The sequence below is a fragment of the Pinus tabuliformis genome, chromosome 7 (assembly GCF_031772625.1).
Source record: "Pinus tabuliformis cultivar Carrire ecotype Pingquan chromosome 7, CPIR1, whole genome shotgun sequence".
NCBI classification, from domain to species: domain Eukaryota; kingdom Viridiplantae; phylum Streptophyta; class Pinopsida; order Pinales; family Pinaceae; genus Pinus; species Pinus tabuliformis.
This window is the reverse complement of record NC_142293.1, coordinates 1,920,142,931-1,920,215,019: the sequence shown is the minus strand read 5'-3', so window position 1 is coordinate 1,920,215,019 and position 72,089 is coordinate 1,920,142,931.

Genomic DNA, 72,089 nt, shown 5'->3' with positions numbered 1-72,089 from the left:
CCTTCCGCACCTTGGCAAGCATGTTATCATTGATTATTCACTAAACCCTAGGTCACTTTTTCCCTAGATAGGCCTTTGGAAGGCACAATTTTACTTGTGTTTGTTAGGTTAAGCCTTTTCCTTAAGTTGAGTGTACCTCATTAGCCTATACTTGTCACCTCGAAGCCTTAGAATTAAATATTCATTAGCTAACCTACATAGGGAATCCTTGCTTATGGTGAAAAGATATTAAAGAGTAGGAGGTGGTGGCGATTGTATTCCTGAGATAATAATGGTCAACTATTATGCCAGAGAATCTAAGATAAATGTTTTGGGGGTTTTGTTTTAATTTTGGAGACCAATGGATGAAGCAGATATAGAAATGATGTGCGTAACCTTTTGAATAATATTAATATCTCAGCATAGGGCTGCTATAAATATTTACACAATGAAATAGATTTTAAGATGATGAGCAGAAACAAAAAATTAATATGATTGCCACAATTTTCAAATTGAAAGCTAAATAATCATAAGTATGAAAACCTTTAAACTATGTTTAAATCTTTGAGAAAATACACATGAGCCTACAAAAGACGTTGATGATTTATTGATTTTTAGGGAATTAATTAAACAAATAGTCCATTAATTCATTCTCTTTATAGATTATCACTTCAGAAAGCTTATAGGAACCTACCTAGTTATCTCTTAAAGACACAAGTATATGAAGAAAAACATAATGAATGACACTGGAAAAACTTATAGGAAACACAAACTGTGTAAAACAGAATTCAGAATCCTTTTCTTTGTATTGATGATCTAGAAAGATTAATTACATCAAATGTCTAGAAATGCTTCTTCAAGGGTGCAACTCTTAATAACTCGTGAAGAGAGTTATTTATACAATAGTAGGACGAAAAATATCTTGAACTTCTTTTACAAAAATAGATTATTTACACAATCAAAAATAAAATTGTTTAATGATTTGGCACTATTTTGGTGTTGCGTTGTTTGATGACTATTACTGAAAAAGATGAGAAGTGGTCGAAGCTAGTTGATTGTTCCCTCAAAAATTGAATGTTGTTGAATTATCCTTAATCAAGTAAATCTATTAATTCTTCCCAACTTTTCTTATCTGGGAGAGAAATCTTTTCTACCCTCCTGTAGATTTCATCCATCTCAGTGTATTTAGTATAAGTGGGTTTTACCAAAAATATATGCTTGATTTCATCCAGGATGAAGTGTTGGGTTGTGTTATATTGTTTCCACGACTAGCCCATGTAGTTAACCGGGGGGTTAGAGGGGGGGTGGAACCCCCCTTCGTTCTGTCGATTGTGTAGTGGGGGGGTCACAGGGGGTTTGAGGTGTACCCGTAACCCCACTTTATAGGGGCAGTGCCTCGAAAAATTTTGGTTTTGGACCCTATGTTAGGTTGGGCGGACCCACCTATGGTTTTGTGCATGATTTTCGCACATGTTTTTTGGACGCGATGATTTTTGGTCCATGGTATTGGATGTGATGGTTTTCGGTCCATGGTATTGGATGCCTCGGCATGTATAAATATGTATTATAGCATTGAAAGGAACATAATGAAAAATCAAGTTGGTAGTCCCAGTTTTGGGATCCAGGGGAAAATCTCTATGTATATGTGTTTGATGTGTTATGCTCTCTCATTGTTTATTTTCTGTGTTTTAGAATTCGTATGCAGGTAATTTCTGTACGGGGCTAAAACCTACATTTGGTATGAGAGCAAATTTGGCTTCAAGGGGACGCCTTTTTTGCTGAGGGGTTTCACTCGGGCCTATGGTAGACCCTGTTCAGTGGGAGATCTGCGAGATCGATTCTAGTGGTGAAAGAAGATGGCGAGTAGTGGAAAGATAGAGATCGAGAAATTTAATGGTCAGAGTTTTGAGTTGTGGAAACTCAAGATGGAGGATCTGTTGGTGGATAAAGATCAGTGGATCGCGGTAGATCCAGGTAATAAACCAACGAGAGTGTCTGATGAAGAATGGGAGAAGTTGGATCGGAAGGCAAAGAGCACAATATGATTGTGTGTCTTAGATTCAGTATTGCTGGATGTATCAGGGGAAGCTACAACAAAGGCTTTGTGGGATAAATTAGGGACTTTGTACCAATCTAAGTCTCTGGTGAATAAATCTTTCTTGCGGAAAAAGCTGTATAACCTAAGGATGAAAGATGGAGACTCGGTGACAGAGCATCTGAATGCATTTAATATTGTGGTAAGTCAGTCAGCATCTATTGATATTAAAATTTCAGATGAAGATAAGTGCATCAGTTTATTGTATTCTCTACCAGATTGTGGGATAGTCTGATTATTGCAATAGGTAGCAATGCAATTGCCTTGCATTTTGATGAAATAGTCTCAGCCTTGCTGACGAAGGAGATGAGACGGAAAAATATGGAGAGCCAAAATGGTGATGCCTTGTCTGTACGAGAATGGTCCCAGAACAGAAACAAAAATAAGTCATCGAGTGGGAGATCTAAATCTAGAGGGAGATCTAAATCTCCAGGAAAACCTGTAAAGGTGGTGTGCTAGAAATGCGGAAAGGAAGGCCACTTCAAAAGGGACTATAAATCTAAATCTCCTGACAAAGGAAAGGGATTTGATTAGGCTCCTTCTGTCGAGGTGAAAACCACCTCAAATGAAGGTGGGGATGTGTACTTGGCTTCTTCAAGTACACATGTAGATCATGAGGCATGGTTGATTGACTCAGGTGCATCCTTTCACTTCACTCCCCACAATGAGTGGTTCTGTGAGTATGAGAAATATGATGGTGGTGATGTCTTCTTGGGGGATGACAGGAAGGCTAGAATCATTGGTCATGGAAAAGTAAAGTTAAAGCTGCAAGGTGGAAGGGTTAGAACACTTCAGGGTGTTCTGCATATTCCTGCGTTAGCTAGAAATCTGATTTCTGTTAGCAAGCTGGATGATGCAGGTGTAAAAACAGTGTTCGAGAAGGATACCTGCAAAATGGTTCAGGGAGCACTAGTATTGATGCGGGGAGTTCGAATTGGAACTCTGTACAAGCTGCAAGGTAGCACTGTTATTTATGGGTGCAACAGTTCTGTGGTTCCTGAAAGTGGAAAAAAAAATCTAGTGGTCTCTGGAGAGAAGACCATGTTGTGGCATCAAAGGCTTGGACATATTAGAGAGAAGGACCTTCGAATACTTCATGGTAAAGGTATGGTAGAAGGTATGAGTAATAGCTCTCTGGATTTTGATTTCTATGAAAATTGTGTATATGGGAAGCAGAATCAGTTGAGTTTCCCCTCTGGTAGTAAGAGGGTGAAACAGATATTAGAACTTGTGCACAGTGATGTGTTTGGACGTGTGAAGGTTCCATCACTAGGTAAGTCTGTGTACTATGTAGCATTTATAGATGACTTCTCAAGGAACACATGGATATATTTCTTTAAGAAGAAATATGAAGTCTTTGACAGGTTTAAAGAATTTAAGGCTCTAGTGGAAAACCAGACAGAGAAGAAGATAAAGCTATTGAGGACAGATAATGGTGGAGAGCTTTGCAGCAAGGAATTTGAAGAATTTTGCAAGAAGTGTGGTATAGCACGACAGGAGACTACTCCATATACCCCTCAACAAAATGGAGTTTCAGAAAGAATGAACAAGACATTGATGGAAAGGGCAAGAATCATGCTCAATGGTGCCAGGTTAGGACAAGAATTTTGGGCAGAGGCGGTGGATACTGCATGTTACCTGGTCAACATGTCACCTTCATCAGCGTTGGAAGATAAGACTCCAAAAGAGGTATGGACTAGTAAGAAGCCCTCTCTTTCACATCTAAGGGTATTTGGATGTGATGCATATGTACATGTTCCAAAGGAGAAACGAACCAAGTTGGATAGAAAATCTGAAAAGTGCATCTTTATTGGGTATAAGGATCGTTTAAAGGGTTCTAAGCTTTGGAACCCAGTCACACAGAAGGTTATGTACAGCCGAGATGTGGTGTTCGAACAGGTAAAATATGTTATTAAACATGAAGTCCAACCAAAAGAACCTGAGAAGATCAATTTTGAGCTTAAGGAGGAAGAATCAGACTCTACAGCAGAGGAGGAATCAGAATATGAAGAGCCACAAACTCCGGGTGTGAGAAGATCAGTTCAAGAAAGAAGACAGCTAGAAAGGTATACTCTGTTATAGACATTTTTGTGCCCTACAACCCCAAGCATGAAATTTTCATAAACCAAGGGCTCCTAAGTCCCTAAAAGTGTTGTTCTAACCCCTAAAGGAACAAGGTCAACAGATTACAGCTTCTCCCAGAAGTTATCCATGAGAAACTACTCAGAATTGGTCAAAACAGGATCATTGCAGCTGCTCCACTGGCTAAGTGTGTTGCATCTCACCTAAATACATTGTGAGGGTGCGTTGCATTTCAAAAGTCCCTTCTTTGGGGTGCGATGGGCGAGAAATGACAAATGGCAGTGTCATTCCGCGAGGTGGAGAGGCAATGGAAGCTTCCATAATCTTCTCCTGTGACACTTGCCTCACTGAATTCGACCAAGGATGAGTAAGAGGCCCTCAGTCTCCAAGTGGAAGCAAGAACTATCAGAGAGAAGACACTAATCAGATCACAAGCTGACTCATCCCCCTTACAGATATCTATATATGGATCCCTCATCCCAGAGATCCAGAGGCTGGAATTTTGCATATTGTAAGGAATTTCTGTTGGTTTCTAGAGACAAACATCAGAGTGTTGGGTGATCTAAGCTTTGTTTGAGGTGAAGAGGGGCTTCTTTGCTAGGAGGTTGATGCTGGGTAGGAACAACTGGTTGTAACTCCTCTTGGATCTTTTCTTGTTTATCAATAAAAGCTATTTGAGTTTTCCTCCATGCTTTTGTATCATTGATGCTTGTTACATTTGTATGGTCAATTTACATCTGATCCTAGATTGTTTATGATTATAGATCCATGTCTTTGTATAGTGCTATGCTTCTGTGATCTTACAGGTACTTTGTGAAGCTGGGCGTGCAAGGGAGCAGGTAGCTGAGGACTATCAAAGAAGAGAGGGATCGAATCGAAGGATTAGCGCAAGACAGAGGTTGGTCTTTCTGTTCCTCTCTATCTATAATTCATAAAGGAAAAACAAAAGTAGTTTTTCTCTGTTTGTTTCTAAGGCAGCTGTCACACCTTAGTGGGATAGAGAAGTTCTAAATAGACACTTTTCCCTGTAACAAAATGGCGACTCCGCTGGGGAACTAATTAGTTTGTTTGTTTATCATTCTTTGTTGTTTGTTTCATAAACTTACAAGTAGCATTCGAACTGCATTTGCCATAACAAATGCAAAGTAGATAACTGCTACTTCAGTCCATCCACTGGATCTGTTTATGATTTAAACAACTGATTCACAAACTATCTGATTGCCCCTGTGATAGCTCTTAGATCCTCCTTAGATCTACCCCTGATTGTTGCATTACTGATTGCTTTTTACTCGGCCAAAACCCAAGAACTGAACTGCAAACTGTGACCCGGAACCCGAACAGAGTCTCGTTTCTGGCCCAGCGCAGGTACTGTTCAGAGATTCTGAATTTCAGCGCACTTCCTGAGTGGACAACCTGCGCTGCATTTCAGATTCTCTGTGTTACAGGTGCGCTGATCAGACTAGCTCTGTGTAGTTGTGGCTTCTGTGATTCATTCTTTCCAGTTCTATTCCTGAATCTTGCTGCCTGTGATCAGTATATGTCTGTTTGAAACCCCTTTTCCTTGCTGTTATTCTACCTCCTTTGTACAAAAGAACTGTAGATGTTTTTGTGTGTTTGTTGAGTCATTTACAGTTCTCCTTTGCAAAAGTAGCATAGTCGTACTGTCGTCCTTTGATTTGAATCTGTCGCAAGTGTCGATTTCGATCGTAGGAAAAAGTTTGATTGCTGTTGATGGTCGATTATCCTGTTACTATTGCTTTTGGTCTGAATTTGTAATTTTCTAGTGCCAAGAACAAGTATTCATTTCAAAATCGTAAGGTGTTGTAATTGTCTCCATTTTTTATTTCGAAAAGAAGCTTGTTGATATTTGTCGCTTGAAAAGAAATTCAGATTTGTGCATCAACTTTCTTTTTAGCATCCATATACTAAGAAAGTCGAAAACAAATACATGCATGTGCATTTGCATATAGACAGTCTGATTGGCTTGATTTAGGAAAGTGCATTTAGAGTGTGCTCTTTGCTCTTTGTGAAAAGATTCTGTCTTTCTTTTCCCTAGTAGCTAGGATTTTCATTGCATAAAAGAGATAAAAAGTTTGTTTATCATCTTAGATTGCATTTTAGGAATTACATCTACATCTCGTGGTGAACCCGAAAGGCAAACTTCATAAACAAGATCAACTTAAAATAAATTCAATGAATCTAACAACGCTTTGGAACTTAACGCACAACATTTAGAAGTCTAGGCTAGAGACGTATTCCGGCGTCGTAAAGCCTGGTAATTGTTGTTCTCACTGATGGTTGGGTGATTCCTCCACTTTGAGACGATAAGTGCCAGTACGGACTTGTGCTCCCACGTACCATCGAGTATATTTTGGGAGACCCCAATAGGCTTAATCCTTTATCCATAGGAAGCCGTGTCTGCCGCCCTATCGATCACAATGCACTGAACACAACATTCGGGAAGATTGACTGCCGTACCATAAAAAGTATTCTGCAATTTTGCGATTGGTTTGGTACTCCCTCTACCTAGATTTCCAGAGCAGTCCCTTTCGTTCCTTTTCAGACTCCTTAACAGAAAAGGTCCATCTGAGCACTTGTCACTTCAGGCTCATTAAAAATCGAAGGAGACTAGAGTCATCTTTTGTTTTTTCTCGACTCTTAAAAACTGAAAAAACAAGTTGTGTCAAAGCGTCTAAAATTCATTTAATTCGGAAACATACTTCCCCTTTATTTTAGTTGATCGAGTAATCCGCAATCGTGGAAGAAAGTCAATTGAAACCCCGTCATTCGCGGAGGCTTACGAGTCAACCATCTTTGTCTCCGGAATCGAAGCCAGTACGGACAAAGCGAACTCGTTTAACCGGTTCCAAATCTCCTATTAAAGTTAGAACAACTGTTCCAACGACATTAGAGACTCCGGTTACTCCAAACATTTCTGGAATTCCTGCCTCTACACAAGAAGTTCAGCAACCACAGAAGGACAGTGATACTGATCCTAGTCTGAGAGTAAACACTTGTGTTACCGAACCAGTTCCATCCACAACCGGTTCAGAGAGTCTTGCTCTTCAAACATCTGTCGCTGCCGATTTCACACCTTCTTCGGCACCAGAAATATTCTATGGACCTGACGGTCTTCCCCTTCCACCTGGTCTGATTGCCATAGAAGAAATTGTAGAAGATACTCCAACAAATACTTCAACGCAAATTGGAGTCGGGGTTACTCTATATCCTTCTTCATCAGAAGTTAGTCTACCACCAACAGAAGCTCTTGTAGAATCGCTAGGTAATATTTTGGATAGACTACAAATGTCTGAACAACCGTCAACATCTAGGACTGTGTCTCTGACACAGTGACGACAGAACTCCCTGCTATCACTCCGACAATGTTCACCGGTATACCATCTGTCCCAACTAGCTCTCAACCACTAGAAGGAGTCCACTCAGGGGCTATTTCGGCAGTATGGTCCGTTCCTGTCTGTTCATCCGGAATAATATCTGGAAACTCTTATGTTGAGTCTCAACAAGTTGATCCATTTGAAGGTCAATTTGGGTAGTCTGGCCCCCAAGGGCAAACAATTCCCTTGAGTTCTGGATTACCACCGTATGGGGGGAAGTATACCCTTTCATTATCCCCTCCGGGAGGATATCCATACAGGAGTTCACAACCACATTCAGGTTATACTGGAATTACCTCAAGCGGTTGGGTACCTATACTACCTCAACAACCAAGAGTTGTATACTCGATGCAACAATGCTTACCGATGTCAAATATCCCAACTACGCCAGCTATTGTGACGGTGTCGCAAGTTCAAGCGCTGCCTGTTGTATGCCAACCTCATGTTTCTCAGGTTGTAATGCAACAGCCCCTTGACCCTGCGACTCAACCACAATCGCCGACTAGTGGAATGACACAGGTTCAGACGGGTACAATTACCCCTCATCTTGGTCAAACTGTTAGTATCGGTCAACAACACATGGCTTCAAAACCATGGCTAGTACAATACCAACAACCGCAATTCCAACAAGTATACCAAGGTTCCGAGCAACAAATCTTTGCTAATAGTGGACAGTCATACATTCAAAACAGTCAAAATCAACCATTTTACAATGGTCATGCCCACCAACCTTACCAAACATACCAGCATCAAATGCATTATGCCGGTATGCAAAGACCAACTGCTCAGGAAATCCCATCTTATCCTAGGTATGCTTCACCTAACCTGAATCAACAGTTACCCTTTTTGGTAACTTTGGAGTTACCTGATTTAAATCGGTTAACAAATGATCCAATCGCTTACGCCCCTTGGTGGCCGGCGATTCCGCATAAACTTCCATCAGATATTCTTAAATTTAATGGAAATCCGGGTAAAGATCCATCGAATCACGTGATGACCTTTCATCTATGGTGTTCTTCAAACACCCTAAATGATGATTCGATAAGACTTCGCCTCTTTTAGAGGACATTAATGGGTCCGACAGCAAAATGGTACATCGAATTGCCTAGAGCTTCATTCGACAACTTCAGTACCTTAGCCACAACCTTTTTAACCCATTTTCAGTTACCAATAAGGTACGAAACGGGAACATAACTTCTTACCAACTTCAAACAGACAACGACCACTCACATATCTGATCATATACATGAGTGGCGACGTCGTCGTAGAATGGTAAAAACGTATGTCCCTGATCAACTCTTAGCTGAATGGTTTATCAAGTCATTACTACCTTCCATCACGGAAGATGTGGCAAAGGGGGGAGTCGTAACAGAAGAGCAAGTTATCGCTCGTGCGCAATATCTGGACTTGATTTACACTTAGTCCAGCACGCTCTACGATAAAATACCTGACGCCCCTAGACTGGAATTCTCAATTCCTCCCCCTCCTAAATCGAACAATGACTCTCATGCCGGCGATGGCGTGATTGGCACAACAGACACGAAATCGACAAAGGCTACATCCAAAAAGGCCCGTAAGATTTCAAGTCAAAATGCAAAAGATGAACTTCTTGCTTCGGAAGTAAATGTCATATCGACAGATAAAGGCAAAGAAACCAAACAACCAGGAAGCAAGAAGAAAGGCAAAGGGAAGAAGAAGAAACAGGAGGAATCATCACCTGAAAAATCTTCTTCAAACCCTCCTGGAGATAGGAAACCAAAAAATCCATGCTTCATATGCGATGAGGATCATTGGACCGCAAATTGTCCACACAGAGCTGAGCTTAAGAAATTCTTAAAGAATTCAAAAACCTCCGCAGTGTTAACTGATCCGTTTCCCAATCCAGGAACAAATCTGGTTGAAAGTGGAAATGCTTCCCCGTCTCAAGTGCTAATGTTATCGGTTTCAAAACAACAAAATGATGCTTTGATATCGACAAGGAACAAAGATTATGGGAATCCACAGCTGTCGAACAACAAGGATAAAGATCAACCTAGTAGTTCGACAACGACTTCGACAGAAGTTGCGCCGCCTACCATTCCTGAATTGACGATAAAACCACCAAAGGGAGTAGTACACAAGTCGACATTTAATCCCCGCGCTAGAGCAGCACAACATTATAATATAGTGGAAGATTTGGCCCAATCGCCATCCGCTATGTCGACTCTTGAAGTACTACATAATTGCCCATCCCAAAGGCAGGCTTTATTATCAGCCATTGGTGGGATAGACCCAAAGGATTCTAATCTTGTATCCTTTGATCATAAAGGATACGATCCTCAATTACCAGCTCAACTAGCTTTCCTTGTTCAAGTGAAAGCCCTCAACAAAACTGTTCATCGAACAATTATTGATGAGGGGGCATCTACATGCATTATGTCGATGAGTTGCTGGAAAACTTTAGGATCTCCAACCTTGTCGCGATCTTCGATGACATTAAAAGCATTCGACGGAAGGACATATACCCCATATGGTATTCTAAGTAACTTGAAAGTTGAACTAGGAGGGAAAACGGTAGAAATAGATGTTGAAGTAATCGATGGAAATCTTGATTACAACATCCTACTAGGAAGGCCATGGATATATGCTATGGTGGCTGTTGTGTCGACCTATTTTAGGAAGATTGCATTTCCCTTTCAAGGAGGGATTACAATCGTCGATCAACAAAACTTCCTCCCCAATGGTTCTCAAGTTACAGGAAGCATTCCCATGATCCATGGAAGCCCCCATTCGCTTCAAAATATCGGAGTAGGCCTATTAAAAGATCCTATACTAATGGGAACTTTTTCCCTTCCACCTCCAATCAACCTGGCGGAAGTAGCGTCGATAGGAACCTGCAACATGATATCTTCTAAAAAGATCTCAGAAAACGATATCGACATGGATCATGCAATGGTTTTGCCCCCAAGCCCAATGGAAATATTGTAGCAATCAATGTTCCTAGCATGGGAAGCAAACCCAAATCAACGCTCATCAAGCATTTGGATAGATAGGTCTAAATAATATGGTACCCCTTCAGATCCTTGGTCGCGAGTGCATGTCACCGACGAAGAGATTGTCCAATCAATGGTAATTGAAGGGGCACCATGGAATGATTCCCACCATCGTTCCCTTCTTCCGGATTATGGACAAGAAACTCAAGATGACCCTTATCATCCTTCAGTCTTTGATTTCCTATCCAATACTGTAAACACAGTGGATTCCGAGCAAAACTTGTCCAACATTGAAGAGACTATCGCCATAAATATCTCGACCAAAACAGATGTTGTAGAGAATATTTATGTTGGCAAATGTTGTTCTCCTTCAGAGCTGGAAATATTTAACGCTCTTTTTCGCGAATTCAGAGATGTCTTTGCTTGGTCATATAGTGAAATGCCAAGCATTGACTCGAGTATCATTGAACATGAAATGAAGATGTATCCAGATGTAAAACCAGTACGACAACGGCTACGGCAGGTGCACCCCAAGAAAGATGCTGCCATTAAGGCAGAAGTTGAAAAACTTCTCCATGCTGGTTTCATCTACCCGGTTCCTCTAACCGATTGGGTATTGAATATTGTCCCTGCTATGAAAAAACAAGGAACAATTAGAGTGTGCGTCGATTATAGGGATGTAAATCAAGCTTGTCCAAAAGACAACTACCCTACACCCTTCATTGACCAGATAATTGATGAATGCGCAGGGTGCGAAATATTTTCATTCATGGATGGATTCTTCGGGTATAATCAAATAAATATCCGCCCACAGGACCAGTCAAAGACTGCATTTATTTGTCCGTGGGGCACATTCGCATATAGAAAATTACCCTTTGGTTTAAAGAACGCAGGGGCGACGTTTCAGAGGGAAATGAATTATGCCTTCCATGACATCAAAAACATCGTTCAACCATACCTCGACGACCTTCCGGCTCATTCGCGAAAGCGGACTGATCATCCGCAGCATTTAAGAGCGATATTTCTACGATGCCGACACTACAAGATACGACTCAATCCACACAAATGTGTATTTTGCGTCAGTTCTGGTCGGTTACTTGGCTTTGTAGTCTCGAAGGACGGGATTTGTCTCGACCCATGTAAGGTCCAAGCAATCATAAATTTGCCTCCAACTTCGAATTTGCGTCAAATTCAGAAACTCCAAGGGAAAGCAAACTTTCTGAGGAGGTTCATTCCAAATTACGCCGAACTCGCTAAAGGTTATACACATCTTTTGAATAAGGAAGTGCCCTTTGTCTGGGATCAGGTTGCGCAAGCTTCCTTTGATGCTTTAAAAGAATCACTAATGAAAGCATCATTAATGTACGCTCCTGATTATCAAAAAGATTTTAACCTGTATCTGGTTGCAGTGGATACGACCATCGCAATGGTTTTAGTTCAAGAATTCAATGGAATTGAACATCCTATATATTATTTAAGTAAAAACTTAAATGGTACAGAAAGAAAATATTCTTACGTTGAAAATCTAGCAATTGCAGCGGTTCAAGCGATACAGAGATTTCGACACTACGTCCTCTTTCGGAAAACTACCATTCTGTCAGATTGCAACCCCATGACTTATATATTGTCGCGACAGTTGCTGGGGGGCAAATATTCAAAATGGATAGCAATCCTACAAGAGTTTGATCTGGAATTTGTAAAATCCAAGTCAAAGAAAGCTCTAGTTTTCTCAGAATTATTGTGCGATCTCCCATCGTCGTCCAACGATGACACATCCGAAGAAACAATCGTGGACGAAAATCTGTTTCTGATATCTGCAAGCAATGAGTGGTATGGGGATATAATCATTTATCTCCAAACCCAAAAATACAGGCCAAACACCTCCCACTCCGAACAAAAACGTATTCGATACCAAGCAAAAGACTACATGATCGTCGGTGATACACTTTACCGTCGTGGTATCGATACAGTTCTGAGAAGGTGCCTCACCCATGAGGAGGCCGAAAAAGTTCTGAATGATTTTCATTCAGGCGCGTGTGGGGGGCATCAATCTGGATATGCTACAGCGCAGAAAATCTTACGAGCAGGATACTTCTGGCCAACAATGTTCAAAGATTGCATAACCGCAGTCAGAAGTTGCCATGCTTGTCAAATTTTCGATAGCAAAACCAGAAGACCGCCCGCACGTCTACAACCAATAGTGGCTATTGGGCCATTCGCCAAATGGGGCATCGATTTCATGACATGTAACCCCACCTCGACCGGGGGGCATGGGTATATCATAGTCGCAGTTGACTATTTTACCAAATGGGCCGAGGCGATGCCTACATTAGATAATACTGGTGAAACAACTGCCCTCTTCTTTTTCAATCATGTAGTCGCCAGATTCGACGTACCACAGGCTATAGTCACAGATCATGGATCGCATTTTCGCAATCACATGATGGTCGAATTAGCTGCCAAACTAGGGTTGTCTCACGACAGCTCTACTCCATATTATCCGCAAGCCAATGGACAAGTTGAAGCAATCAACAAGGTCCTAAAGCGCATGCTGCAAAGGATGATTGGAGTTCACAAAAGAAGATGGCACCTAATCCTGTACTCAGCTTTGTGGGCTTACCGAACATCGGTAAGGAATGCAATCGGGTTTACACCTTTCCAACTGGTATATGGCCTAGAAGCAGTATTACCAATCCAGTGCGAAATCTCGTCTCTCAAACTCGCAATTGATCTCCTCCCCGGGACTTCAGAAGAAGAAGCTCGTTTCTTGGAATTAATCCAACTGGATGAAACCCGTCGTGATGCCGCTTTGGCTAACGAAACTCATAAGAAACGAGTCAAGGCGTAGTTCGACAAAAATGTCAAACCCCGTGTCTTCTCAGAAGGTGACTTGGTCTTGCTTTACAACCAAGAATCCGATAAATTGGGGGCAGGTAAATTTAAGTCTTTATGGATGGGCCCCTATATTTTTAAACGAGTGTTAGCAAAAGGAGCCTACGAGTTAATGGATTATGACAGAATTCCACTGGCGCAACCTCGTAATGGGTTGTACCTCAAGCGTTACTATGCGTAATGGTAACCCGTATGCTTTTGTTATGTTTTTTTTTTCACTAAAATGTTTATTTTGGTCAAGTAATCCACTTTTTACATTTGTTGCAGATGTCAAACCTATTGGAGTCATGTGTTGGATATGCCGACGGAGCAAGTCGTATTTCGCGGAACCTATCTTCCGCAGCCTGGGCTATTTTTGATCCAAGCGGCGAGTTAGTAAGTTTCAGATGGGTATGTATTGGTCGATCAACAAATAACATCGCTGAATATAGCGTGTTGATAGAACTTCTCTCTGATGCCATCACACATGGTATATGCCGACTAATTGTCAGGCTAGACTCACAACTCGTAATACTACAACTCAATGGTATATATTCCGTTCGAAACCCAACTATTTATCGCATGTTCCTAAGGGTTAAAATTTTGGAAAGACAATTTGATTTTATTCAATATCAACATATTTCCAGAAACTTAAACACATTAACTGACTCATTAGAAAATTATGTGTTAGATAGACATTTGCAACATTTATAAAAAGAAACATATCATCAATGTTTGCATTTGGATCATGTAACTTAACCAAAATAAAACTCCGAAAATCAAAAACATATATATAACTGTTTATGGTTTACACATAATGTTCTGTAACCAAGACAAAATCGGTCAAGTGACCCAAAAACTCAAAATGCTAGGGGGCACCCTAGTCTAATGATGCTCGTGATAGCAAGTCACAGCCTATGCGATCATGCGTAAGAGACGAGTCCATCGTCTTGGCACACCAGTAGTATGCCGCTGTAGCCTCAAAGGTAGCTCGTCAGTCCTCACATCTGGAATACCAAGAGTGAGGCCCTCAACCTACTCCTGTAATGCTGTGAGAGTCTCGGCCACATCGAGGTCACGAAGGATAGCCCTTCCGACGGCCTCTCCTGCTGGGGCAGCAGCTGGTACTCTCAGGCGAACTGCTGGACGGACAGGACCAACATCTGCATGTACACATGAGTTTGATTAAAGTCTTGATAGAATAAAGCACAAGGACATTATAAATGAAAAAACGATAAACAGAAATATGGTCAAAGATTTTACCAATGGCGCCCCACTGTTCGCCATCCGGCAGTACTAGATCTGGATCACCACGGAAGTCCATGCCAGCATATGGATACTCAGAATAAACCATCTCCTAACGATCAAACCACCTGAAGAAGGTATCAGAAAATGAAATCTGAGACTGACCAGCATGCCTAGACATATGGTCAACTCATCTCTGCATACGTGGTTCAGTAGGAGAAGGTAAATTGAGTGCAATATACTGCGGCTGCATCAGTGGTATCTTCTCCAAGGCAAAGGCATCAAAATAGAACCATACCCAAAGTTCTTTAACCTCCCGCTCTTTATCTTGGTCAACTATTCTTTCATCACAAGAAGTACTGCGTCGCACCAGTTGAACACCTTCGGTTGGAGACATTCCAAGGCATACTGCATATAAGATCGGTTGGCTACATGAAGAGCCGCACCACCGGCCATCCTACCAAAAGTAAACAGAATAGTCCTAAGGGACCTGTCAGTGACATCACGGATGATGATCTTGCCATCTTTACTCGACTGAGATCCTTCTTACCGGCGAACATAATCTCTCACAGAGTCGCCTCCCCGGGCCGAACCTGATAAAGAGATGGGGGCACCCCGCCTCGACAAGCCAGTCAAGAAATAGATGTCTACTACGGTCAAGGGGATAGATTTGCCCCTGATCTGGAAAACCTGGTTGGTAGGATCCCAAGCATCGAGCAAATACTGCAGTAAGTTGATCTGTTGTCTTATGCTGGAAATGCAGAAAAACTTCAGCAAGCCACAGTTCCGCAGTGCGTTTACTGTAACTAGATCATGTAGGGCAAGCATGTCCTCTTCTTCATGCTCACGTTCTCACCATGTAATAGTCATCTTACTCCAAAGATCTCTGAAAAACAAACAAGAGAAGAGTTAGATCTTGATTTTGGTAAGAAACAGGCAAAATTTCCATAAAAAATTGTGCACAGAATATCTTCTCTGCGCCCATCGCACCTACAACAGTGCTCTGGGTGCGTTGCATGTCAGATGCCCTTCAGACGGACCAACATTCAATGCACCTTTCGATACACAGAGGGTGCGCTAAAGGCAGAACGAGTTTTTCAAACCCCAGGGGCTCAGAAAAACTAGGAATCAAGCTCAAAATGCAAAATGGAAACCATAAAATGAAAGAGCTCAGGTTTAGCTCCTACTTGGTCCAGACGGCGCCGAGAATCATCCACGGAATCTCTCGAAATCAGCTGATGAAAATCAAGGGGGGAAAGAACCTCCAAGGCTCCAACAAACCAAAGTTCAAATGAAATGGTAAAATGAGAGGTAAAAACATTTTTTCATTACTTTTTACGTAGTTCAAAGTAAAATATTGGTGTTCTAACTCGTTTTCAAACATATATTGTTCATTTCTGACTAGTTTGATGAAGCAGTTGAAGATACAGTACAATCTTTGAAAGAACAAAGCTATTTATGGTAAAATCAAAATGGGACCATTTAATCGAGCAGTTTTAGCACATAGTTCAAGCTCGTTAAAAATAAACATAAGACATGAGCAAATGTTTTCCCCCGCATTTAAGCTCGTTAAAAAATGAACTATTCCCGGTAAATAACCATCGTGAATGTAGTACTTCAACCGTTAAAGCCTTGGTCGTGTTTGCACCATCACCTCCACTTTTTCATTGGTCGATCATTCACCTCCATTTGATTTTTTACCCATTTTGAGGAACAGCTGCGAAGAGTGATTTCACTAGCCATCCTTGTGACATTGCCATGATTGGAAAATTCCAAACCTTACCTGGAATCAGCTGCTACCCGTTTTATCACTCGTTCCTCAAAATACGAGTCTCCTTTAAGCTCTTTTCAACTGACTCGTAAAATATGAAAAGATTTCCGAGCCATTGGCCTCTCCAGCTCGTTAAAGGGACAGGAAGTGCTATCCCTCCTCTAGATTTTAATCTTTTTGGACCTGAGGGATTATTACACAAAAAGATCGAGCGCTTGTTTTGTTCGGCTCGTTAAAAGTATCGAAAATTCATCCCTTCTGTATTGTTTTATACTTTTTCGGGCTTAAGGGATTAGATGACGAAAAAGGAATTTTGGAGTTACCTTTACGTTCCTTTTCAGACTCTCTAAAATTGAAAAGGACCGAGTTATCTTTGTCGTTAAACTCGTTAAAAAGATTAATAGCGACAAACTTGTCCATAGACGAGAACGAGTTTCACTATCGCTAGGCTCGTTAAAACATAGCGATGGGTTTGCCTGAAGGGCAAATTATAGAACAAGCATATGTTATCCTCCTCAAGCTTGACAAAAATAAAGAGGTACTAGTCAGCAATGACTGGGGAAAATTGGGAAGAAAACTCAAAGAAACTTTGTTGGTAGCAAGTCGCTCTTGAACATGACACTTCCACTCCGTGTCCGAGTCGGGTTGGGTTGTTTCATTCACCGGTCACATCACCATGGTCACGCCATACCATCCACATTTGGGGTTAATGCTACCGATCCATCACATCAATGTCACCGATATGTTCAAGAGAAGTCATTCAGAGAATTCACCTGTGTCTCACCCACCACCATACATTATACTCCGTTCTTTCATGACCGCCACCCTGAACCTTATATCACCAGATCGTTTTCACCTCCATTAAAATCATTTGCTCCGTTCCGTGTCATTGATGTGGGATTCATTAAGGCCCTCCTGTGATGGATCACTTCTTGTCGACATCAATTCATTATCCAAGAAGTTGATCTAGGAACACCCCATTCAGTACTTTGAAGCTTGCATGCCTCAATGGCAATTTTCTCACTTCCGACGACAGGTTTACATCAATGGCCTTCGACCAAAAGATTTTGCTTGGTGTTCGACGCCAAGTCCTTTATCCACACCACGTGAATTGTACTGCAGTACCTTGAGGGTCATTATCATTATCGGTGATTCCTCTCACGCTTGTAAACAGTTTACATCATTGACTGGTAATCAAGCGATGTCTTTCCATGTTCGACTTCAGAACATTTCTCACATGGATTGACTTGTACTTCGAGTGAAGATCGAACGAGATTGAAGACCCTGGATCTAGTTTCATCCATCCGGGCTGCGATATATATTCAGGGAAATAAAGACATTAAATGTACATCATTGCTGCATAGATAATCATCCACTTAAAAGGATGATGGCTCTATCAGAATCATCAGTCTACACTCAGACGATTGTCTGTCCTATGTACATGAAAATGAATTTATAAAGCTGAGCATGGGAATGCCCGCCTCAACTAGATCATGAAAATAATATGAAGATAATGTATTGTATTGTATCTTATTACAGGTCTCCTCCCAACACTGAAAGAACTTCGGATCCTCATAATAAAGCATTTCACCCGACACCAAAAGGTTAATGGCCTCATACTTTAGGGGGCAACTGTTATAGACATTTTTGTGCCCTACAACCCCAAGCATGAAATGTCCATAAACCAAGGGCTCCTAATTCCCTAAAAGTGTTGTTCTAACCCCTAAAGGAGCAAGGACAACAGATTACATCTTCTCCCAGAAGTTCTCCAGGAGAAACTACTCAGAATTGGTCAAAACAGGATCATTGCAGCTGCTCCACTGGCTAAGTGTGTTGCATCTCACCTAAATACTCTGTGAGGGTGCGTTGCATTTCAAAAGTCCCTTCTGTGGGGTGCGATGGGTGAGAAATGACAAATGGCAGTGTCATTCCGCGAGGTGGAGAGACAATGGAAACTTCCAGAATCTTCTCCTGTGACACTTGCCTCACTGAATTCGACCAAGGATGAGTAAGAGGCCCTCAGTCTCCAAGTGGAAGCAAGAACTATCAGAGAGAAGACACTAATCAGATCACAAGCTGACTCATCCCCCTTACATATATCTATATATGGATCCCTCATCCCAGAGATCCAGAGGATGGAATTTTGCATATTGTAAGGAATTGTTGTTGGTTTCTAGAGACAAACATCAGAGTGTTGGGTGATCTAAGCTTTGTTTGAGGTGAAGAGGGGCTTCTTTGCTAGGAGGTTGATGCTGGGTCGGAACAACTGGTTGTAACTCCTCCTGGATCTTTTCTTGTTTATCAATAAAAGCTATTTGAGTTTTCCTCCATGCTTTTGTATCATTGATGCTTGTTACATTTGTATGGTCAATTTACATCTGATCCTAGATTGTTTATGATTATAGATCCATGTCTTTGTATAGTGCTATGCTTCTGTGATCTTACAGGTACTTTTTGAAGCTGGGTGTGCAAGGGAGCAGGTAGCTGAGGACTATCAAAGAAGAGAGGGATCGAATTGAAGGATTAGCGCAAGACAGAGGTTGGTCTTTCTGTTCCTCTCTATCTATAATTCATAAAGGAAAAATAGTAGTTTTTCTCTGTTTGTTTCTAAGGCAGCTGTCACACCTTAGTGGGATAGAGCAGTTTTAAATAGACACTTTTCCCTGTAACATAGTCCATCTGCTTTCTGTTCAAATTTTGCTTTATCTATTACTGACGATGATCCCAGAACTGTGAAGGAAACAGTAGATTCACAGGATGGCAAACTTTGGAAAGAGGCCATGGTTGATGAAATGGCATCTTTGCACAAAAATGAGGCTTGGGATCTGGTGGAGTTGCCGGCTGGAAGGAAACCCATTGGCAGCAAATGGGTGTTCAAGAAGAAGACAAATGTAGAAGGAAAGGTGTAAAAATACAAAACTCGGTTGGTAGAAAAAGGTTATTCCCAGGTGCTGGGAATTGATTTTGGTGATATTTTTTTTCCTGTTGCCAAGGTAACTTCTATTAGATTACTTTTATCTGTTGTTGTTGCTTTTGATTTTGAGGTAGAACAGATGGATGTGAAGACGACATTTCTTCACGGGGATCTAGAAGAGGAAATATACATGAAGAAACCTGAAGGCTTTGCAGTGAAGGGTAAGAAAGAACTGGTATGCAAGTTAAAGAAGTCTCTGTATGGGTTAAAACAATCACCAAGGATGTGGTATTAGAAATTTGATACATTTATACGGGGACTTGGCTTCACCAGAAGCAAAGAAGATTACTGTGTATATTTTAAATTAATTGGTGACCGTGTTATTTATCTGGTCTTATATGTGGATGATATGTTGCTGGTTGGAAATGACAAAGAAATTATCTAGGATTTGAAGACCCAATTGTCCTCCAAATTCGGCATGAAATATCTTGGTGCTGCAAACTATATTTTGGGCATGGAAATTAAAAGAGATCAGGCAAAGAGGAAGCTCTGGTTAAACTAGAGGAAGTATATCGAGACAATACTGCAAAGGTTTGATATGTAGGATAGTAAATCGGTGAAGGTTCCTATTCTTGTAGGTGTGAGGTTATCTGCTGAACAGTGTCCCAAGACACAAGAAGAGGTAGACATGTCCCATGTTCCATATGCAAGTGAAGTTGGTAGCTTGATGTATGCAATGGTCTGTACTAGACCATACATTGCACATGCAGTGGGAGTATTGGACAGGTTTATGTCAAAACCAGGGAAGGAGCACTGGACAACAGTGAAGCGGGTTTTTAGGTATTTGCGTGGCACTAGTGTTTATGGTTTGTGCTACCAAGGAAGATTAGGATTGGATAGAATGTTGGATATTCGTGGCTTTGTTGATGCAGACTGAGTTGGAGATCTGGATCAAAGAAGATCTACAAGTGGTTATGTGTTTAACCTATTTGGAGGTGCAGTCAGTTGGATGAGTAAGAAACAATCTATAGTGGCATTATCAACTACAGAGGCAGAATACGTGGTAGCCACTCATGCAAGCAAGGAAGCAGTTTGGTTGCAGAGATTGTGTTCCAGTATGGGGTTAGTACAGGGAGCTATAAGGATAGACTGTGGCAGCCAAAGTGCAATTTTCTTGGCAAAGAACCCTGCATATCATTCAAAGACAAAGCACATTGATGTTCATTATCCCTTTGTGAGGGATATGATAGAAGACAAAAAGGTTTTGTTGGTAAAGGTGGACACTTTGAAGAATATTGCAGATGCATTGACAAAATCTGTGAGCTCTGGGAAGCTCTCTTGGTGTAGAGGAACAATGGGCATTTCAGAGCTGGAAAAATGACTAAGCTCTCTTGTGGCCCCCAGTGGAAAGAAAACAACAAGTGGGAGAATGTTTGGTTGTGTTATATTCTTTCCACGACTAGCCCCCGTAGTTAACCAGGGGGTTAGAGGGGGGTTGGAGCCCCCCTTTGTTGCGCTGATTGTGTAGCGGGGGGGGGAGTCACAAGGGGTTTGAGGTGTACCCATAACCCCACTTTATGGGGTCTGAGGCAGCGCCTCAGAAAATTTTGGTTTTGGACCCTATGTTAGGTTGGGCGGACACACCTATGGTTTTATGCATGATTTTCGCACATGTTTTTTGGACGTGATGGTTTTTGGTCCATGGTATTGGACGCAATGGTCTTCGGCCCATGGTATTGTATGCTTCAGCATGTATAAATATGTATTATAACATTGAAAGGAACATAATGAAAAATCAAGCTGGTAGTCCCAGTTTTGGGATCCAGGGGAAATCTCTATGTATATGTGTTTTATGTGTTATGCTCTCGCATTGTTTATTTTCTGTGTTTTAGAATTCGTATGCAGGTAATTTCTATACGAGGTTAAAAACTACATGAAGAAGAATCCCTGAGTGTTTTTACTATGAGAGCTGGTGTTGTTGATCCTTTAATATTGGCCACTAAAGCTGCATGAGTGCCCACCTCTGTTAATTTCTTGACATAATCCTCAATTGGCATTAATTTATCATTAATAACCATCATAGAAGGCAAACCTTTGCTGACCAAAGGCTTAATCTTGTTAAAAAATATATGAACTATGTTGTTAACATTACTTCACTTTTCTTGTAGCCGAAGGATGATATTTTTCTTAGTGATAATCTTCTTTACCTCTAATATTGTTGCATTTCTGTCACTTATCCTTAACTCCTAAAGCTCATAGTCATCCTTGGAATTCAGAAATTTGATTATATTAGAGGCAGTCTCTGGCATATCCTCGAGCTGCCTAGTTATGGATTCCACTGCTTCCTGAGCTTTTTCCAAGAGATCTTTCTGATTGAATATTATCTTAATGGAGGGCCAAATCTCCTTGATTTCCTTTGTGATTTCTTCCCACAAAATTTATTTTGCTAAACCCAACTTGTTTCCTATGAAGGAATCTATGAGTTCTTTCTTCAACACTTCCACTTGGCCTTTGAGTCTGTTTGTTTCAGTTGTGTGTGAATTGTCTGATATAGACTTCATAAGCCATAATTATTTGAGTTCATCCCTTAGTTTATTGATTTCTCTTGTTTGGATAGACAGGTTCTGAACAGCTTCAGTAATCTATTCAACTCCTTCTACTGTACCTGTTGTTGATGTAGTGGCTATAGTAGAAACTTTGGTGATGGGAACAGCTACAAGAGAGACTACATCCACTGAAGTTTGAACGTTCCTGATAGCCTCCTCATTCTCCTTAATCAATTTCTCGATCTGCTTCTCCATTTATTTTTTTTGAAAATTATGTTCTATGATGAGCTTCATCATATCTAACTTTTGAGTCTCTATCTCCTCAATTTCTTTGGGCATTGGATCCTCAAATGTTAGTAGTTTCAGCTATTTCTTTAATGTTGCAACCTTAGTGTTCTTTTTATTAATGAGTTCCTCTGTAGCATTTATGTTTGAGGGATCATATCCCATCCTTAGCACTAGATTTTCCAAGGATTGAATCTTGGTATCCTTTGCTAATGAGGAGACTTCTCCAACTTTAATTGTGACTGAATGTTGGCCAATGTAACCTGCATTTTTGACAAAATCATAGTAGTGTTTGTCAAGGTTGAAGCAGTGATTTGTCCAATCTGTTTGTGCATCTCAATTTGATCAATTGGATGCACATCCTTGACATTAAAATCAAAAGAATTATGTTTCTGGTATTGTGTTGCAGTCCTGGGTTGGAGAACTTGGGCCTGCAAGAAAGCCATTTGCATCTTCCCCTTCTCAGAGTCGAAGACTGAAAGAAGTCTAGCTTGAGAGCTGGAAGAATTCTTCCAGAACTGGGTGTAAGTATTCACCTTCAATTCTTAATTATTTCTTTTGATTTCACTAAAGACATGGAAGATGTCTTCCTCTTTATTCTCTGGAATGCCTCCAACAATTTGGACTATCTGCTGTTCATGAGAAGTGGTAGATTGAGTTGGAGATTGTATAGACTGTTCACCAGACTGTGAATCAATATTCATAGGGACCCTTTGTTTCCTTTTCCTGTGAAAGACCTTGAGGCCTTGCCTTGTTTCCTTTGTTGCAGGTGAATATTGTTCTTCCCTCCCTCTCTTAGCTGTCTTTTCCTATGCAATTGGAGTTTGCATATTTGATGTAGAGACTGCCCGCTCCTCAGCCTCCTGGAGGGTATTCTCTATCCATTCCAACTGATTCTTGAATTGTTCTATCTCAGGCCTAGCTATACAATGATATGGTGTGAACTTATTTTCCACCCTGAGTTTGGAGATGACTCCCAATGGTTCATATGACCAAGAGAAACTAAGAGAAAATTTAATTTCTTTTAACAGCGTATCAAATTCCTCCCTTGCTGCCCTGGTACTACAAATGAAGGGACCAACTTGAGCTTTGAGCTTAAATTGTGATTTCTTTTTGGCAGCTACAAAATTTACTTCATCTGCATTCAATCTTTGCCTCAAGTACTCCAGTGCAAAGATTCTAACAGGGAGGTACTTTGGCAGTTTGTAGGGTGGAAGCGCACAGCCAAAAACCCTTATTTCTATGTAGTTTTGGTAGCAATACCAATATCCTATTGCAGCTTGATCTATGAACTGAAGTTCTTTGACAATCTCCTCACTTATACTTGGTAATGGAGTGTTGCTCATAAGGCCGAGGGCTGGATGAATAAATAGTTCTATGAACTGCTTGTATGTGAATTCTTCTTTCTCCTTCATCCCCATTGAAGTCCAAAAAATCACTGACTATTGTTGTCCTTCTTCATCAAGTTTCTACAAAGGAAATGGGAATTTTTCTCCCTGAAAATGTATAAAAAGATACATAAGTACTGAAGCATACTTGAATACTTATTCAGTGTTAAATCTAAAAAACTGCTCATGTATGGTTTCAGCTATGAAATGACTGAAATCATAAATAATAGTAGGCTTAGAATGAGAGGCAAACATGGATAAGAAACCAAGGATGGCTTCATTGACAGACTGATCAAAGTGATAACCAAGAAAATAGGACAGGATAGTAGTAATATGTCTGGTTCTATCAGGAAACATAGATGAACCATAAGGGGTATTTCTCTTTGGTAGAGGACTACCAATTGCTAAAAATAGTTCCAGGGTCTGGGATCTCTTGGTAAAGTCCAGTTTGTTATAAGCTTCTATCAGGTTTTCATGGGGAAAATGATGAGTTGGTATAGTGGCATGGGCCTGCAACATTTTCTCAATTGAATCAACACTAATGGGACAGAGGATTTCTCCAGTAGGTGAGATAATAGCTCTCACGCTGGGATCATAGGATTCATAGCACTTTCTCACAAACTTTGGAGCTCTGTGTATTTGTGGAAAAATATAGTGGGGTAATTTGGATTCCCAAAGCCCAATTTCATCACTCTGGTCAATTAGTTGCTCTTCCCACCAGGAATAAATTTCAAATAAATCAAATTGAGAATAAGTCTCAATGATTTTGCAGTCCATGTCAACTAATGGAGTATGGTGGAAATCAATATGTGGGTGAATTAGAGGATTTGAGACCTTTGCGATTGTTTTTCCCTTGGGAGGCATTTTGTCAAACAAAACTATGGACTGTAAATGACAAAATGATAAAAGGAGTTACTAGAGTGGAGACAGGTAACTGTCAAGTGGACCTGCAAGATGTGCTTGCAAACAGGACAAGTGGCTGCTAGAATGTCGGACAGTGGCTGAGCTGTTGAGCAGGCGGGCTTGAAGAATAATCTTGGTCACAGAAGTTAATTGTGTAACCTTTGAAATGTATGACACAGTGTTTATAAAGAGAAAAATGGAGTGGGAAGGTGGCACCGAACGTTTGGAAGTTCATTAATTATCCAACGGGTTAATTGTTAAAATTGGACAACTAGGTCCAAACTCCATGTTCTGATGCTCAGATTAAGAGGCTAATATTTTTGTTGGATTCCTCTTTCTGAGAGGTGTAAAATCCATATAAAAATAGTCTTAATCCGATGAGCAGAACTTATATTTTGAATTTATTATTCTTAATAAATTATATGTGCAAGGTCAGCCAGTTTTGTAATGTAGGCTCACATGCCCAACAGATGTGTCACACACCCTCATTGATGGATATATATACAGGAAAAGTTGGAGAGAATTTGAACACAACCAAAACTCACATCTTCCTCTCTCATCCTAAAAGTACGAGCTACCAGGAGGGTTGTTGTGACACATGCTGGGCTGGCTGACCAAAGGAGACTTTGCTGGTTGAAGCATCCTGTTGACCGCCGAAACGAACACATTCATTTTTCTTGTTTCTGATTTGTCTTCTGTAAGATCTGCTTATATGTTCTATCTGCATTTTGCTTATCTACTTGTATGATTGATGTGAGAAAAGTGAAATTGCTCTTAGCATAGAACATCTACAAAACTTTACATGGTATCGGAGCTGAGGTGAAGACAAACTCTATCTATAGCAATCATCATCAAAGAAAACACATTCTTGAGGTAATCTCCTCCTCTCCACGTCTTGGGTTTTTGGAGAAGGAGTGAGACATCAAGAATAAGATGCTGGCCCATGATGCCCTAGCTCTAAATCTCAGCAATATGAAACCCTATACGCTGGTCATGAAGACTCATACGCAGTCTTGGGTGCCACAGTGATCAAGCTGCAATTATGAAGAGGTCATTACGTATGATACAGTCATAGAGGAAGCACAACATTCACGATATATACGACACCTTAATTATGCACAGCATACAGTCACGCAGGAAGTATATACGCACTTCATGATACATCACGCAGGAAATTATGTATATATGCTGACATATATATATATATATATATATTGGAACGCAGTTATATATAATATACCACGCAAAGTTAGCCACAGTGAAGGAAGGAAAACAGCGTGGATGTATACACGTTGTCATACCACGCAGCCCTAATCTGCTTCGGTCATAACTATAGTGATACGTTAGTTATATTGAACGCATTATGGGATGACAGCAACGTAAGCCAATGCAGTCACATTGAACGCAGGGACGCAGTCATATTATATACGCTGCTGTAATGTAAATGTTGGATATATACGCTGGGCACTGGAGATATATACGCTGGGCACTGGAGATATATACGCTGGGCACTGGAAATATATACGCTGGGCATTCATATAAATATCTTGGAACGCAGTCATAACATATATCTTGGAACGCAGTCTATACACGCACAATTGGAGAACTTAGCCGCTGTTCACATGGTAGCCGCATTGATATATTGACATGTTGGAACCCACAGTCTATACGGGAAACGCATTCAGGTATGGAAATACGCACAGCAAAGAAGAAAAGTAATACGTTGCTCTGGGAAAATCTAGCCACAGTTCATGAAGAGATACGCATCAACTCAGTCATGATATATGCTCACAGGCCCTAATCCATAGTGAATCTGGAAGCGTGGTTACTGACAACACTTATACGCCGTTTATGAAGAGATACGTGAGTTCATATATATGTTGGGGTGATACGCTAGTCGATGGACAGTGTATGCTGGTCTATGGGCAGTAATCCGCTGTAGCAATATATTTATATTCGCAAGCAAACCAAGCAGTGATATATGCAACTATATATACCTTTCCACGCTGTCATATACACAACAATATATACGCTGTCATGAAAACACTTCTTACATTGTTCATGTAGACATACAGTGATGCCCTAGTTGCAGTGGCCGCAGTGAGGAAGACATCTAGCTGCAGCAACCGCAGTGAGGAAGACATAGTCACAGTAGCTGATTACATACGCAGCCATGGTGATAGTTAATACGCTGTTCATGTGATACCTTTATTCGTTGTATACGCAGTCATAACCACAGTCAAAGAATTGGCATGATGAACAGTCTCGGCCTAGATGGAAGATAAGATCACACGTTGGATCTACTTCATAAGCAATCAATGTATATGTGATACATTGAACTTAGAACCCTTACTGTTCTCCTTGTCTCGGATTTCACAATGATCCTTAAGGTACAACCTCAGTCTCGATATATATATATTTTGGAAATCGCTGGAAGTCTGGGCACAATGAGAAACAATGTTGAAGGTTTCAAGAAATGTCAGTGCTGTTGTAGTAATGACAGTGATAGTTACATTCTCAGCATAATGGAAGAAGCTGTGTCAAGAATGATCTGAGACAAAGACATGATCTAGTTCTTGTAAGATCATGATCTCGTTGAAGATGTAGAGATTACCTCCATGGTAATTTCAAGGGACAGCCATGGTGCAACAATAATGTTATCAATGATGGTAGCAGTACTGAAAATATCAGTGATGCAGTAGTATAGCAGTGATAGATTGGTGGCATACTTGTAGCAGCAATAAACAACTATAGGTAGTATATCTGTAGAAACCCTATCACATGAACAACAAAGGATGAACAGTCTCAGATCCTGATGATGTAAGATGCAGCATCATAGACATGTTCGTAAATGGCAGCACGATGATGAATGAGACAACATGATGCGGCATGATGGTGCTACACAGTAAGGTGCAGCAAACGAACGATATGCAGCACGATGATAGGTGAAGGAGTCACCTTAGATACTAATCTTTCTGAAGCACTTTCTGACATGGTTGAAAGGGATACTAATCTAGAAATTATCCTTGGGGATAATGCCACTTATCCTGTGAAAGGGACCGGGACTGTGACCCTCCACTTGTCTCAAGGACAAGTCCTCCATCTACAAGATGTACTCTATGTACCCAAATTGAAGAAGAACCTTGTGTCTGTATCTGCCATGGAAGACAAAGGATTCAATGTAACTTTCTCTGATGGAAAGGTACTCATGTGGAAGAAGAGCTTCAAGGAAGCTATCTCAATTGGTTTTAGAGTTGGTACACTCTACCAGGTTGGAAGGAGTCCGTTGGGAGCTATGACTTGTGATACTATCCGTCAAACCGAGCTATGACTTGTGAACACTTGCCATTCATATGCAGCACGATGATAGGCGAAGGAGTCACCTTCCTTCCCGAAGCAAGGAAGGTGGTGACAGGGATGCCTGATTTTGGAAATAATCATAAAGGTGTATGTAAGGGCTGTGCTGAAGGAAAACATACAAGGGGACCTTTCCCCTCAAGTATCACAAAGACATCTGAGATATTGCAACTGGTCCATTCTGATCTTTCCGGTATGTTGCCTGTAACATCCCTGGGGGGATGTTCTTACTATATGACATTTACTGATGACTTCTCTCGCAAAACCTGGATATACTTCTTGAAGAAGAAGGATGAGGCTTTCATGTGGTTCCGTACCTTCAAAGCCTTGGTGGAAAATATGACCGGAAAGAAGATCAAGATTTTGAGGACTGACAATGGCACTGAATATGAGTCAAATGAGTTCAAAGACTTTTGCAGAGAAGCTGGCATTAAGAGGGAGACTACCACTGCATATACTCCTGAGCAGAATGGTGTTGCTGAACGCAAGAATAGGACTATTGTGGAAGCTGCCCGTGCCATGCTATGTGACCAGGGTCTTCCAAAGTTTCTGTGGGGAGAAGCTGCAAATACTGCTGTGTACATTCAAAATCGATGCCCTCATTCTGCTTTGGACTCCAAAACTCCCGAAGAGGTTTTCTCTGGTAAGAAACCTGATGTCTCACATTTTAGAATTTTTGGATGTCCTGTCTATTTTCATGTGCCGAAAGAAAAGAGAAGTAAGCTGGATGCTACTGGGAAGAAAGGAATGTTTGTGGGCTACAGTGAGACTTCTAAGGCATATAGAGTCTATGTACCTGGTCAAAGGGAAGTAGAGATAAGCCATGATGTCACTTTTGACGAAGATGCTTCCCTGAAGAAAGTAGTAGATCTTCCTAGATCTGAAGAAAACCATGAAGAAAGCCCTCTATGGGTTAAAGCAAGCACCCAGAGCTTGGTATGAGAGGATGGATAGTTACTTGATGAAGCTGGGCTTCACTCGAAGCAATGCTGATCCAAACCTTTACTTTAAGGTTGAGGAAGGAAAGCCTCTCATTCTAGTGCTGTATGTGAACGACCTCTTCCTGACAGGTGATGACCCTCTCATTCATCAATGTAAGAGGGAGCTTGCTGCTGAGTTCGAGATGAAAGACCTAGGACTGATGCACTATTTCCTAGGCCTGGAGGTCTGGCAGAGACCTGGAGAGATTCTCCTTTCTCAAGGAAAGTATATTGTGAAGCTTCTGGAAAAATTTGGGATGGTGGACTGTAAGTCCGTGTCGACACCAATGGAACTCAACTTTAAGAAGTTGAGTGGCAGCGCTGCAGGGCCTATCTTGGCCAATCCTACTGAGTATCGTCAACTCATAGGAGCTTTGATGTTCTTAGTGAACACCCGTCCGGACATATGTTTTGCAGTGAATACTTTGAGTCAACAGATGGTTGAGCCTCATCATTTTCACTGGGTTGGTGCCAAGAATCTTTTGAGATATCTTCGGGGCACGATAAACCATGGGCTGAGATACACTGCCGGGAGTGTGATACTCCGGGGATATACTGATGCTGATTGGGCTGGCAGTGTGGTGGATCGTAAGAGCACATCTAGATGCTGTTTCAATCTTGGTTCTGCTTCGATCTCATGGATGAGCAGGAAGCAGAAGTCGGTGGCTTTGAGCACCGCGGAGGCCGAATACATTGCTGCTAGTATGGCCTGTTGTGAAGCAGTTTGGTTGAGGAAGCTCTTTAGTGAGATGTTCCAACATGTGCTAGATACCACTGTAATACTCTGTGATAATCAGAGTGGGATTCGTATGACTGAGAATCCTGTGTTCCACGACCGATCCAAGCATATTGATATCAGGTACCACTTTATCCGGGATATGGTACAGCGAGGCGCCGTAAGGCTCGATCATATAGGAACTGATGAGCGGGTCGCGGATATTCTCACTAAGCCCTTGGGGAAGGTCAAGTTCCTAACCTTCCGTGAGAGTCTTGGTGTCATGGAAAGACCCTATGATATGGGTCCTGTTGGACGATGAGCTCTGGGAGCTCTGGGGGGCTTTGGGGATAGCTTCTCGGAGCTATAAGCACTCATAATGCTTCTGCCCCACCCTTGTGATTATTGAGCTGGTTCGCCACTCATTTAATCTGTGCCCCGTATGCATCCTACCCATTGAGTTCAGGGCTCATGGGAAGTACCTCTCATTTGGCCAATGAGGTGTGGAAAAGCTAGAGACTATTAGCAAAGACTAATGGACGCATCAGAGATTGCCGTACTCTCTATCTAGGATGGCATGGTCCAACCACTTGATCTGGGATCAAGATTTGTGAGGTCTGGGACCTCTGGACTGATTATGTCAGTCGGGGAATGATGTCTTTGTGACTGACCCACTTCTGTTCTGAAATAAAGAAGCCAGCAAAGCAAGTTTCGGCGGGATGACTCACGATGTTAATTGCACTAATAGATGGAGTTCTCCCTAGTTGAGAGGGAGTGTTAAAATTGGACAACTAGGTCCAAACTCCGTGTTCTGATGCTCAGATTAAGAGGCTAATATTTTTGTTGGATTCCTCTTTCTGAGAGGTGTAAAATCCATATAAAAATAGTCTTAATCCGATGAGCAGAACTTATATTTTGAATTTATTATTCTTAATAAATTATATGTGCAAGGTCAGCCAGTTTTGTAATGTAGGCTCACATGCCCAACAGATGTGTCACACACCCTCATTGATGGATATATATACAGGAAAAGTTGGAGAGAATTTGAAGACAACCAAAAAACTCACATCTTCCTCTCTCATCCTAAAAGTACGAGCTACCAGGAGGGTTGTTGTGACACATGCTGGGCTGGCTGACCAAAGGAGACTTTGCTGGTTGAAGCATCCTGTTGACCGCTGAAACGAACACATTCATTTTTCTTGTTTCTGATTTGTCTTCTGTAAGATCTGCTTATATGTTCTATCTGCATTTTGCTTATCTACTTGTATGATTGATGTGAGAAAAGTGAAATTGCTCTTAGCATAGAACATCTACAAAACTTTACATTAATTAACATACATTTGGTTATAAATGTGTGGGAGCGGGAATGAATGGGCAATGGATAGGCGACAGATGATTGGACGGGAGATATGAAGTGAAACGTGACGTGGAGGTGACATGGGGCGGTGGTAAACGACTATGAAGGATACTGCGTTCGGGGGTAAGACAGAGTGGTTTGTGGTTTTGGGATTTCTAGTCCCGAAAGACTAAAAGGTGAGTTTTATGGTTTATGTAGGCGGTATTAAAGACTGCCCCTTCCCCCCCCCCCCCCCCCCCCCTCTGTCGATAAACTTCGGACGATGAATGAGGGCTGAAAGGGAGTGTGGGCCATATGTTTTCGGAGGAGTGTGCGGGATGAGAGGTGAGGTGGAGGGAGTTTAATGTGTGAGTGAGGAATGAACGGTGGGGTCATGATGTGATAGGCGGATGCGACGACTATGGGTCCGGGTGATTTTAAAGAATGAAGTGATAGGATATGAATGAAATAACATAAGGTTAAAACTTTGGTTACTCAAACTCCCGTCATCAATATGTTTCCTAATGTTTTGATCTTTAGGAAATAACCATTTCAACATCTCAAACTTTCACATTTCTACCTACCCTTCTATTCCTAACATTTTGACTTATCCTTTCAAAGTGCATTTGAACTATGAACCCAATATTTTCTTTTTATGAGCAATCTATCTCAATCCCTTATTCCCTCCATTGGCTCAGATTAAACTATTGAGCCAATTTATTTTCTACCTATGAGAATTAATTTAAAACAAATCCAATTATGATGCAACTGTATAATTGGATAAAATAACCTAGTGTGGCATCTAAACAAACTACACACAACTATTATATTTCAAATTGAATTTAGAACAAAGTAGTGGCATTTAGATTTGCAACACTTTCAGAGTTGATTTATTTTTCTTTTCTATCTAACCTAACATTTTATTTTGCCTTCATTTTTTTTAGGGCATCTACCCTAACATTTTATTTGATATGGACATATTTATCAAAATATTTTCCTAACATTTTTTATTCAATATTCTTTTTGTCCACATCCTATCTTAACATTTTGTAAATATATTTTCATTTTTTTTCTAATTTATTCTAACTTATCAAAACCAAAAAATGCTACAACAGTCGCTATGGTAACAATGGGTCTCTGACTCATAGTATTGTCCCTTGGTTTAATTATTGTCTTATGACCCTTTTCACAAGACTTAATACATTCTAAGGAAACAAGGCCTTTTGGATGACACCATCCACCTGGGCACTAGCCACCTACACGTGTTCCTTGACTCCTAGCTTATCGTAGCACAGTTGAACTATACCTTCCAAGATCATGATGCTCACCTATTTTGGAATTACCTACACGTGAAGTTGTTAGACAAAGTTTTTGACCATATAACTTTTTCACATATACCACAAAATTGGAACCAAGTCATTGACAACATAATAAACCATATCCTAGACTGGAAAGCATCACAATAACTATAAAGATCATCGAGAAACATGTCAAAATAATAGCACATAATAAAGTCATTTAAATCAAATAAAAACAACATCATAAGCATACAAATCAATGAAAAGAAAGGCATGTCATAAAATGAGCATCATACATATAATTAGTTTATGTACATCAAGGGGGGATATCAACCATCAAAAAGTAAGGCATTGTAAAAAATCAAGGGAGCATCCTCATAATGGATGTTTCCCTTAATACATGTACAATATCTAAGGAGGAGGTACCACTGAAGCACAACCCGTAGGTGGGTCTTGTCTCATCCCTTATCTGGAGCTAAAACCAGCACAACAATTGTTGTTTCCCCCTAAAGTGTACCTTAGATGTGTATGATGTCTTGGAATATGTGGAAGGAAAGATTTCAGTACCTCTGGAAAATTCTCCCCAAGTTGTCAAATCTAAGTACAAGAAAGGCGAGATCAAAGCTAAGAAATCATTATTGACTCTTTAAGAGATCATCTACTTGTTTATATTTCTTCTTTGAAGACATCTAAGGAAATGTACAATAAGATTGTGGGCATGTATGAAGTGAAAAATTTGAGCCACATTATGGATTTGAAAAATCAACTCAAGGAATCTAAGATGCGTAAGGGAGAGACTATACAATCATTCTTCATGAGAATCACTGAAATCAGGGATCAACTCCAGACTACTCAAGAAATTGTACCTGACAAGGAATTGGTGATGACTTCCCTTAGTGGTCTTCCTTCATCATGGGACATGTTCATTACTTCTATCAACAATAGAGAAAGGATCCCTACTTTTGATGAGCTACTTGCTCTATGCAATCAAGAGGAAATATTGATGATATCTAGGGGGAGAATTCAAAGGCCAAATGAAGGAGAGCCTACTGCCTTCATTTCTCAAGGGAAGAAGAAGAACAAGAAGAAAATGAAGGTAAATCCATCTAATGCAAGAAGACATCCTCAAGCCAAACGAAACTCCAAGGACTCAAGAACATGAGATATATATATTGAATACTACAATTGTCATTGAAAAGGTCACTATGCTCGAGATTTCTCTGAGAAGAGAGATGCTTCGAGAAGAAACACTTCAAGATCCTACAACAAAACCATTGCTACTGTTATCACCAAAAAAATGATCATCTAGCCTAATTTACTTCATGGATCGAAGTACACCATGTAAAGTTAGTTTTACCATAGTAAAATTGCTTTCACTGTGAGAAATTAATTAATAAACCACTTTTGTTAAGTAATTTATAATTAAACCCATGAAGAATAATTAAATAAATCATTATTTATTTGATTTTCTTATAGGAATAATTGATTAAACAATTAATTAATTAATATTCCTTGCCATATTTGACCTAGTTATGAAAAATAAATAGATAAATCATTAGTTATCTTATTTTTCTCTAGGAATAATTAATTAATCACTAACTAATTATTATTCCTTGTCAAATTTGACTAAATCCCTTAATAATAATTAAATAAATCATTATTTGTTTATTATTCCTTAACAAATTTCTTGAGATGATAAATAAATCATTTATTTATTTATTATTTCTAAATAAAAGTTTAAATACTTTTTCCCTTCTAGCCAAATATAATAAAATATTCCAAGTGGTTATTCCAAGAATGGAGTTAATAATATTTTATTAGTGCTCATTATTCGAGGATAACTCAATATTTTGTTATAAATAGAAGGGTTTTGCATTCATTATTCACTTCTAATTATTTTCATTGTTGCACTCACTGCTGTAACTCTTATTATTTTCATTGCCGCACACCATTTTTCTTCCATTTGAGTTCCCATTGAGCTCAAACCTTTTATTTGTTGGGTTTACAAATTATAGAGGAGAGAGACTCTACAAAGTTGAAGACGTTTGAGGATAGCCAAGAACCCATCCCATAGAGGGGGACTGGTAACATTTATTTGTTCCCTTCACATGTGTTATAATAAAATATATTCTTTGTATATATGGTTTCCATTGGATGATTGGAGTTATTATTGTTTCTTTTTGTTGTTTAACTATGATTGTGGCATAGATCAGGGCTTTGGAAAGTTTTGTTTCTATCAGTTGTTGTTGATCTACAATGTTTAGCAGCCATTTATATTGTTGAGATTGTTTTTCATCCACAATCTTAATTGGATTCTTTTCATACATCTTTGAGAAGAAAACACTACAACAAAATAGGCGCTCCACTGGGTTTATACTTCAGATCCAAAAACTTGGGTGACCCTGAGTTTTTGGCATTGGGTTTCTTCCTTTTTCAGTCTCTTAATGATTTTACTATATTTTTAACCTTAGATCTATCAAATTTTTTACTTCCGCAAGTTTTCTGGTCTTTTCCACAGGTCACAAGAACCAATCGTGATAGAGATGACAAATTTTTCCGAGATTTACTGACTGGGAATCAAGGAGTATAAATCACAATTTTTAGCCCAAAAAGTGTGATCTAGAGTCCAAAGCGCACATTTCAGCCCAAAAAGTGTGATCCCCCCTGAAAACAGGTCAGTACCTGCGATTTTTAGGGTTTCCAAGTTTTTATCAGATCTGTTTCTAGGTTTTTCGAGAGTTGTCTACTGGGTTGTTTGACCTCTGTCTCATCCCTCTTAGGCCTTGATCTACTTTGATTTACTCGTCGAAGTGGAATTTAGCCCCCTAGGGCTTCTAGTACACTTCCACCTTTATAGGAGGAGTTTAGCTGAGTGAGTAGTCTGAGTTTCTGCAGCACTTTCAACCATATTTTCTAGATTTGTACCCTTCTATTTCAGATCTCCAAAGATAGGTTGTTTCCATCCATAGTTTCATATTAAATCTTGTTTGGTCATTGGCCTTACGGTCCCATCAGTTGTGCTACATTTTTCACCCATCTCCCTATCTTTTTGTAGTGATCTGCCTCTTTGGGGTTTTGTTGTTGGTGCACCACTTTCCAGCAACCTAGTGTCATTTGATCCCAATCACACCAAAAATCAAATCTCCTGACATTTTTAGTGTGTTTTTCATTCGATTTCACCACCAACTAGCACAGTGTTTGCAAACCAGTTTGGGTGGGGTTTAGTTAATTGTTTTGCTATTCATTTTCTGTTGTTAATTTCAGTGTATTTTCAACAAGATTTTTCTTTTTCAAAAACACGATCTGGGCTTAAAAAATAAATACACTTACACACACAAGCACACCTTAAGCGAAGGGTGCTTGGTTTACATCGCCAAGCCAAGACTTAACATAATAAATTTATCTCCCCTCGTTGAGACATAAGTATATTGTTGATCTCCCTTCACCATTTCCATGTCACTTGTGTCTTACCATCATTTCGCCACCAAGGCGTTTGTTGCGGACACTCTTAGACCTTCATCCCCAGTTTCCACTTAGGCATATTACTCCTCCTCGCAGGGTTCAAGTTCATAGTCCACCGAGTCCCCATAAAGACTCTTCTCATGGTTCATCTAATTCCTCATCTGACTTCGAGCCTCCTTCACCGCATATCGTCACCATGTCTGAACCCACATATGGTGCAGGAACCAAACCTGGTGTTGGATCTGGTTCTACCCCAGTGGTCACAACTAGCGGAACAATCATAGGAACCGTTTTGGCAGCCCCCATGATCCCTTTTATGACTGGATTAAGTCTCCGATATTTTAGCCAGTTGATAAATGACCCAATACACCACGATGTCGATTGGCCTATTATGTCATTTAAGCTTCCCTCAGATATCCCAAAGTTTGAGGGTAATTCTGGAGAGGACCCTACTAATCATGTCTGCTCCTTCCACATGTGTTGTTCATCCAACTCAATTATCGATGACTCCATTCGTCTTCAGCTATTCTAACACACGTTCACTGGAGATGCTACCAGATGGTATGTAGACCAGCCCGTCGCATCACATTCCATTTTTGCGATGCTTGCTAAAGCGTTCCTTTCATATTTTTAGTTACCTCTCTGGTACGACACTGGTACAAAGCTATTGACCTCATTCCATCAGCCCTCCACCACTCGCCTTTCGAACCATGTTCAAGAGTGGCGTAGGAGGAGGAGCACATGTCATGCCCCGCCCTTTGAAGATCGTGTCTATATATATTGGTTTCTTGGGAGACTTTTATCACCCATTGGAAAAAAATGTTGCTTCCCATTTTCCTTAGACAAAGGAAGAAGCTCTCCAAACCGCTCTGAGATATGACCCGATTTATGCACAATCCAGTTATGTCTATACCGCCATTCCAGACCTCCCCCATCATGGAGTTGCCAATGCACTAGGGGCATCTCACGCTACCGACGGTATCGTTGGATCCTTTCACACCCTTCGCCACATACTCAACAGAGTTATGGCTATTCGCAGGGGGGTACTAGTTCCTCCAACACTTATGCCCCTCCTGCTAGCAACATGTTTTCAGGGCCACAACCTGTCTACTAAATCGTTTCTCCTCCTTATGCACAGCTGAGCACTCCAACACCTCAAGCATTAGTGCCATAGCCTCCCATGCATTCTCAGCCGCAGCTGCCATTGCTCCCTCAAGGTCAAGTGTTTGCGCACTAGAGTGTGACCAATCCCCAAAATTCAAAGAAAAAGAATAATGGAAAAGGTAACACGGGTAACCAGGGAAATTAAGGTAATCAACCTAGTGAACTCTAGGGGGACTAGCCTAACACCAATAACTAGCAACAGGGAAGTCAACCCAAGAAGAACAAGGTTATTCATATGAACAAGCCTTGTGCATGTTGTGTGTACATGGCCATTATACACATGGGTGTCCTCTCTTACCCCAGATGTGCCAAATGTGGGAATATCAAGCAACTTATAGATGTCAACAATCGCCTCAGAATCCTGCACCATCTCAACTGGCATTGCTTACAAATCATTTCCCTTAGCAAGGATTTGTTGCTTCTCAACCTTAACCAGGTCAAGCAACCCATCCCCCCATCCTTCTGGTCCTAGTGACTACCAGATCCATATGATGAATTCTGATGAGGTTAAACTCTCTGATATCAACCTGCAAACTCAGTCGTGGAAATATGACAAGCCATCGTCTTCGTCTGCCACTGAGTCCAAAGCCAAAGAATTTCTCGAGCCTCTTACGACACCAAATGGTCCACTACAATTCCCTCAACCGAAAGTTGAGTCAATTTCTAAGATCTCCAATGGACCATTATGCTATAACGCAGCTTCTAACCGAGCTACCCATACATCTAGTATAGTAGACGACTTGGTGCAATCACTTGCCGCCATGTCAACGCTAGAAGTAATCTAGTCATGCCAATTTAAAAAGAAAGATATACTAACTGCTTTGGGCACAGTACATCCTTCCGAGGATCGTTTGATTATCTTCCCAATTGATACATCAGAACATCTCCCTTTACCTTCATCTGTTGCTTTCCAGATACTAGTCTGAGTCCATAATGCCATCATCTCCCGATGCATTATTGACGAAGGTGCATCCACCTATGTGATGTCCATTTCCATTTGGAAACCACTTAAGTCACCTGAGTTATCCCCGTCCACCATCATTTTGCGTGCTTGGGACGGAAATTCCTCCCAACCTCCTAGAATGTATCGCAATTTCCCAGTGACCCTTGAGGTTATTCATGCCCCTTTAGATTATAACATTCTCTCGTGGTTACACATATTCTAGTTCAGTCATCACATCTATGGTTTTCTGTGAGATGTGCTTCCCCGATGAAGGGAAGATTGTTACTATCAATCATTTGACATACTACGAGCCGACATCCATGACCTCCCCCAAGTCCATTATCTCGTCAATGTCAGATAAGTAGTCTTCTACTCCTCTCACCAGTGTTTAACCCTGAGTCTACAAAGATTCCTCATTGTTGGGTGCTTTGCCTGGTCCTCCCCCTCTTATCTCAGATCCTAAGTCTTTAAGTGTTTACATGTTACAAGCATCACGGGCTATCTCAAGTAGTTTGGTACATTCGATCAAAAACCAACTCCTCAGCACCCTGTTGTTGCCATCCCAGCCGAGCCATCCAGATCCACCCCCTAGGACCTCCTCCGTTTGTGGGTGCCTCTCCTGTGTTTCCACCAGGAACTATTCCTCTAGGTCTCAACTACCAAGGAGTCGTTCCGCTGAGACATTACCTTGTAGGCCAGATACCTTTCTTATTTCTCCCTCGAGGAATATTTTCTATCCCTATCATGGCTTTGTTGGTCCTCCCTAATATGGCTTTAGGGATCCTAGTATGGTACATTGATCCCCCTACAAGAACTCCACCTGGTAAGCTAAGACTTTATCATGCTTTGACCCCGGTTCAACTGGTCCCTACAACCCCTGTCGCTACTCCAGTTCCATCGCAACCTCAACAGGAACCCACTCCTATTGAGAAAGCATCCAAATAGGGGGAAAAAGCCAAGAGGAAAGAACCTAAGGACAAGGCTCTCAAGCTCCTCTATCCCCCAAGGCCCCAAAGTCTTCACCTCCATGCGCTTTGTGTAAAGTTTTTGGGCATGCCACCAATAATTGTGTTGAAATTCCTCATCTCAAACCTTTGGTTCATGAAACGATCCCTGAGTCAAATATCCTTGAATTCCATGTTAACTTACTGGGTCCTACCAAGAAACTCAGAATGTTATGCACAAATCACCCTTGTGCCTCGTGCGATCATCATGGTCACTACTCCCATTATTTCCCTTGTCTCGACAAATTTTGCGATTGCCTTGAGGTGCTTCACGAATATGATACCACTCGTAGTAGAACACCTACTCCTCTACCTATGGATTCTGGTACCACCAGTAAACTAGAACATGGGAACTCTGGTCCCACCATCATGACCCCTCCCCCTGATGTCGTGATGATAGACACCACGAGCCATATCATTTACCTATCATCATCCTTGAGTTCCTCGCAGAAAAACCTCTCTGAGGTTTCTGCGCGCGCTTCTATTGAACCTCTTTTGACAGAATCCCAGGTCTCAACATTCGTAGATCCTCCATCTACTAGCTCATCATCTACCATTCTATATGATGCATATGTGAACCTTCTTTCTCAAGATGATGCACGAAGTACCGCCACCGCATAATGTAGTCTCTTTTTCTCCAGTCCTCCCATCTTCCATTCTGATGAGGACATCATGGAATCCATGACTACCCCTGACTATCCTTAGAACAATATGCACCATCGTGTGCACTTCCTTCCATATTTGGAGTCCACCACTCTAAATACATTCAGTACGTCAATAACATACTAGGATGCACCTAGAACCCTACATCTCCTTACCATATTTTAGAGGATCTCGTGCCAAGTTGGTCCGAGATGCTTGAATCCATTTTTTGAGCTCTCAGAACACAATGGCGCTCCACAAACTCCTCCTACTAGGGGGCATCATTCCTACCTTTGCATACCAAATTAGTACCCTCCATCACATATGTTTTCAGTAAGTATCACATGCTTGGGGACATGATGGTTTTCCCCTTGCCATCTTCTGAATTAATTAAGCTAAGTCTCGGCCTAGATCCCACTGGATATAGGTATGTTCCATTATCCTCCCATTCCTTGGATAGTTTGTCCTACCGGCCTCTCCAGCGATCCATATGCACATCACATATTGTAGATGTTCGATAACATATCTTCAACTATTCTACTCTATGTCCACATAGTCCCCATGTTTGACTTAGTGGGTGAGGATGATTCTAGACCTCCTCTAGTAGTTCATTCTTGTTTTCCTCTTCCCTTAGTTCTTCACTAGGAAACTTTGTTCCAAGAAGCATTAATGCCATCTTTAGACAAGTAAGGCCACTTTCCTGAAATTTGTAGATCCCAATTCTAATGGTTGGTTTGTCCACTACAATCTCCACAAGATTTAGGGCCTTCTCCTCCTCCCAAATTAGAAGGAAAACACCCTTTTTATAGGAAAACCCATAGTTTTTTTGTCACACATCGCGACCAAACCGTAGCTCAATTTGATGAACCATCAACACCGTTGGAAAGCTCTCATCGAGTACTATAATGGGTCTTTCTTATTTTTTGATAATTCAACACTTCACCTAGAAGCCATTTTCCCAAGAAGGTTCGCTTCGTCGCCTCTCAAAATAAAATTTCTTCATATGCGACACTTGTACTTTGGGGACCACCTTCCCTTGGCACTTGTTATCTCACTTGTCGATTTTAGTCATGAGAAATCATCATTTACTCATGCTTTCATGGTCCCCACCGAGCCTATTATGTGTGGCAACGTCATCGAGTCACCCTTGTTCAGAGCATCCACGATGAGTCACCTTTGCATCCATGGAGTCTATTTAACGTCCCATTATATCATGTCACAGTATTCCATCTATATTTGCATACCGTTCATCCTATGTTGCCCATTTTGGCCTCCAGTCACACTGTCCCCCATCCCCTTTGGAATCAAGCCAGTCGCTACCAGGTCAACCATGCACTTTATGTTATGGCAAGGGAAGTCGTCAGTTTGTCCCTCAATCCAATTTTCTCCATTATCCCTGGTGTTAGTTCATTAGTCACATTACTATTTTCCCTTGTGCCTTAGTTGAGGACCCTCATTGCCTCACCCACTGTGGGCCCTATTCTGTCGACATCAACTCATTTATTCCAGAAGAACAACCTAGAGGGCAGTGTATCTTGGTTCCAGCTTCAATTCTTTTTAATACCTCGGATCGAGTAGAGGGACTCATTATTTCCCTTTGAATTGGTTGTTTCATGCTCATGATTCATACACTTGATGGTCCAGTGATGCAGCAGATTTTACTAGCGATTCCCGGATGTGTGTGAGATGTTTCAGACCTCATGGGGGGGTGGCCCTTCAGGTAGCCCCCCACATGCTTGGATGCATTCCTATTATGATACAACCTCATATGCAGTTCCTCATATATGATGGGTTCGGTTCCTACCTATTGCAGTGTTCATAGCATGGACGTCTCCTTCATATGATCCATTCAGTTTTGCAAAGCCCTTCCCTATTCAACTGGGCTTATTCGGTTGTTCTACCCTCCCTCCCTCCCATTTTTGAGGGAATGGCCATTATATCTCATGTACTCAGATGATATTGTATTCAGTCTGGCTCATGTTTTTTCCAGGTGCATTATGTATATGGGAAACATTGTATTATTTTCTGGCTCAGTTATGCCAGTGTGTCATGTACCATTTAGCATGTACTTCATTGCACAATTTTATGTTTTTGGGCGCATCATTATTTTTGTACTAAATTATCTCGGCGGGTATAGGTATGCCTCCCCGCCTCACTAAGATCTAGTACCACAACATAAAAGGAGACTTACATTGGTCTCGCCTGCTCTGTCCCTATCCTCTTTTGCTTCAACTCTATTGGTCTCTCTCTCTCTTTCTGACTCCACTTTGTTGTCTAGTGATTGTGTCTTTACAACGTACTTCAGTCATACGTTTTGTTCCTAAAACTCGTACGTTGGGGGGCAAGCTGTTATCACCAAAAAATTAATCATATAACCTAATTTAATAGATGGATCAAAGTACACCATATAAAGCCAATTTCACCATAGTAAAATTGTTTTCACTATGAGAAATTACTGAATAGACCACTTTTGTTAAGTAATTCATAATTAAATCCATGAAGAATAATTAAATAAATCACTATTTATTTGATTTTCTTCTATGAATAATTTATTAAACTATTAATCAATTAATATTCCTTGCCATATTTGAGCCATTTATGAAAAATAAACAGATAAATCATTAATTATCATATTTTTCTCTAGGAATAATTAATTAATTATTATTCCTTGTCAAATTTGACTAAATCCCTTAGGAATAATTAAATAGATCATTAATTTTTTATTATTCCTTAACCAATTTCTTGAGATGATAAATAAATCATTTATTTATTTATTATTTCGAAATAAAAGTTTAAATACTTTTTCCCTTCTAACCAAATATAATAAAATATTCCAAGTGGTTATTCCAAGAATGAGGTTAATAATATTGTATTAGTGCCCATTATTCAAGGATAACTCAATATTTGCTATAAATAGAAGGGTTTTCTATTCATTATTCACTTTTGATTATTTTCATTGTTGCACTCACTATTATAACTCTTATTATTTTCATTGTCGCACACCATTTTTCTTCCATTTTAGTTCCCATTGAGCTCAAACATTTTATTTGATGTCTTTACACATTATAGAGGAGAGAGACTCTACACACACTGAAGACATTTGAGGATATCCAAGAACCCATCCCATAGAGGGGGGATGGTAACATTTATTTGTTCACTTCTCAGGTGTTATAATAAAATCTATTCTTTGTATATATGGTTTCCATTGGATGATTGGAGTTATTACTGTTTCTTTTTGTTGTTTAACTATGATTGTGTCATAGATCAGGGTTTTGGCAGGCTTTGTTTTTATCAATTGATGCAACTCTACAATGTTTAGCAGCCATTTATATTGTTCAGATTGTTTGTCATCCACAATCTTAAGTCGATTATTTTCGTACATCTTTGAGAAGAAAACACTACAACAGCTACAACAAAAAGAAGTAATATGATAGAAGAGATGGAAGAAGGAATGATAGAAGAAGAAGAGACTCTCTCGATGATCGTGAATAAAGTTATCGTCCACAAAAGAGGTCAAGAAATGCCAAGTATGAAATCAATGCTACTAATCAATCTGAATATATCCTTATTTTTTCTCTTTCTAGTTCCTCTCTTACGAATGCTTGGGATATATGGTTTTTTGATAGTGGGGCCCCTCACCATTTCTCTGGGTATAAGGAATTTCTCTCTAATTTGGTAGAGAGGGAGTCAAGTGTGAAGATTATTCTTGAAGATAACTCCACTCATCCCGTCAAAGGCTTTGGTTCTATCAAATTGTGTTTGGACTTTGGAGAATATGTTTTGCTTCATGATGTGATGTATGTGTCGAGGTTGAAAAAGAATTTGGTATCCATATCTTCTTTGGAAGATAAAGGAATGTGGGTTTCTTTAATAAAAGGAAAAGTACTTACTTAGCCAACTGGATCCTCTATGCAAGATGCCTTGACATTAGGATATAGATTTGAAGGACTTTATAGTCACTAGAAGACCTCTTCTAGAAATGGTCCATGAAACAAATCATCAAAGCGAGTTGTGGCATCGAACGTTGACCCTTCTTTACTATTAAGCACTCTTGAAATTGATGAAATTAGTCTCTGGGATTCCCGATGTTCAAGCTCATCGTGATGGAGTATGTCCAGGGTACGCAAGTGGAAAGAAGACAAGGGGAAGATTCCCCTCTAGTGAGAACAAGGAAAAAGACATCCTCCATCTCATTCATTCTGATATATGTGGGCACTCACTTGTTGGCCATCTCTATTACATTACCTTCATCGACAATTTCTCAAGAAAAACATGGATATATTTGAACTACAAGGATCAGGCCTTCGAATGTGCAAGGAGTTCAAAGCTTTGGTTGAAATATAAAATAGGGAAGGTATAAAAAATGAAGGAAGGAGGGAAGAAATTCATAAACTTTTGCAGGAAGGAAGTGTAAAAAATGACATTATTATTCCCTATAATCCAGAACAAAATGGAGTAGATAAGAGAAAGGATCAGTCTATTGTAGAAGCTACCGGAGATATCCTCCATGTTCAAAAGTTGTCGAAGGTCCTTTGGGAAGAAGCAACAAATACAATGGTATATGTTCAAAACAAGGTGCCTCGTCAAGGATTGGAAAAAGAGACCCCAAAATAAGTATTCACAGGTGTCAAGCTTGACATTGGTCACCTCTATATATTTGGTTGTCCTGTATATTTCCATGTGCCGAAGGACAAAAGAAACAAGTTGGAATCCACTGGAAGAAAAGGTACATTTGTTGGATATTGTGAAGATTCTAAAGAATTTAGAATAAATATTCCTAGTCAAAAGAAGGTTAAAATTAATAGGGATGTCACATTCAATGAAGATGTCACCCTGGGAAAAGCAAGGGACCTTCCTCCACCTCCTCCTCCTGAGAAGAAGAGTGATGATATGGATATTATAGAAGGTTTGTTTGTGCCTGAATTTGAGAGAGACATTGTTGATGATCCCATGGAGCCTATGGACCCCTTGGATCCTCCTCCATTTGATCCCCTTGCCAGGAAGAGGCCACTTTGGCTTCATGACACATTACAAGTTGTCGAGTGACGCATTCCAGCCAGAGGGACCTTTAGAGAGAGAAAGAAGTCATGCAATTACCAGGGTTATGTAATTGAAATGAGTAATATGATTCAAGAAAAGCCTCCCACCTTTGAAGAAGTTGCGAAATAACAAGTATTGAAGGATGATATGGCTTAAGAATACAAGTCTATTATCAAGAACGGCATATGGGATTTTGTGCAAAGATTAAAGGGAAAATATGTGGTGACTTCAAAATGGCTCCACAAAATCAAGCACAGGGCTTATGGAAGCATCAAAAAATACAAGTAAGGTTCGTAGCTCGAGGGCTCTCCCAAAAAGAGGGATATGATTAAGATGTTATATTTTATTCAGTTTCTCACTACACCACCATTCAATCCATTGTTGCACTTACAGCTAGTTAGGGTTGGAATCTTCACCAAATGGATGTGAAGACTTCCTTATGCATGGTTTTCTTCAAGAAGAAGTATATGTTGAACATCCTCTAGAATTTGAAGTTCATAATAGGAAGACCCATGTGTGTCGAATGAATAAATCTATCCATGGATTGAAGTAAGCCCCCCATTTTTGGTATGCCTGCATTGGAAATTACCTGTTGAAGCTAGGATTCACGAGGAGCATTGTCAATCCAAAATTATACTTCAAAATGGTCCAAGGTATGCCTCTAACTTTGGTATTATATGTTGATGACTTATTATTGACATGTGAAAACTCTCTCATTCTTGAATGTAAGAGGGAGTTGACACTAAATTTGAGATGAAAGACCTTGGTTTGATGCAATAATTCATGGGGCTAGAAGTATGGAAAAGGCCAGGAGAGATTTTCCTTTCACAAGGGAACTATGTTGTGAAATTTTTAGAGATATCTGGCATGGTAGAATGAAAGTCCTTGCCTACACCTATGGAGATAAATTTCAAGAAGTTATGCCTAAAACCTTTTGAATATAAAAAAAATGGTTGGTGCTCTAATGTTTCTTGTGAACACTTACCCTCACATATGTTTTGTTGTTAACACTTTGACCCAGTTTATGACCAAGCCTTACCATGTACATTGGGTTGCTACCAACCATGTGTTGAGATATCTACGCAAGACTATTAACCTTGGACTAAGATATGCCACTGGATATGTTAGACTACATGGATATACAAATTCATGTTGGGTTGGAAGTCATATCGATAGGAAGAGCACTTCCAGATTTTGTTTTAGCCTTATATCTGCCATGATATCGTGGATGATCATGAAGCCAAAGTCTGTATCCCTTATCACAACTGAGGTCGAGTATGTTTCATCCAACCTAGCGAGTTGTGAAGAAGTTTGGTTGAGGAATATCTTTGGAGCTCTATTTGAGAAAGTCCTAGCCACGATAGTTATTGTGACAATAAGAGTGGGATTCGTTTTTAAGAGATGTTTGTGTTCCATAACAAGTCCAAGCATATAGAGATCAAATATCATTACATCTGAGACATGTTGTAGAGAGGAGTCATGAGACTCCTACACATTTCGATAGATGAGAAGTAGACGATATACTCACTAAGGCTTTCCTAAAAGGAAATTTCTTAGTCTTTAAAGAGAAACTTGGACTGGTTTAGATGAACCTTTCGGATAAGGGTCTAGGTCGATCAAGAATGATGAGCAGTGGTCTTCCCCCTAGCTGAGCTCCCAAGGTGAGGAATGGATATGATGGGCTCCTAGGGATGAGAGACGTCTGACTGATAGGGTCTAGAGACTTAGGAACTCCACTAGCCAGAGTATGCCCCATTTAGCATCATGCCCACTCTATGGGATAACCTCCCCATCTGGCCAATGCGATGCAGGACTTAAGATAGAGTGTGATCCCTACCCCTTGTAGTAGGTGGATCTCACCCAAGTTGGTGAATGCAAGTATTATACCATCTAACTCTTTAGGGTTAAGATGGATGGTCAGGGATAATGGGGTAGAGTGTGATCCTTACCTCTGGTAAGTTGATCTCACTTATTTTCAAGGACTTTGGGATAGACTTTGATTCCTACGTATTGGGATAGGTTTATCTCTCTCGTTGTCTTTAAGTGTGTGTGGTAACTATGGTTCCCCGATGACGATGATGATATCGGGTAGTAGCAGAGTCTCCCCGATGGTGATGGAGTCATGGTGGTAGGTGAAGCTCCCATACAACAATTCTTCTCCTTTATATTTGAGAGTGTTCAAAACGAGATGAACAGAGACAAGAAAAGATGAGTGGGGATGCACATGACATGATATATTCACATAGTTCAGTTGGAATTTTTCCCTAGATGACAGGGAGTGTTAATTTGGCAACTCGGTGACAAATTCCAACCATTTCATTATATATCTCTTTCCGAGAGGACCAAAATTTACTTTTGAATCATTCAATTGGACATGGGAAAGTGTATTTTTTATGGACAACCCACATTGGCACATTTGATCAGGTCAGCCTAAGAGGCTAATTAGCCCTCCTCTAACACCTATAAATTAAGGTCACCTTTTCCTCATTTGGCACACATCACATCATCAACACATTCTTCTCTCTCCTCATTTTATTGGTTTGTACAACTCTGGGAATTGCAGTGATCTCTCACATGAGTGAAATAAAAGTGTCTCTTTCTGATTGGGTCGAATTTCAAATCTATTGCATGACTTTGACCAACGTTGACCAAGGGTTGCTTGACTATTTTTTACTATGATTTTTTGGGACTTTTCTATTTGATAAAGCCACATTAAAGGGCAAAAAAATCAAGGAAGTTTGGGCGCTTTTACCATCAACTTATTACATACTTTGATTGCAGGCGTCCTCTATACGTTTACCAAGTTAACTGCTCAGAATTGGATTGTTTTGACTTTTGGTTGACGAGCTAAGGAGGCCGAGTTGGATGACCCTTGACCCAGCTCTTAAGGGATTGTTTTGCTATTGGCTACTATTGACTTGGATAGATTTCTCAAGAGTTTACTTTGTTGACTTTCTCTCCCTTGACTCTGATTTGGATAGTTGCTTGGCATATTGACATGCTTGGATATTAGTTTTGGATATTATCTAGTCAATGTTTGACTTTGACTCTTGGATGATGTAATATATCCACTAAACATTTGAAGAAAATCTAATAGAATAAGGTTTTCAAAGAGTTTCCCCCCTTGTGGGGTTTTTCTTTGATCATTGACCAAATATTGTGTCTCTTATCTCTTGGTTTTCTTTCACTGTGAATTTGTATAATTTTTCTATCTACTATTTCTCTACTATCATTGGCTAACTCAAGAATTGAAATTGTAATTTCGATGCTATTGGAAATTTTTGAAGTAATAGTTACAACATACAACAATTCTTGATGAAAAAATAACAAAGGGGAACCCAACCCTACATTAAACCAACCTTGCTTCCATGGCCTCTGTGGTCCCTCTAGCTCCCCCTCAGTAGGGTGTACTCACCCAATCCAAATTGGTCCTCGTGTATGATCTCCCCCATGAGGATGATCATGCATTGCTAGAATCTCCTAGCCATGAGGTCCCATCTCTTCAAATCATAAGATAACACGATGCCAACATCACCATATGATAGAAAGATGACAAAAAAAAAAAAAATCACATCACAAAATCGAGGCCCCATCTCTCGCCTAGGGACAGAGGCATATTCAAATCACCCTAAAAATCCATCCCTACATAGGGAAACTCCAAGATAATTTGTGGCATTGATACCCGCCACTGGTAGACTATCTCATTCCAAAATCTGCCCATCTTTCCTCCCCCATCAAAAATCATGAGTTATGCATCTCATGATCTGAGCAAAATGAGGAGGGGTCACTGACACCATGATCTAGGGTCACATAAGCACGACCCAATAAAAAAATATTTGCAAAGGAGTGCGTTAAAAGTGAACCCATGGAATCATCCCCTACTATCTAGGTCAATTGTAACATCAAGACCCCATCGAACAAGTGTCCCTAGTCACAAAGGTGTCAGTACACACCTGATCCAGTACACCAAGTTGGTAGCTAGTAATCTAGTGAGGAACCATCCCACCAAAAATCTTCACAATCATCGATGTTGTCACTCGAATACCAACATCATGGATCATAGATATCTGCATCGCCCCAACTGTGCAATTTTGTATGACCCACTCTTCGAAAGACATCACCTGCCACAAAGGCTCGATAGGAACCTCTTGCCCTCACGGTTGTAGCCTAATAACAAAGTAGATATCCACCATAGTGGATATCCTCAAATACTCCCCCTATACCTCAAACACACCTCAATGCAACAACCATAAAACTACCAAGATTTGCAAGAGCTCATCCTATAATTGGATTAGAAGGAAATCAAAGTACTTCAATAGTCCCCTAACATCACTTTTAAATGAAGAATTTAAGAAATGAAACCATATTAACTAGTGATTGAAGCAACATGAAATATCATCTAGCACATATGAGATCAGGGGCATAGGAATCAATACATCACCGGGAATGATTAATGCACAAAATAATGTAACTGATGAATGGAGAATAGCAGGTCTAGACTAATAAAATAATCTCATCCAAGCATCAACAAATCACACCGAGTGCTTTCTCTAAGGGGGTTTCCTAAAGGGAAATAATTACAATTTTTAATCACAAAAAAAATGGGATCTTGTAATCAATAATTAGGTCACTTGTGAGTTACATATATGAGTTTGGAGAATATCTGAATGGATGAAGTTTTTCTTGATATATCTTTGAGATTTGGGTCCTTCTAGATTTGAAACTTTGATCTGTAATACTTTAATATGTATTTTCTTCAATTCCACAAATGTGAATAGCATTTGACATGCCAAGTGAATGTTATGGTAACTTTCCCAAAAACTTGTTGATTTTTCCCTCTTTTCACAAGAAAAACTTGTATACCTTGCCATGTGTTGAATTCCTCAAATATAATTCTGAAATTTGTATCTAAGGCAGTTTTGTACGTCTCCTGAAATTTTGAAAATTTTCACAGTTTAAAAAGTCCTAAAAAGGAAGATATAACAAAAATACCAAGCTAATATGTTTAAAATTTATTTCATGATTATTTAAAAACCCTAACTTCCATGAGGTATAACTCTGATAGTATAGCAAACCAAATTATGAAAATTGAACCAAATGTTCCCTGCAATTTCTTCTTAATATGATTCAAGTTTCATTATTTGAAACCTCCCAAAAAAACATTACTGCAAAAATTTCAAATTGACTTATTTGAAACTAATTTCAAGAGCATTCATGAACCTAAAATTTCTTAGAAAATATGTTTGAAATTATAATGAACCAACATCTTAAATTTGAATGAGATTCACAAATATTTCTCTTCAATTTGGTCCAAGTTAAACGATATAAAACCTCATATATGAAATTTGAACCAGATATTGCTCAATATGTCTCCTTAATATTCCAAGTTTCATCATCTAAAATCTTGCTAAAAAAAATTATAATGAAAGTTCCACAATGATTTGTTTGAAGCAACAAAACCCTAGGATCATGAGCTCTAAAACCAAATGTTATGAACCTTGCACCTTAAAAATGATAAGAAACCAATAATTATAGTCCTCTTCGAGGGGGAAACCTCTTTTTACAATAAATACAATGTATAAGACAATATTTGATTATTCTAAGGCTAGATATCCTTTATATATATATATATATATATATATATAGATATATATATAGATATATATATATATATATATATATATATATATATATATATATATATATATATATATATATAAGGATTACAATTATGATAAAATGGTACATGAGGGGTTCTAGCCTACATAAAAATAAAAATGTAATTACTTAATATCTAGGGCTTAATAATGGGTTTTATGGTTAACATGGAGCTTATATAAATCTTAACACTGAAAGCCTCCAAAAAACAAGAACAGTCAACCGCTCACTACTTGACAACTCACCAGAGTACAAATGAGGTGGAATTATGAGCCCAAACTCACTTTTATATGCCCTGGTTTGGAAATTTCAGCTAACCCTGCAAGAGCCCATGAGATTTGTTTCCAAAATTTCTTGAACCTTTGGGATCAACACACTACATACTTCTTAGTGGCATCCTCAACTTGGCATTTCATTTAGGTCCATCGCAATTGTCGGGCTCATTGTTATAGACATATTTGGGCACTGCAACCCCAATCACATATGTCCATAAACCAAGGGCTTCTAAACCCCTAAAAGTGTTGTTTCATACCCTAAAGGAACAAGGTCAGTTGATTACATCATCTATCAGAAGTTCTCCATTGAAAACTACTCAGAACTGGTCAAAACTGGACCATACAGACTACTCCATGCATAGGGTGCGATGCATCTCACCTATTACACACGGGGGGTGCGATGAATACTAGAAATCCCTTTTGTAGGGTGCAATGAGCGAGAGCAGACAAATGGCAGAAGAAGTGTGCTAGGTGGAAACCTAGAGAGTCTTCTAGAAACTGCTCATATGACACTTGCCTCCCTGAATTCCCCCAGGGATGAGTAAGAGATTTGAAATATCCAAGTGGAACCAAGAACTATCAGTGAAATGACACTAATCAAAATCCCAGAAGCTTACTCACTCTCTTGTAAACATCTATATATGGATCCCTCATCCAAGAGATCCAGAGGCTGGAATTTTGTAATTGCAAGGAAGCGTTGTTGGTTTCTCTTTGAAGACATTGTTGGGTGATCTTGCTTTGTATGAGGTGAAGAGGGCTTTCATGCTGGGAGGATGATGCTGGATCAGACAGCCTAGTTGTAATCCTCTCTTCTACTAATTCTATCAATAAAGCTATTTGAGTTTTCCTCCATATGCTTGTATATTTCTGAATCTTGTTTATGTATACATTTATATGGTTAATGTACATCTGATCCTACATTATTTATGGTTATAGATCTCTATGATTTGATGGTATTTTGTTGCCTTGACTCTATAGGTGTTCTTTGAAGCGGAACAAGTGAGAAAGGAGTGGCGAAAGCTCTATCAAAGGAGAGAGAAAACAAGTAAGGAGACTAGCGAAAGACTGAGGTTGGTGCTCTCTGCTTCTCTCTCATCTATCTCTCAAAGGAAAATACTAGTAACTTTAATCTGTTTGTTTCTAAGATAGCTACCCGTCTTAGTGGGACTAGCAGCTCTGAATGGACACTAGTTTTCCCGATAACAAAATGGCAACTCCACTGGGTAGCGAATAGTTTTTTGTTTTGTTACTGTTGTTTGCTTTATAAACCACAGACGGAGCTTGAAGTTAAGCCAACTAGCCTTTGAACTACTTTTGCTATGTAACTGCAAAGTAGATCAACGTTGCTTCAGTCAATCTCCGAGTTGGTTTATGAACTGAACATCTAGCTTGCAAACATCATAAGTGCCCTGGTGGTAGCTCAAATAACCTCATTAGATCAGCCCCTATACTTTGTGTTTACTGACTATCATTAGCTAAGCTTAAACCCCTGAACTTAGCTGAAAACTGTGAGTGAAAACCAAGCACAGTCTCGTCCCTGGTCCATCGCATTGTTTCTTCTTGGCAACCTGGATACATCGCACCTCCCATGTGTTTCAAGTGAGATGCATACCTATTTCCTTGTGTTACAGGTGCGATGATTGACTAAGACTGTTTCTGCCTCCAGATTTTGGTTTTCTTTCCTTCATTATCTTCAACTTTATTCAATAGTTTTGCTGTCTGTGATCAGTATATCTCTGTTGAAACCATCTTCCTTTGCATTATTCAACCCCCATCAAAAGGAATTGTGAATGTTTTTATGTATTTTTCATCATTTACAGTTCTCCTTTGCAAATAGTAGCTTAATCAAACTGTCGTCTTTTGATTTGAAAGTGTCGCAAGTGTCGTTTTCAGTCAAGAAAAAGAGTGTCACAAAGCATTCCTCTTTTAGATAGTCGATTACACTTTTGCCATTGTATTTGATTTGAATCATTAGTATTTCAAGTGTCGAAAGCAATTTAAATTCAAAATCGCAAAGTGTCGTCTTGACCTTACTTTCTTTTTTTGAAAAGAAAATTGTTAGTACTGTCGCTTTGAAAGAGAATAGTTCAAATATATACTTTGTTTTCTTTTTGTCATTTTCACATTAAGGAAACTGAAAAACAATACATGCATGTGCATTTGCATTAAGACTGCATGCTAAAGTTGATTTAGGAAAAGTGCATCTAGTGTGTGCTCTCTGCTCTATGTTGAAAGAATTTCATTTCTCTTTCCTTAGTAGCTAGGATTTTCATTGGAAAAGGAAAGTAAACAATTGTTTATCATCTTAGATTGCATATTTAGGAATTGCATATCTACATCACACGGTGAACCTTAAAGGCAAACTTCTTAAGAAAGATCAACTATAAAATAAACTTCAATGAACATAAAAACGTTGTGGAACCTAACGCACAATATTTAGAACTCTAGGCTAGAGACGTATTCCGGTGTCGTAAAGGCTGGTAACTAATGCTTTCATCATAGGTTGGGTGATTGCTCCTCTTTGAGACAACAAGTGCCAGTACGGACTTGTGCTCCCACGTACCGTCGAGTACATATTGGGAGACCACAATAGGCTACACTTATCTTAGGAAGCCGTGTCTGTCGCCCTATTGATCGCAATGCACTGAACACAGCATTCAGGAAGATTGACTGTCGTACCGTAAAAAGTATTCTGCAGTTTTACGATTGGTTTGGTAATCCCTCTGTCTAGATTTCCACAGTAGTCACTTTCATTCCTTTTCAGACTCCTTAAAAGAAAAGGTCCATCTAAGCACTTGTCACTTCAGGCTCATTAAAAATCGAAGGCGACTAGAGTCATCTTTAGCTTTTTATGGACTCTTAAAAATTGAAAAAGCAAGCTATGTCAAAGTGTCATAAAATTTATTTTAATCGAAATAACATCATTGTTCCCTCGTTGGTCTTCAAGTTGAGAAATGGAGTCTACCAATCAAGGATTTCCCCTTGGGGGAAATCCTAGTCCCTTCTCCTCTTGGGGAGATGTTGGTGCTCCACATATGGCTACATTGTCCCTTCCAGGACTCACAATTGGCCTGCCAGTTTGGCTTTTCTTGACCTCTGTCGTTCAAAACACCGTAATTCCTCAGCAATCCAATCAGCAACCAGATGAAGTTGCTCCCCAACCTTCTACTTCATTTGTTTCTCCCTCTCCTTCTTCCTCTTCGCTTGGTGAAGCTAGCAACGCTAAAAACCAAGTAATTGAGAAGAAGAAGAAAGGGAAGGAGAAGAAGAAGAAGAATCCAATAGCAAAAGGGGGCAACCGTGCATCATCTAGTGAAAATCCACACACTGCACCTTCCAAACCTAAATCTCCATGTGTCATTTGCAAGGGAGGCCACTATCATCGAGATTGTCCCTGCATCCCACGGATCTTGAGGGACTGGTCTCCCTGCTTGCAAAATCCGGTGTCTTCAACCACTAATGATCATGTTGAAAGCACACCATCAACTAGTGAAAACGAAGTCAATGGACAAAAAGGAAAATCCAAATTTCCTTGTAGACTGTGTGAAGGCGATCATGCCCTCCACCATTGTCCCTTCCTAGACAAAGCTAAAAGAGTCTTGGATAACCGTCCTACTTCACCGCTACGGCTTCCTCCTGGATACAAGAAACTCTTGCCGAGTCCACCGCTAGTTGAAAATCCGACTGACACACCTTTATTGTTAGTCGAAGCGCCTATCATTGAAGATAAACTCTCTGAGTTCACACTGGACCAAAGTCAACAGGTCGAGACAGCAATCAACCCAATCTTGCCTTCAGAGGTTCCACCTTCAGATGATACTATCACCAAAGAGAATGAGAACGACACCGTTCAAATTCTTTTCATAAACACAGACTCCGATGAACATGGGGGAAATCTACCCATTCCTTTACTGCAGGAAGGAAGTTCGTCAGAGATTTATTCGACCGTTTATTCGGTCCCACATCCAAGCAACCTAGTCGTCTCCTTCGATTGGAATCTACTAGGCAGACCCCGACTACCATCTAATGTATCATTCCGAATCATAGTACAAGCTTACAGAATGATCATGGTTGGTATTATTATAGATGAAGCGGCTTCAGTGAGTATCCTTTCCTCAACTTCTTGGAAAGCGTTTGGTTCGCCATTGCTTCTGCCTGAGATTCGAAATCTAACAGGCTTCAACAAAGGAACTAGTCGACCATTAGGGATCCTTCCAAGTTTTCTTATAACGTTGAGAAGGAAAACTTTATCTGAATGTGATGGTAGTCCAAGGACCTCTAGATTACAATCTACTCCTTGGTCGTGACTACATTTATAGCATGGGAGCTATCGTTTCCTCACTCTTTTGAGTGATGCGTTTTCCACATGAAGGCAGAGTGGTCCAGCTCGTAGACCAGCTTTAGTTCCCTGGTTAAAACACAGTTATTAGTCAAATGCCATCCCTGACTAGTCTTTTTGCACAAGGAGTGTCTAATAAATCTCCAGTCCATCCACCTGATGATCATGAGTGATTCGGTGATTGTGACTGAAACCTAGGAGGCATGCGCCCTGGTCTGCTTCGGCAGGAAAACCCCAGATATAAGATAGGTTTCCGCGTAGGAATATGACTAGACAGATACCCCTGTCCATTTAGGAAAATGGATTTGGACTGAAAAAGGATTCCCCCGTCAAAGGTTATGTGATTGGCACTGACAATAGTCACCTTTGTCCATTTCGATGGACATCACTTAGGAAGTGTTTTGTCTGCGACACGGATGGAACAATTTTGCTAATGCAAGAACTTCCATATGGTGACCTAGAAACTCTACTTTATACCTATGGGCATGCAAACCTTTTTGCATGCAAGTGAAAAGAGACCAGTGTAACTCTAACCCCGTAGTTTTTACTAACTTCAACTGCTTAAGTTAGGTGATTTGTCTGATCAACCATTCACCTTTGCTGGGACCAACAGAAACGGAAAAGTAAAGGAGATGTTTCCCACCGAGAAGTTATCCTACCTAACCTTAGTAGTTCTTTAACCCCTAGGACAGTAGTTGGTCGTTCCTAGTTTGCATACAAAAGGCTCAAGAGCAAAGTTACGCATGGGGCAAGCTCCCTAAAAAATTAACCTACTGATGAGACATCCGTATTATACCACTGGCACGAGCAATTTTACACAAAGTTCAAGCTCATTAAAAAATAAACCTCGCCATGAGCAGTTTTACGCGAAGTTCAAGCTCGTCAAAAAATAAACCTAGCAATGAGCAAGTGTTCCCATAGAGTTTAAGCTCATTAAAAAATGAACCCCACCTCCGGTAAATAACCATTTTGATCGCATGACTATCAGATTTTGAACCTTGGTCATGTTCTTACCGTCACCTCCACTCTTTTTTAGCTGATCATATGCCTCCATTTGATTGTTTACCCTTTTGAGGAACAACTGCAACGAGTGATTCTATTAGCCACTTTCTTTACACTGCCATGATTGAAAAAGTTCCAAACCTTGGAACTAGCGGCTATCCAAAAAACATCACGCGTTCCTCAAAAAATGAGTCTCCTTTAAGCTCTTTTCGTCTAACTCATAAAATATGAAAAGATTTCCGAGCAATTGGCCTCTCCAGCTCATTAAAGTGATCGGAAGTGCCATCCCTCCTCTAGATTTTAATCTTTTTGGACCTGAGGGATTATTACACAAAAAGATCGAGCACTTATATGTAGAAATTTCTGTTTTCCCACCCCGGTTTTCAGTTTCTCCTTCTTTCTCCCATATAGTTAAATGCCCTTTCCCATAACCATATATTTAACAAGCTGGAAAAAATAAATTTGCTAAAAACACAAATTCTGGAAATTTTACAGAATGCTGGAAATTGCAGAAATAAAAATCAGCAGTAATAAACAGTCATTAAAACACATTTAAACACTGAGATTTTTGGTCAATGTGACCGTGGAAAAACCCCCTACAACTCTTGGGGAAAACCAGTTTGAGAGCTCTTCTTTATTTCTGAAAATTGCCTTTTTACAGTGAGAAATATTCAGAAAAAATCAGCAAGCAAATTTACAACTTTTCTCTTTTCCCATGCCTCACAGCAATCTGGAAATTACAGCAAACAGGACAGCAATAAATGTTGTACGGCCTCCTCGATTTTCGTGCCCACTTTCAGCATTAAATGCATTGTACAGCCTACAATAAATGCGTTGTATGACCCTCGTTTTGTGTGCAGAAAAACCAGCAAACTGCTCCTCGATTTTTGTGCAAACCACTCCTCGAAAATCGTGCCAAAATCTGCCTTTCACTGTGTGCTAAATCAGTTGTACAAATCTGCTCAACTGCTACCTTGGAATGTGTGCCAAGCTGCTGTCTCCTTCTCCTCCCTGCTCAAAAATCTCTCTTGCTCTCTTGCTCTCCTTCTCCCAATCTGCTCATGAAAGAATGAATGACATTTTCCTCCTTTTCCTCCTTTAATCTAACCCCAAGTGACTTTTGGGTGATCCCTAAATCCAATGGCTGAAATAGATTGAGATCTAAGGCTGAGATTAAATGCTCATTTAAATCTCACTTTTTATTTTTTAATTCACCCCACTTTAATAAAGATCCACTTAGTCATTTATTTCCAAAGTCACTTTTCCTTTCTAATTTTTCATTGACTTTATAAAAGTCACTTTAAAATTAGACTTAGTAACTTTATCACTTAAAGTCACTTTTAAATTAGATTTAACTTTATAAAAATTATAAAGTTACTTTAGGAGAAAAATTAAATTCTTTTGGACACTTTTCCCTAGGCCAAAGATCAAAGCCTTAGGGAACCACCTGTCCTCTGGTACCAAATTTCAACATTATCTTGTTCGGCTCGTTAAAACTATCAAAAATCCATCCCTTCCGTATTATTTTACACTTTTTCGGACTTAAGGGATTACATTACGAAAAAGGACCACTGGAGTTGCCTTTACATCCCTTTTTAGACTCTCTAAAATTTAAAAGGACCAAGTTATCTTTGTTATGCCCCTATACTACTAGTGTAACCCCTTATTATTATTAGTACAACCCACTTATTATATTGATGTACCCATGTAGTGCCCATATTGTTACTATTGTGCCCCATAGAAGCCCATTATTGTTATTATTGTGCCCTTACATTATTATTGTTATGTCAGCTCTGATTATGTTATGACCCCTTAGACTCCTATATATAGAAAGGAGGTCTTTTCATTTGTATCATCGAAGAATTGTTCATTTATGTAATGTAAAGGAGGTTGCCCCCTCGAAGACGCTGAATTCTAAGGCGTTGATCTAACTTTTCTATCTTTTCTTGAGATGGTTTCATAACATTTGGTATCAAAGCTTTGGATTCTAGGGTTTCGCTGCTCCAAACAGGTCATCGTGGCATTTTCGCTATAACTTTTTTCTGTGACGTTTCAGAAGTCGCAAAAAAAACCCATTTGAGAAGAAATCATGCTGAACCTTGGGTCCAAATTTCAGAGCTTTTTGCATGATATTTTCGGAGATATGATCTGAGGAAGTTGGTCTTTTTGCAAACTCCTGAATTATATTCAAAACAGGTGACCTGGGGAAAATTGTCATAACTTTCTCTCTGAGGATCGGATTGAAATTTCGTAAGAAGGTACAAAAAGAGGACGGACTGTAGTTTCTTGTATGCATTTTTCAAATCCATAGGTCGAAACATTGACACGTGGTACTTCATACAAGTTCGCTCTTCTGGAAAGGGCTATAATCAGGTCATCTTGGGAGATTGTGCATAACTGTTTCTTGGAGAATCCAATTTGGATCAGACTGGTGGTATTGGAAAGAGGACACAGAGGGCTACTACGGATCACAATTTCAGAACTTAAATATCTGAAATTACATAGTTACAGTCGTTTCAATATTGAGGTCCTAAAATCAAAAAAAAGCAAGATGAGGAAGTTTGATGGCAAGGATCCGGTAAATTGGATACTTCAGATGGAGCAATATTTTGATCTACATGGTGTACCACTGTTACAAAAGGTATGTATTGCATCTTCATATTTAGAACCAGATCAATTTTTATGGTATAAAGGGCTCTGTTCTCGTAAACAACTTGTTACGTGGTCAATTCTCACGGAGGAAATGATAGCACATTATGAGGATACAAAGAGCAACACCTTCTTTAGAGCAACACCACAACAATTGGAAAGAGTAAAAGGGTTGTGTGACATATTGGAAAGTAAAATTATGGCAACAAGTAAGTCTACCACTCACAACTATAAAGATGGAAGTGTTGTTTCTCCTAGCCTTCCACAACCTACAAGGGTTACACCACAACAATTGGAAGAAAAAAGAGAAAAAGGGCTTTGTTACAATTGTGATAGCAAATGCACTAAAGGTCATAAGTGTACAGAGAAGAAATTATTTTACATAGAGTATGAAGAGGAGGAAGAAAAGGATCAAGAAACATCAAAGGAAGATGATATATGCCAGGACCCAACCCGAGAGAAAGAAGAAATGAATCGGACCATATATTGTAAAGCATTGGCAAGAATTACCACTCCTCAAATTCTCAAGATAGAAGGACATATCAAGAAGAAAAAGGTGCAAGAAGTGAAAGATCACATCAAGAAAGAAGAAATGAATCCAACCATATATTTTAATTCATTGGTCGAAATTACCACTCCTCAAACTATCAAGATAGAAGGACATATCAAGAAGAAAAATGTTCAAGAAGTGAAAGATCACATCGAGCATCATGAAATGAATCCGACCATATCTTGTAAAGGATTGGAAGAAATTACCACTCCTCAAACTCTAGAGATAGAAGGACATATCAAGAAGAAAAAGGTTCAAGCAGTGAAAGATCACATCGAGCATAGACAAGAAGTTCTCCAAATTTTAAAGGATAACACCACTTCGGTGCAAAATCAAACGAAACAACAGGTAGATCAACATCGTAGTGAAAAATGTTTTGATGTAGGTGATTGGGTATTTTTACTACTACATCTCAAACAAGCTATTTATGAGAAGGAAATCTTGGCAATACTACATGCACTTAAAAAATGGCGACCTTACCGAACGGGAAGACTCTTCAAGGATGAGGATGTGGAAGCATTGTTTTGTGCTATTTCTATTATCCAACCAGATTGGATAAATGAAGCAAGGGATGAATGGAAGAAGGACGAAGAAGTATGGCCACTTATTCAAAAGTTGCAAAAGATCCCAATTCAAACAATATTGCCATAAATTGAAGAGGAAGGAAAAATCATATTGGAACCTGGAGCAGTCACAAACACAAGAACCCGACAGCTACGAAATCGATCAATTTCAGAGTATCTCATCAAGTAGAAGAACTTACCCACTGAAGATTCTGCATGGGAGGACAAGAATTTTATACAAAAGCATCAAGAACTACTCAAGCGTTGAGGACAACGCTTTTTGAAGGAGAGGGGCATGTTAGGCCCCTATACTACTAGTGTAACCCCTTATTATTATTAGTACAACCCGCTTATTATATTGATGTACCCATGTAGTGCCCATATTGTTACTATTGTGCCCCATAGAAGCCCATTATTGTTATTATTGTGCCCTTACATTATTATTGTTATGTCGGCTCTGATTATGTTATGACCCCTTAGACTCCTGTATATAGAAAGGAGGTCTTTTCATTTGTATCATCGAAGAATTGTTCATTTATGTAATGTAAAGGAGGTTGCCCCCTCGAAGAGGCTGAATTCTAAGGCGTTGATCTAACTTTTCTATCTTTTCTTGAGCTGGTTTCATAACATTCTTTGTCGTTAAACTCGTTAAAACAATAGTGACAAACTTGTCCATGCAGACAAGAGCGAGTTTCACTATCGCTAGGCTCGTTAAAACATAGCGACGGGTTTGCCCAAAGGGAAAATTATAGAACAAGCATATGTTATCTTCCTCAAGCTTGACAAAAATAAAGAGGTACTGGTCAACGATGACTGGGGAAAAAGGGAAGAAAACTTGAATAGCTTCATTGGTAGCAGGTCGCTCTTGAACATGACACTTTCACTCTGTCACCATGATTGAGTTAGGTTGGGTTATTCTGTTCACCAGTCATATCACCATTGGTCCACTATACCATCCACCTTGAGGTTAACGCTACCTATCCATTTCAGTGTCACCGATATGTCCAAGAGAAGTCCCTCAAAGAATTCACCAACCTAGCTAACGTCTCATCCGCTGCAATACCTTCACTCTCCATTTTTCATGACCGCCACCCTGAACCTTATATCATCATATCGTTTTCACCTCCACAAAATCATTTGCTCCATTCCGTGTTATAGATGTGGGATTCATTAAGGCCCTCCTAAGACGGGTCACTTCTTGTCGACATCAACTCATTATCCAAGAAGTTGACTTAGGGACAACCCTTTCAGCACTTTGAAGCTTGCATGCGTCAATGACAAGTTTCTCACTTCCGGCGATAGGTTTACATCAATGGCCTTCAACCGAAAGATTTTACGTTGTATTCGACATCAACTCATGTATTCACACCAAGTGAATTATACTGCAGTACCTTGAGGGTCATCATCATTATTGGTGACTCCTCTCGCGCATGTTAACAGCTTACATCATTGGCTGATAATCAAACGATGTCTTTCCATGTTCGACATCAGAACATCTTTTCACATGGATCGACTTGTACTTCGGGCGAAGATTGAATGAGTTTGAAGACCCCGGATCTAGTTTCATCCATCCAGGCTATGATATATTTAGGAAAATAAATACATCAAATGTACATCACAGTTGCACAAATAATCATCCAAACTAAAGGATGATGGCTCTACCAGAATCATCAATCTGCCACACAGATGATTGTCTGTCTTATGTACATGAATATGAATTTATAAAGCTGAGCATGGGAATGCCCGCCTCAGCTAGATCATGAAAATATTGTGAAGATAATGTATTGTATTGTATCTTATTACAGGTCACCTTCCAGTTCGAAAAACCTCGGATCCTCATTATAAAGCATTTCACCCGACATCAAAAGATTTACGACCTCATGCTTTAGGGGGCAACTGTTATAGACATATTTGGGCACTGCAACCCCAATCACATATGTCCATAAACCAAGGGCTTCTAAACCCTTAAAAGTGTTGTTTCATACCCTAAAGGAACAAGGTCAGTTGATTACATCATCTCCCAGAAGTTCTCCATGAAAAACTACTCAGAACTGGTCAAAACTGGACCATACAGACTGCTCCATGCATAGGGTGCGATGCATCTCACCTATTACACACGGGGGGTGCGATGCATACTGGAAAGCCCTTCTGTAGGGTGCGATGAGTGAGAGCAGACAAATGGCAAAAGCAGTGTGCTAGGTGGAAACCCAAAGAATCTTCTATAAACTGCTCATATGACACTTGCCTCTCTGAATTCGACCAGGAATGAGTAAGAGATATGAAATCTCCAAGTGGAACCAAGAACTATTAGTGAAATGACACTAATCAAAATCCCAGAAGCTGACTCACTCTCCTGTAAACATCTATATATGGATCCCTCATCTAAGAGATCCAAAGGCTAGAATTTTGTAATTTGCAAGGAAGTGCTATTGGTTTCTCTTTGAAGACATTGTTGGGTGATCTTGCTTTGTATGAGGTGAAGAGGGCTTTCATGCTGGGAGGATGATGCTAGATCAGACAACCTGGTTGTAATCCTCTCTTCTACTAATTCTATCAATAAAGCTATTTGAGTTTTCCTCCATATGCTTGTATATTTCTGAATCTTGTTTGTGTATACATTTATATGGTTAATGTACATCTGATCCTACATTATTTATGGTTATAGATCTCTATGATTTGATGGTATTTTGCTGCCTTGACTCTACAAGTGTTCTTTGAAGCGGGACAAGTGAGAAAGGAGTGGTGAAAGCTCTATCAAAGGAGAGAGGAAACAAGCAAGGAGACTAGCGAAAGACTGAGGTTGGTGCTCTCTGCTTCTCTCTCATCTATCTCTCATAAAGGAAAACACTAGTAACTTTAATCTGTTTATTTCTAAGATAGCTACCCATCTTAGTGGGACTAGCAGCTCTGAATGGACACTAGTTTTCCCGATAACACTCATGATCTGAATTGGATCCATGAAAATTAGCAAAGTCCTATGACTATATCAAATCAGGACAGAATTCAAAATTTATGAACAAAGAGCTATCAGGAAGACCTCTAGACAGTGGCAGTTTGTAGCCAGCAAGGAACGACGAGGACCTCGCTCAAAGCGCGTTGACCGAGGCCCATGGAGGTTGTGCAGGACGCAAAACTGGAAGTTGGGAAGTCCAGATTGGAAAACGGAGGCCGTTTCTGATGCGCGATTAGCGCATTGCTGGGAAAAACCCCTTGAGAAGGAAAAGCCCCGAGCACTCGGTCGCGTGGGAAGCCAGTAAACCGTAGGGAAAGCACTAAGGTGAAAGGCGGGTCCTGCGCTCCAAAAACTGGTGAAATATTGGAGGCATATGGGGCGGTAAGCGGATTTGGCAGGAGGACGAGTGATTCCATACATTGCACGACGCGTGTCCAGCAGATGAGAGAGAAAACCTCCTCTCATCGCGGGCTAACGATCGAGCATGTCAACCGCGCGAAAAGAGCGAACACCGTAGGATCTGGGGGCCCCAGATTTGACGGCAGAGATTGCGCCCGATGAAAAACCAGATGTGACGGGGGAATTAAGCCGTGGCATATAAAAGTCTGAAGTTCGATTTGACCACTGAGTTGGCGGATGAATCATTTCACAATGTAACTAAAATACCAAACCATTGAGGAAGAGCTAGCACAGTTCGTGAGAAGACAAGTGGCCACTTCCTTGTGAGATGTTGGCGATGATGCAGAGGTAGGGAAATCCAAGCGAACAGCAGCAGGAAATCCGAAGGGGTAGAAGAGGAAGTGAACAATCAAGGACAAATTGGCTTTAAGCCATGAACAAACAGAAAACAGAACAAGGAAGAACCAGAGAAGAAAAACAGTGAAAGAAAAGACAAAAGAGACAGTGAAGCAAGAGGCAGAAAAACAGAGAGCTGAGGTGACCTGCAGCATAAGGAAGTATCGAGCAGACAGAAGGCTTGAGAGGTTCAAGCAATACCTGTGAGGATCTATCGAGAATTGAGTACCACATTGGGCTCCTCCCGTTAAAGACCAGAGAGGTCAAGATTTGGTAAGGAAAGAATCTGTGCGCTCTAGTGGCTTGGGGAATCCAAGAACCACCCTACCAAGCATTATCTATTTTAGGAGACTCAAATTGAGCTCCTCACTATAAAAAATCTGCTTTAAAGACACAATAAAAGAAGGCCACCACTGAAAGCTAGACTGGAGACGTAGCCCTGGAGGATAGGGTGAACTCCTTATTAATTTGTTGTGTTCTTGTATTCGCGTACTGTGTTTCTCTTAATGTTTTCCATTTTCCAATGTTTGTGTATTTTGCAATCTGATCGATTCGTTGCCTAAGATAACATGGACACACACCAGCACATGAGTCTGTAATACCTTCATTCATTAATTATTTAACTGATATCACTCACGAGTGATTTTCAAATCAAGTGGTATCAGAGCTTTAGGCTGTTAAGGTTAGACAAGCTTGTGTTGGATTTAGTTGTTGAATGCTAACTAGATCAAAGCTCAAATTAGGAGAAGGAGAGTTGGTCAAAACTATTCCTGAAATTGGGAGAGTCTATCCTCAGAAGATGATGTCAGAAGAAGGTTCTATGGGGTCATACCCTCAATTCATAGATAGTTTCCTAGCCATAAAGTCCATGGTAGAGGAAATGTATAGGGACTTTAGAAAACACAAGGATGAAGATTCATCAGGCTCCAAACAAGACAAAGGAGAAGACGAGTATCACTTCCATGACCACTCAAAAGGAAAAGGGAAAGAATAAATCTTTCTCACACCTCCTAATAGCCCTGAACATAAGAAGAAGGCATCTTTGATTAAACTAGATGTTAAATTTGATTTACCAATATATGATGGAGAGTTGAATGCAAAAAAGTTGGACAATTGGATTAGACAAAGTGATGTTTATTGTAGAGTGCAGAATATCAACTTAGACAAGAGCAAGATTCAGCTGGCAAGCCTACGCCTTGGAGGCACTGCTTTGGTTTGGTGGGAAGGCAGGACCCAAGCTAACATGAAGAGACATGGTAAGACTATCTATGTCTGGAGTGAATTTGTTTTTGCAATCAAAAAACAGTTCTATCCATTGGCCTACATGCAGCAGACCATGATGAGCTGGAAAACTCTTTGACAGCTAAAAGGGCAAAGTGTACAAGGATAAACTCAAGAATTTAGATAGTGAGCATTGATTCTAGGAATCTCATTAGACTCACCTGAGACTCTGTTGAAGTACATCAGTGGTCTACATAGCTACATGAGGCACACTATCCTCATGTTTAATCCCACTAGTATAGATGAGGTATCTGTACAAGCTACTCATCTAGAAGCTAGAGGAAAGAATGGAAGTCCAGAAGCTGGGGGATCATCCCAACCCACTGCAAGCAAGAATAAAGAGAAAAGAAAGAAAAAATGGAAAGCAAGGAAGGCTAACACTGCACAGAAAAGCAAGGCTTCATGCACTCACTGTAAGAAGGATGGGCATGATGATGAGCACTGTTGGATTCTGCATTCGGAGCTGAGACCTAAGAAGTTCCAGGGCAAGAAGAAGAAGACTGTTACAATGATTTAGAAAGATTTTGGGTCAGACTCAGGAGATGAAACAACCATTGTAGCCACAGGTATAAGAGGTTGTCCGCTTTAGAGAATGCTAAAATCAAGAAGCAAGTGCAGGATTTGCTCGAGAAAGGGTTCATCAGACCTAGCACATCACCATGTGGGTCACCAATCGTTTTGGTGAGAAAGAAAGATGGCTCGTGGAGAATGTGCATTGATTATCGAGCCCTAAAAACAATAAAAAATCATTATCCCCTTCCTCGCATAGATGATTTGTTAGATCAATTGAAAGAAGCTGTTTATTTTTCCAAGTTAGACTTGCATAGTGGATACCATTAAGTCAGAGTTGTAGAACAAGATGCATGGAAGACTGCTTTCAAAACAAAGCAGGGATTGTATGAGTGGTTGGTTATGCCTTTTGGCTTAACTAATGCTGCTGCTACTTTCATGAGATTAATGAATGATGTACTCAGACCTTTTCTTGATGATTTTGTTATTGTGTATCTGGATGATATTTTGATATTTAACAAAACCAGGAAGAACACTTAAAGCATGTTAAGCAGACACTAGATGTTTTGAAAAGAGAAAAACTTCATGTTAAACTCTCAAAATGTGAATTTGGAAAAACATCTTTGAATTATTTGGGACACATAGTAGGGGGTGGTGAATTGAAGATAGATCCCTCTAAGGTGGCAATCATTGTAAACTGGCCTAAACCCAAATCTGCTACAGAAGTTAGAATATTCTTAAGAGCAGCACAATATTGGAGAAAGTTCATTTCTAACTTTTCCTTAATTGCAGCGCCCTTACATGCTTTAACAGGATTGAACAAGGTGTTTCAGTGGGGAGACAAACAACAGAAAGCCTTCGACACCTTGAAAGAAAAGATTAGTACAACACCTGTACTAGCACTGCCTGATCTTCAAAGACCATTTGAGATCCAAACGGATGCCAATGACTATGCCATGGGAGCAATGTTTACACAGCACGGTAAACCCATATGTTATCATTCTGAGACATTTAATTTTGTAGTAGTTAACTATCCTACATATGATTAAGAATTGTATGCATTAGTACAGAGTGTGAAAAAGTGGAAACATTACTTAATGGGCAAAGAGACAGTAATACATAGTGATCATCAACCACTTCAATATCTACACTCCCAAACTAAGTTGCAGCAATCAAGACACTATAGATGGATGGGTTTCCTACAACAGTTTCATTTAGTCATCATATATAGAAAGGGCATACACAATAAAGTTGCAGATATGTTATCTCAACCCATTATAAATGCATCTACTATACTTAAGCACAATTCTATGTTACATGAGAGTTACATTGAACAATATGCTCAAGATATAGATTTTAAAGATGTATATGCAACTTTAAGTCAAGGCAAACGAGTAGAAGAATTGGATTATCATGTAAAGGACCGACTCTTATATCATTGTGGGAAGTTATGCATTCCACAAACTGAAAGAGTAAGGATAATTTGAGAAGCACACACTTCTCTAATATCAGGTCACTTTGGGGTAAGTAAAACAGTTGCACAGCTGCAAAGATTTTATTATTGGCAAAAAATGAACGAGACAGTTTCTAGATATGTAAGAGGGTGTACTATGTGTGCTAAAAGCAAGCCCAGCAATAGAAAACTAGGCTTGTCCACTCCATTACCAGTTCCTTCTCACCCTTGGGAAAGTGTTTCCATGGATTTTGTTGGAGCACTGCCTAAATCTAGGAAAGGTCATGATTATATGTATGTTGTTGTGCATAGGTTCAACAAAATGTGTATTTTGATACCTTGTAATAAACATATTACAGCTAACCAAACTGCAAAATTGTTTCTTGAACATGTATGGGTTCATTTTGGATTACCCACTTCCATTATATCTGATCGAGACACCCGATTTGTGGGGAAGTTTTGGTTAAGTGTGTGGGAACTGATGGACACAAAACTGAAGAAAAGCACAGCTTTCCATCCACAAACTGATGGCCAGACTGAAGTAGTCAACAAGACAGTGATCCAATTGCTCAGGGGATATTGCAGCAAACATCCTAAGCTTTGGGATGAACATTTATGTTATGTGCAGCATGCTTACAACAGAGCAAAACATTCTTCTACACAGAGATCTCCTTTTGAGACTTGTTTTGGTTTCACACCAAGGTCTCCTTTGGATTTTGTCTTTGGTAAAGACACCACAGTTGAGGGACACAGTGATGTGGACAGGGCAACTAGGTTCATTGAACAGATCCAAGAGATCCACCAAGCAGTACAGGAACAGCTGGAAAAGAGCCAAGCCAAATACAAGGCAAGGCATGACAAGCATCGGATGGAGCATAGTTTCCAAGTTGGTGACCAAGTCTGGCTGTATATCAGCAAGGACAGGATGCAAGGTGAAGGTAAAAAGCTAAAGCCTATCAGGTATGGACCCTTCAAGATACTTGAGAAGATTGGTGAGAATGCTTTTCACCTTGATCTACCAGCTTACATGCACATCTACTCAATCGTAAATGAAGATTGCTTGAGATTGTTTGAACCTTCACTAATTGAGGATCCCGGAGAGCAGAGTCAATTGCCTTCTATTGATGACTTGCTACCTGAATATCTTAATGAATTGCAGGAAGACATAGTTCTGGACAGGAAGGTGAGGACGACCAATAGAGGAGATGTTGAGTACCTCAGAATTGGGATCAAGGGTTCAAATTCGAGCAGTGCAAAGTGGATAGAGATTGGACAAGTGAGACAATTGTACCCTCACTTAGTCGATGCTTGAAAAACAACTTTTGGTGGTCCAAAAGATTTTTCAGTGGCAAGGCCGTGATTCGAATTGGATCCATGAAAATTAGCAAAGTTATATGATTGTCTCAAATCATGACAGACTTCAAAATTTATGAACAAAGAAATATCAGGAAGACCTCTGGACAGTGGCAGTTTGTAGCTAGCAAAGAACGATGAGAACCTCGGTCAAAGCGCGCTGACCCAGGCCCATGGAGACCGCGTAAGATGCAAAACTAACAGTTGGGAAGTCCGGATTGGAAAACAGAGGCCGTTTCTGATGCGTGATTAGCGCATCGCTGGGCAAAACCCCTCAAGAAGGAAAATCCCCAAGCGCTCGGTCGCATGGGAAGCCGGGACACCATAAGGAAAGCGCTAAGGTGAAAGGCAGGTCCCGCGCTCCAAAAACCGACGGAATATCGGAGGCATATTGGTCGGTAAGCGGATTTGGTAGGAGGACGAGCGATTCCATACATTGCACGATGCGTGTCCAGCAGATGAGAGAGAAAACCGCCTCTCATCGCGGGCTAACGGTCGAGCAAGTCAACCACATGAAAAGAGCGAACATCGTAGGATCTAGGGGCTCCAGATCTGATGGCGGAGATTGCGCCCGATGGAAAACCAGATGTGATGGGGGAATTAAGTCGTGGCATATAAAAGTCTGAAGACAGATTTGACCGCTGAGTTGGCGAATGAATCATTTCACAATGTAACTGAAATACCGAACTGTTGAGGAAGAGCTGGCATAGTTCGTGAGAAGACAAGTGGCCACTTCCCTGTGAGACATTGGCGAAGACGCAGAGGTAGGGAACTCCAAGCGAACAGCAGCAGGCAATCTGAAAGGGCGGAAGAGGAAGTGAACCGTCAAGGACAAATTGGCTTTAAGCCATGAACAGACAGAAAACAGAACAAGGAAGAACCAAAGAAGAAAAACAGTGAAAGAAAAGACGAAAGAGATAGTGAAGCAAGAGGCAGAAAAATAGAGAGCTGAGCTGACCTACAGTGTAAGGCAACATCGAGCAGACAAAAGGCTTGAGAGGTTCAAGCAATCCCTATGAGGATCTGTCAGGAATTGAGTACCACATTGGGCTCCTCCCGTTAAAGACCAGAGATGTCAAGATTTGGTAAGGAAAGAGTTTGTGCGCTCTATTAGCTTGGGGAATCCAAGAACCACCCTACCAAGCATTATGTATTTCAGGAGACTCAAATTGAACTCCTCACTGTAAAAAATCTGCTTTAAAGAAACAATAAAAGAAGGCCACCACTGAAAGCTGGATCGGAGACATAGCCCTGGAGGATAGGGTGAACTCCTTATTAATTTGTTGTGTTCTTGTATTTGCTTACTGTGTTTCTCTTACTATTTTCCATTTTCTAGTGTTTGTGTATTTTGCAATCTGATCGATCCGTTGCCTAAGATAACATGGACACACACCAGCACATGAGTTTGTAATACCTTCATTCATTAATTATTTAACTGAGATCACTCACAAGTGATTTTCAGATCATCTCATCATCACGTGCACCATGCCTTTATTCTCTATTGCCACATATGCATTTTCAATTTTTTTTTATATCTGCGCTACTCTCACTTAGGGTATCTGGATCATGATTGCATGATACAATCTTCCCACCCACCATGGCTCCCCGAGTACAAGACAAAAAAATCACACTTAAGGTATCTCATCTTAACTAGTATGATAAGATCCTCCCTGAGATAGAATTACATAACTGAGTAGAAACCCCCTGAGTTCACCATAGCCCCCCCATATTTTGACCATGTTCATCCACACCTTCCTCTTGTAATAGGTTTATGTCCACATAGATTGATAGATTTCCACCCCCATGGATTAACCCTTACAATAGTAGCCACAACATTACTACCATCCCTATTTTTATTTCTCATCCATGAATCATTCATTTGGATGACTTGGACCATGGTCACATTCCTTCTCGACTCATTACTTACCAACTCTATATTCTCGGGCACCATACAATATATCATCATGAATTCACCGTCTCATTAGTACTTGGCCTCTCATACCTCTATAATGCAGTAAACCATTTGCATGATCACTCCCCATACATTTTCCTTACATTGAAACTAGTCAATGGGGCCCCCACCCTATATATTCATTCCCCTACACCATCACACAAGCTACCGCACACTTGGGCACACGTCTTTGTGTTTGTACATTCCAAACCATCCTTAAATTATTTTGGAAAGTGTACGAATATTCTTTTTGGAAGCAAGAATATCACTCATTTTAATATCTACTACCCAACAGTAGTCCCTAATTTCCCTTGGTTAGAATACAAATTTTATACATCATTTTCTCAATATCAATTTCATTTCATGTCCCTTTGTTTCTTATAACAAGAATATCATAGTGTTTTATACCCAATTCACCTAGTCAAAGCAACCTTTTGTCACCCCGCTGGATGTCCTCTACTCTAGAAGCTTGTCCACCTCAGTTTATTTTTATTGTTTCCACTTGCACAAGTGCTCTAACCTTGGGAAGTTTACAGTATCCATTTCACTATGTCTACCTCAATAACCATGTCTGTGTCACTCATACAGGTTCCCTTCCTGTATCAAATCTCAAGTGCATTTCTGGGAAAAATTATTTTCCACATAGTCGTGTCTTCCTTCCTATCGACATCAACTGTCACTTTCAAGGAAAAACACAGTAACTTGGTCTTCACTCCCATTCAGTGTGGACCTTGGATGGAATGATGGGGGTCGTCATTTCCCATTGATTTCATTGGCATCCTTGATGTTCTATGCCAACATTGTTTCACATCGATGAGTGTCATACTTTACGGAAGTTCCACTTTTTCTGTTTGGTAAAAAACACATCTACCAGGTCGACACCTCCACCAGTAGTGCCATCATCATGAAATTGTGCAAAGTACATGGGAGACTATGTGTCATCCTTTCCATTTTCTATCAAATATTCCCCCAAGTGTGAAGAAATCACCTACTTCAACAACAACAGTTATGTTCTCAAAATTCTTAATGCAATTCATCATGTACCAATGTAACCATAATAATCAAAGTCATAGTCACGAGCATGGCACATGCATACCTAGTTTGTATTTTGTAAATATTTTCTATCAATAGTGGATTCTACAATCTCTTCTTAAAGACCCCCATACTCTCTCTTTAAACAAGGATATTTCTACCAAGAAGTTAGTAGGACTCATCTTTAGGAAAGAAAACATGATGTATTTAAGCTATACATTTTCTCCTAACCTCATACATCAAGAGGCAACTATTATGATTGAAAAATCAAACACCCAAATGCACTAGCCAAGATGTCGACAATTGAAGAATGGTATGCGTGAGTTTATTAGTGAACATTGGAAAACATTACAAATCAACAAAAACCAAAGGCTCCCAAGGTTTCCATTTAAAAAATCAAATTGTGCAAGGTCACCTCAGCATTTTTGCACAAATCATTGTGGTTATTTCTCTGATATTCATGCAAATCCATAAAAGTGATAACTCCACAGTCCACGAGCCAAATCACATTAAATTGGAAACCTCTTACCACAAGGACAAGGCTAGCTAACTTAGTCTCGAGCCACTCTACCACTTAAGTGGCATTAAGGAGCCTCCAAAGGATTCCCCATCTCCCACGAGATCACTTAAGGATCAAATCTCATAAATTAGCCAAGGGGAGCGAAGGCATGAGATTTGGCCTATAAATATCAATGGATTTGGGACCAAAATAAGAGAGAATCCCAAGCAAATTTATGTTGCCAAATTGTATAGCCAATTAGCATTTCTTGGCATTCATATAACTCACCATGAGAGCTCTCATAGGATGTCTTTGAGGAGAAATCATTATTGCAAGGAGAGGGAAAAAATACCTTCCTTTAGTGCAATCATAGGGTCCATTGCCCTATCAACTCCCTTTGGTGTCTCTAAGATAATTTGTAACTATTTTCACCTGGAAATAAAGAGAATTCTTGCTTCCCTCCCTCTTGAGTTTCTTTCTTTTGGTTTTCCTTGTTAATTCATTATGACTAATGATATTTTGTATATATTTAATTTCATTATTCATTTGTTTATGTGTTTATCGATCTAATCATTTGCTTGTTGATTCTATGCAAGGAATAACAACCGTGTAATAGATTGGATTTTCGATACACCGTTGCACCAAAAGACAAACAACAATAAGCTTTACAACTAAAAAAAATTGACAATGTTCCACAAGGGTGCATCACCCAAGGTGGTATGTGTTCACCCCACATTTCCCACATGCCTGAGAAGGGGGAACACTTCGAGGAACATTTCCCCACATCACCCTTTTGGGGAAACTTAGGGAGACTTGTTTCTCCAAAAGGCCCTACTTTT